At 47.3% G+C, this 72,089-nt stretch overlaps 2 pseudogenes; one reads left to right on the forward strand and one right to left on the reverse strand.

The window, feature by feature from the left end:
• Window positions 1–21,488: 21,488 nt before the first annotated feature.
• Window positions 21,489–25,097, reverse strand: LOC136521201 (receptor-like protein kinase 5; annotated as a pseudogene).
• A 1,033-nt stretch (window positions 25,098–26,130) lies between these two features.
• On the forward strand, window positions 26,131–27,308 carry LOC136524098 (cytochrome P450 76M5-like; annotated as a pseudogene).
• Window positions 27,309–72,089: the final 44,781 nt, after the last annotated feature.

Below are 72,089 nucleotides of genomic sequence, written 5' to 3' on the forward strand. Positions count from 1 at the left end.
ATCATAAAGGAGGCTCGAGAGAAAGTAAGTATTATTCGCAGCCACTTGAAGGCAGCTCAAAGCCGATAGAAAGCTTACGCAGACAAGTGAAGAAGGCCTTTGGAGTTTGTAGTTGGGGATTATGTGTACCTCAAGGTGTCTCCTATGAGAGGGGTACATTGGTTTGGTGTCCATGGCAAGTTAGCCCTTCGGTATGTGGGTCCATACAAGGTGTTGCAGTAGTGTGGCCCCGTTGCTTATCGTCTCCAACTCCCTGAAATTCTCTCAGCGGTTCATAATGTATTTCACGTCTCACAATTGAAGAAATGCCTACGAGTTCCTGAAGAATCTATGGAAATAGAAGGACTTCCACTCCAACCTGATCTATCTTATGTGGAGCATCCTATAAAAATCTTGGATGAGAAGAAGAGAGTGACCAGGAACAGTGTGATAAAATTTTACAAGGTGCAATGGAAAAATCATACAGAAGACGAAGCCACCTGGGAGCAAGAGAGCTACATATTAAAGCATTACCCCCACCTTCTCTCTGGGTCAGATAGTTAGTTGTTGCGCCAAATGTACTCCCTGCCTCTTTCTCACACTAGGCACACGAAATCTCGGGTCGAGATTTTGTTTTAGGGGGGGTAGATTTGTAACACCCTCTGTGTTACATGGTGTGATTCCTGCTAAACATTTCATAAGCATCTGAATTATGTGCATATGTGTATGACATGAATTATAATTCGATGTTTGGCACTTGAAACATTCATACTAAACATGAGACAAGGGTTATGTTTCATATAATACTATTTAGTATTCTGATCGAATGGTTGTCGAAATAAAAGTGCTATAGAATGTTTGGCTAATAGTGATGAAATATGTACGGTCACGGACTAGGATAGCTGGTTAGAACATCGAGTAGGCCGGATTTGGGGTTCGACGCGAAACCATTCGGAACGACGTTCACTCGCATAGGCTTGAAAGAAGGTCGACGAAGCTAACTTTGGCCAGTTTTGTAGACCGATCGGCTTAGGAAATCGCGCAATGTCACTGCTTTGATTGATAGCTAGATGTACCCTCTTGCGCATCGAGCGATTAGTTTGGCATTTGGAGCAAGGCGTACATGTTTTCTACTTGCTTCAGAAAGCATGCACGGCACGTAGCTAAGCCCTGGGCGTGGTCACCACCCACTGGCTTGCTAGCGCTCATAGCCACAGAAGCCGAGCCCATAGCCACGCAAGCCATGCCCACGGCCATGCTGGCTACGCTCACCATCGCGCTGGCTACGTCCCACCGCCGTGCCTGTGCTTGCGCGCGGTCCGGCGCTGCGCGCCAGGTTTGCCTACCACCGCTGCTGCTTGCCTACCACTGCTACTGCTCGCCTGCCACCGCTGCTGCTCGCCTGCCGTCGCTACTGACTCGCCCTACATGCCAAGGTGTAGTCCTCATCCTCACGCCACTGCGACACTAACGCGCGCTAACCCTGCGTCCTTGGCCTTGGCCGTTTGCTGCCCCACTGGCACGCGGGTCATCTCGCTGGCTGTTGCGCTGCGGCCAGGCCACCAACCAGCTCTGCCATGCCATGCCCTGCTCTGTGCTGCCTTGGCCGAGAGCGCGTCGGGCCCGCGCTACATGCCGCCCATCGCCACGCCGGTTCTGCGCCCGTTGACATCACTTTGGCTGCTCATGAGCTGGACAACAGCCTACCCCACCGTCACCTCGGCTTCACATCGCGTTGTGTCCCTTGTCGGACGCTGCCCACTGCGTCGCCGTGTCGTTGCCCTATCGGCTTGCTACTGCACTATGCTGACTGGCGCCTAGAGCCACATCCTATTGCTCCCCCATGGTTGTGCACGCTAGTAATTGCATTGGCATCCACCGTAGGTCTGAGCCAAGCCGTGCCAGAGCCCCGGTCCTCGCTGTAGCCATGACCGGCGGGACCTTTTCCCCCAATTCACTGCAACCGTAGTACCATAATCAAATTGACCACGTGTTCGACTCCGCCAGATAGCCTATAGCCCTGCCGACCCCACCTCGTCGTCTGCAGTTCGGTCCTGTGCTCCAATTTCGAATCACCGCTCGCCGGGTCCATAAGACCATGGGGTCCTGCACCATCGGCTAACCAAGCAACCAAGGCAGCTCGGTCAAATTCCTCGCGCCACTAGCCTCCTTTTTAGTCGGTTGTCACCGTGCTCACCACAGCCTAGGCCCTACCACCGTAGAGCAGCCCCTGGCTCAGCCGTGCCATTGCCGTGCTCCGCCGCACCGCATCGCGAGCACGTGGCCGGTTCGGCCTGAGCCATCTCCGATCGATTCATCGTGCCTTTCAGTCCCGTGGTGAGTCGCTGGTGCTCGTCTGCTACTTGGTTTGCCCCAGCCATACTGATGTTCACCAGAACGGCATCGCTGTACTTGCAGGGTGCCCGCCGTCATGGTCCGAGCCCGCTGCGACATCCCGGTGCGTGTGTCTTCGCTCTACACTTCGTGTTCGCTCATAGGTGAGTGTCGGCTCGTTATTTTGGGATGGGGAGGCCTGGGGTGGCCGACGTGGGTCGTCGGTGCTAGCCTCGTCACGCCGGTGTGCGCGGGTGGCCACGGGGGTGTCACCAGTGAAAGGACAAGTAGTTTGGAGGGCGTATCTGTAAAGCTATGGACTAGCGAAATAGTACCGTAGAGCTTGTAGCAAATACCGAATCGTTTGGTGGTGCCCGTGCATAATTGCCTTTGCGCGCAGGCCTTCCCCCGTCGTGGGCCGTTGGCCGGCTGGGCCACGCCTCCGTGTGGGCCGCGTGGTGGCTTGCTGACGCGTGCAAGTGGGATGGCGCGCTGGGCCGAGCCAGCACGAGTGGGCCGAAGGACTGAGAATCGGTTTTCGTCATTTCCAGTAAATAAGAGAAGTTAATTTGTTTTAGTTATGAATCCAACTTTGATAAATCATAGTAAATTGTGTGGTTGTCCAAAAATAGTGAAACCAAGTTTGTTAGGTTCGCAAAAATATCATCTATCTGTTAGTGTAGTTAGTTCACAGTTAGCTGTTATGATGATAGGCTCATAAGATTTAAGTAGAAAGCTTAGCGTTATATTGATCAATGATTGTAGGAATTATTGTGGCAAACTGGCAATAGCTTTAGTTTTGAAAATGTTACAGTAGGTTCCCTAGGCCTTTATATACTTGCTGTAAAATTGGTAGCTATAGAACAAGTTGCTTAATAGCGTAGTTATTATCCTTGCTTTATTGTATGTATCATAAATCGGCATTAGGAGTAGGAATATCCAGTAGTTCGCCATAAGAATGTATGTCACGTTCATACTTGTTAGTGGTGGTGGTACGTAGCTTAGCCTTAGTGGGTAGACCTCACTTAGTAGTTTAATAGATGTACTTTTAGGCGAAGAGTTGTTGTTGTCATCTTATTAAGCATTGCATCATCATTTCATGTAGATCACGAACAGGTAGACTTCGTAGCCATCGGCGAGCCGGAGTACGATGAGGTGATCGAGGAGTACGAGGAGGAGCTCTTCGTAGAGGAGGGAGCCCAGGAGCCTGTTGGTACTGACCTTGCTGAACCAGCTTCCTGCCCAAGGCAAGCCCCGATGCATAACCCCTATTTTTAAAGGATCACTGAATATATTTATATGATATGCATTTACGTTACAGGCATTTTATGGAAACTACATGCATAAGTATATCTACCCATGAGTCCTACTAGTTTAGGTCGAGTAGCTGCTATGCTTAGGATATCAATGGCATGAGTAACCTGTCGTTACTCACAAATAGGTGATTAAACTATGATATCATGATGAAATAATGGAAAGGAAAAATGGTGACCAGGCATGGATATGGATTTGGTACTGGTGGGTGTGAGGGGTTGTGTCCTGCAGCCAATAGGGCATAGCCCAGTTAGACTTTTTCCCTGTCTATGTCGATTAAGGACCGGTCGTTGTATATGACTCTAGGCAAGTCACAGATTATTGTCCCGAGCACATACTTGGGTATGGGCGCATGGAAGACTTGCTGCTCTCTTGTCACAGATCTGGCTCTTTCTAGACCGACTGATGGGAAGAGGAGGTGGTGGAGGTCCTTGCACCACACTAAGTTCGGGACTCAGGGGTGGGGGCTTGGAGTCCAAGTTTGGCCCGGGACCTAGACACCCGGGACAGGAGAGTGGTGGGTTAGTCCTGCTTGTGCCTGGGGTACAAGCGGGGCGTGTGTCTTCAGGGCACCTAGCTGGGCACATTGATTCACGAATCGCCGGGCTATTCAGTATGGCTTGTCTGTGGTTTAGCACCGTAGTAAGAACTAGAAGTGAAAAAGGAGAAGGAACAGCATCGAATTGCTCAACCCTTGCTTGAAAGTAGAACAGGTGCTTATATAGATTGACTAGATGAAAACTTAATACTGGCTGAACAATAATAAAGCATCAATAAGGACTCACTATTAGTATTGCTTTCTGCTAAAGAAAACCAGCAACCATAAAGCCTAGCATATTCCTTAGGAGTCAGGGAATGTATTCCCACTAGTCGGATAAGTCTTGCGAGTACATTGTGTACTCAGGGTTTATTTACCCCTGTTGCAGGTGATGCTTGAGGAGTACCTTGTGTAGAGGATCCTTCTGGTGGGCTCAGACAGAATCCTCGTTACCTTATCGCTAGATGTTATCTTTTAATATTCTGCTATTTATCATTCCGCACTATGTATTTGGTATTGTAATAATGTACTTTTTAAGAAACTCTAATGTATGAATAGACTTGTGTTGTAACTCATTCTCATTATTTGATCCTTGGGAAAAATGTGGATCTTTTGGGTTCTCCTTCGGGGTGTGCCCGATGGACACCGCTCGTTGGAGTTGCTTTCAGGGTGCTTAGTGTCTGGTGGAAGATGAGCGCCTCCGTAAGTATGCTATTTCGGGTGGTTCTACCACATCTATTGCTACCAATATGAACTTATGTCCTTTGCTTGAGGGCGGAAAAATCTAGCCAATTAAATCAATTCTCCAACTTCGAAATGGCCATGGCTTTATTATTGGATTCATGGCCGATGCAGGCGATTTCTAGATATTACCAAAACATTGACAATCCTAGCACCCTTTGTAATATTCAAAATAGTCTTCCAATATTGTTGGCCAGAAATATCTAGTTCTACGAATAATCCACTTCATCTTATAAGCCTGATTGATGAGCTCCACATATCCCTTCATGCACCTCACTCATCAACACCTTGGCTTCTTCTTGATTTAGGCATTTGAGTAATACTCCATCGACTGTTTTGTAATATAGCTAATCATTCAGTAAAACATACTTAGTCAATTTATACCTTAGCTTTCTGGTAACTTTCTCTGATGGATTTCTAAGGTAGTCGGCTATTTCGACTCTCCAATCTTCATTCGAGGCTTCATTACTCAAGACTTCTTGAAACACTCGATATCCTGATGCACTTTAAGCTAGACGATTAGCCTCTTGGTTTTGTGCTCTCGGAATATATTGGAAAGAGACATGAAGAAATCCTTTGAGCAACTTTTGGCACTCATCATGGTATCCTTTCAAATTATCTTATTTGCACTCATATAGGACGATCAACTGATTAATGATTAACTGTGAATCTCCAAATACTTCAATTGCTTTGGCCTTTACTTTGTGAAGAAGTTGAGGTCAATTAAGAATAGCTTCATACTCCGCTTGGTTGTTGGTAATCACCGATTCAGTTGGAAGAGCAAACTCAAAACTTGCCCCCCGAGGCGAAATAATAACAATACCAATGCCACCACCTTGCTTGCACTGATGATGATCCATAAAAGAATAACTGTCCAAGGCATCGGCTCTACATAACCAATACTTGACTTATGATGCTGAGTGACAAAATCAGCCATTATTTGTCCTTTGACTGCTTTAGCCAATTCGTACTTCAAGTCAAATTCCGATAACGCAAGAATCCACTTTCCCACTCTTCCATTCAGTATTGGCATTGATAACATGTGCTTGATCACATCAGCCTTGGAAACAACCATACATTTGGCTGATAATAAGTAGTGTCGCAACTTGGTGCAAGAGAAATATAAACACAAGCATAACTTTTCGGTGGGAGAATATCTTGTTTCTAGATCTAGGAGCCTTCTACTCAGATAGAAAACAACTCGCTCTTTTCCTTCAAATTCTTGCATCAAGGCCGCGATCCAGTTGTCTTGTCATCAGCCAATATGTACAACTTAAAAGGCTTACCTTGCTGAGGAGGGACCAGCATAGGTGGACACTTCATGTATTCTTTTATTTCTTCAAATGCTTTTTGTTGTATGTCACCCCACTTGAATTCTTGATCATTTTTCAACTTCAACAAGGGAGAAAATGGCAGGATCCTTTCCGATAAATTTGAAATGAATCTTCTGATAAAATTAATCTTACCAAGCAGAGATTGTAACTCTATCTTAGTAGTCAGGTGGACTACCTCATCAATTGCTTTTACGCTTTTCTGACCAACTTTGATTCCTCTCTCGTGGACCATAAATCCCAAGAATTGTCTAGCTGACACTCCAAAACCACACTTATTAGGATTCATCTTTAGACCATGCTTTCTTGTGCATTCCAGAGTCTCTCGCAAATCAGCTAGGTGCTCTTTGTACAGTTTGGATTTTATCATCACATCATCGATGTAGATTTCAACAATCCTGCCAGTTAACCTATGAAAAATATAATTCATCGCCCTTTGATAAATTGCACTGGCATTCTTCAGACCAAAGGTCATCACAACCCACTCGAACAAACAGTCCTGAGTCCCGGACTCAGTGTGGTGCAAGGACCTCCACCATCCCCACCTCCAATCAGTCGGTCCAGAAGAGTTGGATCCACGACAAGAGAGCAACGAGTCTTCCCTGCACTCATACCCAAGTATGTGCTCGGGATAATAGATCTGTGACTTGCCTTGAGACTTAGGCAATGACCGGTCCTAAATTGACATAGATAGGGAAAAAGTGTAATTGAGCTATGCCCTGTTGGCCGTAGGACACAACCCCTTACACCCACCAGTACCCAACCATATCCCTACCCAGTCACCATTTTTCCTTTCCACCATTTTATCATGAGTGATCATATTTATCACCTATTTACGAGTAACGGCAGGTTACTCACACTACCGATATCATGAGCATAGCAACTACTCGACCTCTACTAGTAGGACTCATGGGTAGATATATTTATGCATGTAGTTTCCATAAAATGCTTGTAACTTAAATGCACATCATATATATATTCAGTGACCATAAAATAGGGGTTATGCATCGGGGCTAGCCTTGGGCAGGCGACGGGTCAGCAAAGTTAGCACCAAAAGGCTCTAGGGCTCCCTCCTGCATATAGATCTCCTCCTCGTACTCCTCGATGACTTCCTTGTACTCCTGTTCGTCGATGGGCAGGAACTCTACCAACTCGTGATCTACATGTATGAAATGATGATGCAATACTTAGTAATATAGCAACAACAACTCTTAAAATAAAAGTATATCTATCTAACTACTAAGCTAGTGCTACCGACCATGGTACTAAGTTATATATTGTTACCAATAACAAGTATGAAGTATGCCATACACTATTGTAGCAACTATAGGTATTCTTACTCCTAATGTCGATTTATGCTATATACAATAATGCAAGGATAATAGCTACTCTATTTATCAACTTACTCTAGGGCTACAAAATTTATAGCAAGTACATAAGAATCTAGCAAGCCTACTGTAAAATTTTCATAGCTATAGCTATCACCAATTTACCACAAAAATTCCTACAATTATTAATCTACATAATACTAAGCTCTTTAGTTTGAATTTATGAACCTACCATTGTCATAGCTAACTGTAATCTAACTACACTAACAAGTAGATGGTATTTTTGTGAACCTAACAAACTTGGTTTCACTATTTTTGAACATCTACAAGATTTACTATAATTTATTAAAGTTAAGCTAGAAACTATATTGAATAAACATTTGTAAATCGCTGGAAAATTGGAAAACGAATTCACCGCGTGGCCCAACTCGCAACGTGGCTCGGCCCACCACAGCGACCCACACGCATGTGCCTGTGCGGGCCCATGTGACGGTCTGTTCCCATGATAGCGGCCCAACGTGGGACACCTAGGCGCGCGCTGATGTTTTTGCAAATGAGTCCCCATTCTTTTTCCTATTTGCAAAGTTAACCCAAGCACTATTTTAACGAGTCATTGGCTTTGCATCTAGGGCCCTACCTCTATTTGAATTCACACTTTACAAAGTTCCTAGCTGAACGAATAGGGCTCGTGGCCTTGCTAGCCAAACGCCGGTGAGCACAGACCCCTTCGGCACCCACCAGCACCCCATGAGACTCTACGTGCAATGCGCAATAGATTGAGGTAACAAACGCCAATAATGACGCATCACGCTGGCGTGGCCACACGCCGTGGTGGGGTCTGGCCACGGTAGCCCGACGCTGGTGAAACCACCTAACCGTATGCCTCTACTGCTACTCGGCAACCATCTACAGGCTAAGAGTAACCACCTTGAAGCCCTAATTGAATCACTACTGCACCCAACCGAGCTGGCCACAGGAACGACATCTAAGCCAGCTCGCCAATGGCTGCCAACGCGCTCTGGGCTACCTAGCCACTAACTGGCTCAACCGCCCATCCTAGGAGCAAGAGGGCCTCACCAAAGGTGTGGCAGATGGGCTGGGCGAAGTCACGAGGAATGGCAATGGACTGACCATGTGCGCGAGGTTGCTCTGGTTCACATCGGCCACGGCGAAGACGTTCTCGACGCCCTGCTACTCTATCGGTGGAGCCACTGCATGGGCAAGGCGAATGAGTTAAGAAGAGGCAACAACCCTGTCCGATTGAGACAATAGAGCAATGAGCATCGCTCTGACCGAGCGCTCGCCTCATCGGCCATGGCGGACCACCGAGGGGAAAATCTCCCCATTACCTCACCGTAGGAAGGAAGCCCGGCGAGATCACTCAAATTGGAAGCTAACTACTCTAGCTCGTAGTGTGCACGGTTAGTTGGAAAGTTGTGGAGCATGCGAGGCTAATTTGTAGGGGCGACGCCTATGGACTTATGGTGGCCGGCGACGGCTAAACTTAAATTGACGCCCCTCCCTTGTAACACCGCAACAGTGGCTGGTTAGGCATGACACTGTCCTCCCACTCAACCACCAAATGTGCACGGTAACACGAATGGGGCTAGCTAATTGGTTTGGCTTTGCCATGGCTCAGCTAGTTAATGACCTTCTAGGCGACATGACGGGAACCTTTGGCGTGGCCTCACACGCAAGCGTGAGAACAAGGCAAGCAGGGCAAGCCCACGCGCGCGCACAGCCGAACATCAACAGGAGTAGTAGTTGTGTGGTAGCACCAGACCATGCGCAGTGCAAGCGATGCGACACGACGGTAAGCAGCAGCCTCAGGCGGATGTGATAGGAAGGGGTAGAGTAGGTAGGCCTACCGGGCCTAGCGTGTGTGCATGCCGTGTGCCAGAGCATAGCAGGAGGAGGCCGTGGATGGCCGCGCAGAGCCAAATGTGTGGTGTGCACGCAAGCACAATGGGCGACTGACGCGGCAATGCCAAGAACCAGGAAGTGACCGCGCCCAGGCGCTGGCAGTGCTCAACATGTGACTTGCATGCTTTTTAAAGCTGTTACAACAACCAATTCGATGATCTAAAAGCCAAACTAGTTGTTCTACCCTCAAGCAGGTACATAGGGCTACCAAACTAAGCCAAGGCACCTTGCCACTTCTTAACCCGATCGTTCTACAAAAATTGCCAAACATGGCTTCGTCGACCCATTTTCAAACTTACGCGAAACGACTAAGCTTCAAACAGTTTTGCGTTGAATCCCTTTTCCAAGCTACTTGGTACACTAGCTAGCGAACCCCATCCTCGACCGCATGTATTTTATCATCGCCTACGAAGTTCGTACTATGAACTTCATCAAAGTTTCGCATAAGCGTTCTATAGCATTTTTGTTCGATAAAAATTCATTCAGAATACTAAACGATATAATGCAACATGAAATGTAACATTTGTTTCTTGTTTTAGATGAACGTTTCCAATGTCATACGTTGATTTATACCCTATATTACACCCATGTACAAACAAGTATGATGCTAATGCAGTGTTTTAGCAAAAACTATACAATGTAACACCGAGGGTGTTACAAATCTACCCCCTCTAAAACAAAATCTTGACCCGAGATTTCATGTGCCTAGTGTGAGAAGAAGATAGGAGTACATTTCACCGTAACAACTAACTATCAGGACCAAAGAGAAGGTGGGGGTAATGCTTCAATAGGTAACTCTCTTGTTCCCATGTGGCCTCATCCTCTGAATGGTTTTGCCATTGCACTTTGTAGAACTTTACCACACTGTTCCTGGTCACTCTTTCTTTAACATCCAGGACTTTGACAGGGTGCTCAACATAAGTCAAATCAGGCTGGAGGGGAAGCCCTTCAATTTCCACAGCTTCATCAGGCACCCGCAAACATTTCTTCAACCATGAGACATGAAACACATCATGTACCGCAGACAAGATATCGGGGAGCTAGAGTCGATACGCCACTAGGCCACACTGTGCCAAAATCTTGTAGGGAACCACATATCGGGGAGCTAGCTTGCCATGGATACCAAACCGATGCACCCCTCTCATAGGAGACACCTTGAGATACACATATTCTCCAACTCCAAACTATAAAAGCCTTCTTCGCTTGTCCACATAAGACTTCTGTTAGCTCTGAGCTGCCTTCAAGTGACTCCGAATAATGGTGAGTTGTTCTTGAGCATCTTTGATGAATTCTAGACCAAAGTAACCACGATCATCCACTTCAACCTAGTTAAGCAATGTCCTACACTTCTTGCCATATAGAGCTTCAAACGATGCCATGAGAATGCTCTCTTGGTAGCTATTATTGTAAGAAAATTCAGCTAATTTTAGGCATTCATCCCACTTCTGAGGAAAAGAAATGACACAAGCTCTCAACATATCCTCGAGCACCTGGTTCACCCTTTTAGTTTGACCATTTGTCTGAGGATGATATGTAGAACTTCTGAGGAGATGAGTACCAAGGCATTATTGTAGTTGCTCCTAGAAATGGGAGACAAAAACTGACCCTCTATCGGAGATGATAGTAAGGGGGACTCCGTGTAAGGTCATAATCCGATCAAAATATATCTCCGCATACTTCTTGGCTGTATATTTGGTGTCCACTAGGATGAAATGAGCCGACTTAGTGAGACGGTCCACAATGACTCAAATAGAATCATAGCCCTTGGATGTGCAAGGCAAACCCACTACAAAATCCATGGAAATATCTTCCCACTTCCAAACTAGAATGGGCAAGGGCTACAAATATCCCAGAGTATGCATATGATCTGCTTTAACCCTACCACAAGTGTCGCACTCCGTGACATGCCAAGTGATGTCCTGCTTCATGTTGGACCACTAGTACAAATGACGTAGATCATGATACATCTTGTTGCTACTAGGATGAATAGATAGCTTTGAATGGTGAGCTTCATTCAAAATCTTTCTTCTCAGCTCCTCATTGGATGGAACCACCAGTCTATCCTTATATCTCACTACTCACTGCCGATCAACACTAAAGTGGGGGCCACGCCCTTCGACAATCAATTTTTCTGATGTGGGGAATTTCTTCGGGGTCTTCCCTTTGCTCCCAAATAATCTGCTCCAGCAATTCTAAGATCAATGCAATGTGAGCCAACACCTCTATGTGGTTGAGAGACAAAGGTGTTTCCTCAACCTGGTGTGACTTTTGGCTCAAAGCATCAGCCACTACATTGGCCTTTCCTGGGTGATAATGGACTTCCAAGTTGTAATCCTTTATCAATTCTAACCATCTCCTTTGCCTCATATTCAGCTCAGACTGAGTGAAAATATACTTGAGGCTCTTGTGATCCGTAAAGATATGCACTTTGTTGCCAAACAGATAGTGCCTCCAAATCTTCAGAGCGTGGACCACAGCAACCAGCTCTAAGTCATGGGTGGGGTAATTTACCTCGTGCTTTTTCAGTTGGCGCGAAGAATAAGCTATCACACGCCCATCTTGCATAAGCACACACTGCAGCCCCATCTTCGAGGCATCACAAAATACATCAAAGGGTCGGTCAATATATGGTTGGGCCAACACAGGGGCAGTGGTCAGAAATGTCTTTAGAGCTTGGAAGGCTTCTTCATAGGCTGGGCTCCAATCAAACTGAGCTTCTTTTTGGAGCAGCTTGGTCATTGGCTAGGCTATCTTGGAGAAATCCGGGATGAAACGCCGATAGTACCTAGCGAGACCAAGGAACTGATGAATCGGAAGCACAGACTTGGAGACTTCCAATCCAACACATCTTGCACCTTGCTGGGACCTACCAAAACGCCGTCAGGTGTCAACACATGCCCCAAAAACTGCACTCGATCTAACCAAAATTCGCACTTGCCGAATTTAGCATATAGCTTGTGCTCCCTTAGTCAAGCCAATACTATCTGAAGGTGTTGGGCATGCTCTTCATCATTCTTGGAATATATCAAGATATGATCAATGAATACTATCACAAACTTGTCCAACTCTGGCATAAAGACTGAATTCATCAGGTACATGAAGAAGGCAGGAGCATTGGTAAGACCAAAAGACATCATTAGGTACTCATATAGCCCATACCTAGTAGAAAAAGTTGTCTTTGGTACATCATGTGGTCTGATCTTGATCTGATGATAGCCTAATCGGAGGTCAATCTTCGAGAACACCTTGGCACTAGCTAGCTGATCGAACAAAGTATCTATGTGGGGTAAGGGATACTTGTTCTTAACTGTTACCGTATTAAGAGGGCGGTAATCCACACACATCCGTAGAGTGCCATCCTTCTTCTTCACAAACATGGTTGGGCAACCCCATGGAGAAGAACTAGGATGGATGAAACCCTTTTCCATCAAATCTTCTAGTTGCTTCTTCATCTCAGCCAATTCCCTTGTAGCCATGTGGTACGGGCGTCTGGAGATAGGGGCAGTACCAGGCTCTAGCTCAATGGAGAATTCTACCTCTCTGTCCGGTGGCAACCCAAGAAGATCTTTAGGAAAACATCTAGGAACTCACGTACCACAGGGATGGGGATAAGATCAGGAGAGGCTTCAGCATGGGTAGCAATAGGTAAGACTGGGTCTGAGGGTACAAGCAGAGACATCCTATCCTCAGAAGAAGGAAGCCATAACTCGACACTTCTCCGCTTCAAATCCAAAACTACCCCATACACCCACAACCAATTCATTCCAAGAATAGCATCAATGCCTTGCCCAGGCATTACTATGAATTGTAGGCGATAAGTGTGGGTGGCTAATACCAAGCTTACGGTGTCTGTTCAGGTGTAGATGAACATTTGCGAACCCGCAGTATGGATGCTATAGGCATACGGTATAGCCATAAGTGGTAAGTTATGCCGGTCTACAAACCCCATGCTCATAAAGGAATGTGATGCACCGGAATCGAACAACACATAAGCTGGATGGGAATCGATTGTAAACATACCAGCCATCATTGGTCCCTACTACAATACCTGCTCTGCATCTATGAAATGTATCTGTCCAGATCTGCTGGGCACTTTCTTCTTGACCACGGTCCTCCTGACTAGTCTAGAGTTCGCCGATGGTTGAGCAGACTGAGCTGGCTGGTTCTAGGGACACGCTCGGGCATAGTGGCCATCTTTGCCACATTTGAAGCAAGCGCCCGGCTTGTTTCCAAACCCTTGGTGAGGTGGGACCTGCTGTCCCTGAGGCTGCTGGGGCTGCACCTGCTACACGGGAGCATGGTACTGTGTGGAAGAAGTCTGAGAAGTTTGCTGGGGCTACCGAAACGAAGGCCCGACTGATGATTGATAGGGCCCCCACCGAACAACCTATACCTTCTGAGTATGAGGGTGGCTAGAAGACCCCGCAGCCACCTACTTCCTCTTCCACTTTGCCTGGGAATCCCACTACAAGCCCTCCATGGTGATGGTAGCGTTCATCATTGCCCCAAAAGTCTGATAGTTCACAGTGTACAGCTTCTCCTGAAGGATATAACAGACGCCACAAAAGAAGTGGTCCTTCTTCTTCTCATCAGTGTACACATGAATGCCAGCATATTGGGACAAGTGATTGAACTTATTCACATAGTCCATCACTGTCATACTCCCCTGTCGTAGCTCTAGGAACTCAGTCAGCTTCCGGTTGATGACACCAGTAGGAATATAGAACTCTCTGAATGTTGTGGTGAACACCTGCCAGGTAGCCGAATGATCTGGCTGCTTAATGGCATGGAAGGTATCACACCATGCACTTGCGGACCCCAATAGTTGTTGGACTACAAAGCGCACTTTCTGCTCATTGGCCACATTGAGCAACAGAAACTTCTGCTCTAGAATGTGAAGCTAGTGCTCTGCATCCAGGGGCTCATCTATCAGTGTGAAAGTGGGTGGGTGGGTCTTGAGGAAATCCTGGTAAGAGGAGGGTCCCTCAGGACAGCAAGCACCACCCCCGTTCCCACCATTACCTCCGTAGCCACCGCGGGCGAAGCCAGCGATAGCTTGTGCCATTAGCTCCATGGCACGGGCCGACTCTCGGCGAGCAGCCATCAGTTTTGCCATCATCTCAGCATGAGTCATCAGAGGCGGCGGTGGCGAAGGAGAAGGAGCTAGAAGTGGAGCCCCATGGCTCTCCTCGTTGTGCTCATTGGCCTGGCCACTCTTGCCTTAGCCTTCGCCAAGACTGTGAGCCGCCCCAGCACTGGTGCTCCCACGTCCGGACCTTAGATTCATCTATAAGTGATTGGAGCCATCCATTTAGAACAACCTTCCCAATTGGAAGCAAGGGATTAGAAAAATGACAGCACATTTAATTAAAGCATTCTTTTAATTAATCCTATCACTTTACTAATCCATTTATACGTGTAGGGGGGATTTTTGTTTAAGCAAAATGCTATTATCATGATGCATGTATTGTCCTATACGTTCACTCAAGCCAAAATATAGCGGCATTCACAAAAAATTTTGGCACATCGCACACTCACTTTCTGTATGCTAGACGATTTCTTACGCAACGTAAGTCAGTGTACCTATAGAAAATTGATTAGATAAAACTAGTGCCGCTATCCTAGATAGACCATATTGCTAGGGCTTATACTTATTTACATAATGTAATCGCATCCTACTTTTCGTAAAACTTTTGTTGGTCAAATTTTTAGGTTTTGAAAAAGGTGATGAAACTCGTAACCATTATTGGCTCTGGTACCATCTGTGGTAGAACCATCCGTAATAACACGCTTACGGAGGTGCTCGTCTTCCACCAGACACAAAGCACCCCGAAAGCAAGTTACAGCAGTGGTATCCATCGGGCACACACCAAGGGAGAATCCGAAAGATCCACATTTCTCCCAGGGATCCAATAATGAGAACGAGTTATAATACCGGTCCATTTCATACATTAGAGTTTCTTAGAAATTACATTATTACATTACCAAATGTTAGAGTGCGGAAGGATAAACAACAGAATTTAAAATAAACATCTAGCGATAAGAACGAGGATCCGTCTGAGCCCACCAGCAGAATCCTCCACACAAAGGTACTTCTCATGCATCACCTGCAATCGGGGTAAATAAACCCTAAGTACACAATGTACTCGCAAGACTTATCCGACTAGTGGGAATAATATCTCGACTCCAAGGAATATGATAAGCTTTATGGTTTGCTGGTTTTCTTTTGGCAGAAAGCAATACTATTAGTGAGTCCTTAGTTATGATATTATTAATAGCCATATTAATTTATTATTTATCTATTCTATGTAAGCACCTATTCTACTTTCAAGCAAGAGTTGAGCAATCAGTTCCCTTTCATTATCTTCCATCTTTCAGTTCTTACTACGGTGCTAGACCCAAAAACAAGTCGTACTGGATTGCCCAGCGATTCACAAATCAGTGCCCCCAGCTGGGTACCCCAAAAACACACACCCTGCTTGTACCCTAGGCACAAGTAGGACTAACCCATCACCCTTTTGTCTTGGGTGTCCAGGTCCCCGTCCAAACATGGACTCGAAGCCCCCACTCCTGAGTCCCGGACTCAGTGCGGTGCAAGGACCTCCACCATTCCCGCCTCCAATCAATCGGTCTAGAAAGAGCCGGATCCACGACAAGAGAGCAACGAGTCTTTCCTACACCCAAACCCAAGTATGTGCTCGGGATAATAGATCTGTGACTTGCCTCGAGACTTAGGCAACGACCGGTCCTTAATTGATACAGACAGGGAAAAAGTGTAACCGAGCTATGCCCTGTTGGCCGTAGGACACAACCCCTTACACCCACCAGTACCCAACCATATCCTTGCCCAGTCACCATTTTTTCTTTCCACCATTTTATGATAAGTGATCATATTTATCACCTATTTGTGAGTAACGGCAGGTTACTCATGCTACCGATATCCAGAACATAGCAACTACTCGACCTTTACTAGTAGGACTCATGGGTAGATATGTTTATGCATGTAGTTTCCATAAAATGCCTGTAACTTAAATGCACATCATATATATATTTAGTGATCATAAAATAGGGGTTATGCACCGGGGCCTGCCTTGGGTAGGCGACGGGTTAGCAAAGGCAGCACCAAAAGGCTCCGGGGCTCCCTCCTGCACGAGGATCTCTTCCTCATACTCCTCGATGACTTCCTCATACTCCTGTTCATCGACGGGCACGAACTCTACCAACTTGTGATCTACATGCATGAAATGATGATGCAATACTTAGTAATATAGCAACAGCAACTCTTAAAATAAAAGTACATCTGTCTAACTACTGAGCTAGTGCTACCAACCATGGTACTAAGTTACATATTGTTACCAATAACAAGTATAAAGTATGGCATACACTATTGTAGCAACTACAGGTATTCTTACTCCTAATGCTGATTTATGCTATATACGATAAAGCAAGGATAATAGCTACTCTATTTATCAACTTACTCTAAGGCTACAAAATTTACATCAAGTACATAATAATCTAGCGAGCCTACTATAAAATTTTCATAGCTATAGCTATCACCAATTTACCACAAAAATTCCTACAATTATTAATCAACATAATACTAAGCTCTTTACTTTGAATTTATGAACCTACCATTGTCATAGCTAACTATAATCTAACTACACTAACAAGTAGATGGTATTTTTGTGAACCTAACAAACTTGATTTCACTATTTTTGGACATCTACAAGATTTACTATAATTTATTAAAGTTCGGCTAGAAACTATATTGAATAAACATTTGTAAATCGCCGGAAAATTGGAAAACGAATTCACCGCGTGGCCCAACTCGCAACGTGGCTCGGCCCACCACAGCGACCCGTGTGCACGCGCTAGTGTGGGCCCACGCGATGGCCCATTCTTGCGATAACGGCCCAATGTGGGAGACCCACGCGTGCGCCGGTGTTTTTGCAAACGAGTCCCCGTTCTTATTCCTATTTGGGAAGTTAACCTGAGCACTATTTGAACGAGTCACTGGATTCACATCTAGGACCCTGCCTCTATTCGAATTCATGCTTTACAAAGTCCCTGGCCGGATGAACAGGGGCCACGGCCTTGCCGGCCAAACACCGGCAAGCACAGACCTCTTCGGCACCCACCAGCACCCCCATGAGCCTCTATGTGCCATGCACAACAGATTGAGGTAACAAACACCAAGAATGGAGCATCACGTAGGCATGGCCACATGCCACGGCAGGGTCTGGCCGTGGTAGCCCGACGCTGGTGAAACCACCTAACCGTACACCTCTACTGCTACTCGGCAACCATCTACAGGCTAAGAGTAACCACCTTGAAGCCCTAATTGAATCACTACTGCGCCCAACCGAGCTAGCCATAGGAACGGCATCTAAGCTAGCTCACCGGTGGTCGCCAACGCGCTCCGAGCTACCTAGCCACTAACTAGCTCAATTGCCCATCCTAGGAGCAAGAGGGCCTCACAAGAGATGTGGTGGATGGGCTGGGCGAAGTCATGAGGAACATCAATGGGCTGGCCACGTGCGCGAGGTTGCTCCGGTTCACGCTAGCCACGGTGAAGGCGTTCCCGATGCCCTGTTGCTCTGTCAGTGGAGCCACTGCATGGGCGAGGTGAACAAGTTAAGAAGAGGCAATAGCCCTACCTGATTGAGACAATAGAGCAATGAGCATCGCCCCGGCTGAGCGCTCACCTCGCCGGCCATGGCGGACCGCCAAGGGGGAAAATCTCCCCATTACCTCACCGTAGGAAGGAAGCCCAGTGAGATGACTCAAATTGGAAGCTAACTACTCTAGCTCATAGTGTGCATGGTTAATTGGAAAGTTGTGGAGTATGCGAGGCCAATTTGCAGGGGCGACACCTACAAACTTATGGTGGCCGGCGACGGCAAAACTTAAATTGACGCCCCTCCCTTGTACCATCGCAATAGTGGCCGGTTAGGCACGACGTTGTCCTCCCACTCGACCACCAAACGTGCATGGTAACACAGATGGGACTAGCTCAGTGGTTTGGCTTTGGCGCGGCTCAGCCGACTGGTGACCTTCCAGGTGACGTGATGGCAACCTTTGGTGTGGCCTCGCGCGCAAGCATGAGAACGAGGCAAGCAGGGTAAGCCCACGCGTGCGCACAACCAAACATCAACGGGAGCAGTAGCTATGCGGCAGCGCCGGACAGCGTGCAGTGCAAGCGACACGACATGACAGCGAGCAGCAGCCTCAGACGGATGCGATAGGAAGGGGCAGAGCAGGCAGGCCTGCCGGGCCTAGCGCGCGCGTGCCGTGTGCTAGAGCGCGGCAGCAGGAGGCCGTGGACAGCCGTGCAGAGCCAAACACGCGGTGTGCGCACAGGCACGATGGGTGGCCGACACGACAATGCCGAGAGCTAGGCGGTGACCACGCCCAAGCGCTGGTAGTGCTCAACACGTGACTTGCATGCTTTTTAAAGCTGCTACAACAACCAAGTTGTTCTGCTGTTGTGTGCCAGTGAACTGATCGATCTCCCTATTGGGAGATAGCGCATCTCCTTTTATATATGAAGGGGATGGCCTTACAAGTGAGAGAGGGAGAGTATACATATGCTAAGTCTTGTTGCCCACGCCGCTGGGTATAAGATGATTGTAGGTGCCCATAACACTGTTAATGTCAGATGCATGTGGGAGGTCACGTCGTCTTCTTCTGGTATGGCAAACGTCGGTGACTGCCATATTGTTGATGCCTAGAGGCATGCAAGGGGTTTTACCGTGTTTATCCGGTATGGCAGTTATTGCGGGCGCCCACAACACTGTAGGGCAAACGTCGGTGCCCACAACACTATTTTGACATGCCTGGAAGGTTGCAGGGCACTCTTCCTGGCATGTCCGATCGATACTATCCTGTAGGTGTACAGGGCATGGTCCTCGATCTTACGGTTGACTTGAGTGCCCTACCTTACTTGCTTCGTACGTTTCCTGGTCCTTACCGAGCGGGCGTCCCCGATCGGTTGGTCCTAGTCGGCTCTGATTGCGCCAATCGGAGAGGAGCTGTAAGCAGGCGTTCGGTGCATCCCCGGTTAGAGACGCGGGTTGGAGTCGGAAGTGGTGTTTGGCCAGGCCTTCCGGTCGGAGAGGCTGTTTGGAGGCGGACCGGGGTCAGAAGCGAGCATTGTTCCTCCTTAGCGAGGCCTTCCGGTCGGAGAGGCGACTGGAGTCGGAAGTGGGCGCCGTTCCTCTTTGGCCAGGCCTTTCGATCGGAGATTGGATCGCCCTTCTGGCCCTGTCGTTTAGGTATTTGGGCCGGCCCATGAGTTTGCGCGTCGTTCACAAGGTCGTCTACAGGGCCGAGCCTTTGTTGGGAAGCCGGTTCAAAAGGGACCCCGGGTTTATGAACCCGACAGAATGCAAAATTGTAAGTCTTTACCTGCTCCCATAGTCAAGGGCGATAGATATGGGGAATTTCAATGTCCGAGGAACCAATATGAGATCGATCCAATGAAAGCGGTTCCATATAGTTTAGTTGTCGAAAGTTTACAGTATGCTCAAGTGTGTACTCGTCCTGACTTAGCATTTGTTATCGGGTTACTTGGTAGATATTAGAGTAATTCAGGAATAGAACACTAGATATTAGTAAAGAAAGTTTTGCGTTACCTACAAGGTACAAAGGTCTCATGCTAACGTACAGAAGATCTGATTCCCTGCAAATAGAGGGGTATACAGATTCTGATTATGCGGGAGATGACAGAAAGTCCACATCATGATACATATTCACTCTCGCAGGAGGAGCTATATCGTGGAAAAGCTCAAAGCAAACTGTCACTACATCGTCCACAATGTATGCCGAGTTTGTAGCATGTTATAAGGCCACAGGGCAGGTGAATTGGCTGAAGAAATTCATGCCTGGATTGAAAGTGGTAGACGACATACATAAACCACTCAAGTTATACTACGATAATAATCCAGCAGTATATTATACTCACAACAATAAGTCAAGTGGTGCTACCAAACACATTGACATAAAGTATTATGTTCTGAAAGATAAAGTCCGGGATCATATAATTAGTCTTAAACATATAAGAACAGAAAAGATGCTCGCGAATCCGCTTACAAAAGGCATACCACCCAGCGTGTTCAGAGAACACTTAGCCAGCATGGGTTTAAGGAAAAACCTATGATTCCTGGACAATGAGGGCCTAGTTGAGAATATGTTTCAAAATAGAGAGATGTATTATAACTGTTTAATCTAATGGCAACAGACCGTGACGATGAGGCACCCTCTATGCTCTAATCTGTGATGGAATGGGAACAAGATAAAGTAAGCAAGTTAAGTTTAAGTCATAAGGTGAGATCAAGGGGGAGAATGTTAGATTGATCCCACCAGTTTGGCCCAACAACCAATTGGACCTTGATCCGCGCCCTGATCGGGGCGCTCAACCCTAACTATGGTTGGTGGGCCTCTGTCGCACAACGCCATAAAAGGAAGGTGAGGGCCGAGGCATAAGGCACGAGGTTCACCTGAGCCGTCAGACACCCCACATAAATTACAAACCCTAACCGATTTAGAGAGGGGGCACTGCCAGCGACGGAAAGCACCACCACCGGCTTCACCCCACATCTGCACCGCCATCCTGCGACTGCGTCTCCACCACGTCACCGTCGCGCCTTCACCGAGTCACCACCGCACCTCCACCACACACCAGCGATGGCCAGCTTGTCTTCATCGAAAGCGGCCGATAGTTTGCATCTCCACACCTCTCAGTCCTAGTATATGTTATAGGATTTACTATTTATCCTAAATATCAGTTAGATCCGGCTAACCTACTCATAGCCGATCCTATATAACTATCAGTTATTACACGCAGTATTGGTGTTATTACATCCTCTATACTGCACTTGGGCCTTGTTTAGATTGGGGTTAGGAATCAGTATTTGACACTATAGCACTTTCGTTTGTATTTGATAATTATTGTTCAATCATGGCCTAACTAGGCTCAAAAGATTCGTCTCGTATTTTTACAATCAAACTGTGTAATTAGTTATTTTTTATCTATATTTAATACTCTATGTATATGTCCAAAGATTTGATGTGATGGAGAGAGTGAAAAAACTTGCAATCTAAACAAAAAGCCTTTCGTTTGTTCTTGCGCCGATGCGGGCTCGGCCTTCTTCAGCTGCCTGCTCCGCAGAGGCCGGGCTCCTCTGGGAAATTCATTATGGATGAGCTTGTTGCAGCAGGCCAGCAAGGCAGTAACTATATACTGTCCGACTACACCACGTGCACAACGAAGTTGCCGCTGTCCTCGTCGTCGTCGTCGTTCCACCGGCCGGAGTCAGACATGCTCCGCCGCCGGCTGCGTTTCTTCCTCGACTCGAGGAGCGGTGTGCCGCCGCCACCACCGCCACCCTCGTAGCTCACCTGGCACGCCTCTGCCTCTGGGGCGATCTGTTCGCACCGGATGAGATGGTGCATGACCTCTTTCATCGACGGCCGCGTCAGCGGGTTCTCCCCCGTGCAGATGACGCCGAGCGTGAACACCGACAGGATATCCTGCATGTAGGCCGGCTCCCGGATGGCCTCGTCGACGATGTCGTCGAACGGTGCGCCTTTCTGGTACCGTTGCCATGCCAATTCCGCCAGGCAAAGGTCCGCGCCGCTGTCGTTCGCGACCTTGCCGGTTGTAAGCTCTAGCAGGACGACGCCGAAGCTGTAGACGTCCACCTTCTCGTTCACCTTTGGCCTGTACCCGTACTCTGCAGAGTTGCCATTGCCACACATCAATCAGCACTGCAGATGCAAATTCTCAAAGATTGAAAATTGAAATTGAAATGGCTGGCAACTGAAATCCCTGAGCTTCTAACCTGGAGCAATGTACCCGAATGTCCCGCCGATGGCTGACACGGACTGGGGCTCGCCAGACTTGACGAGGATCCGCGCGAGCCCGAAGTCGGCGATCTTGGCCTGGAAGTCCGGGTCCAGCAGGATGTTGCTGGACTTGACGTCGCGGTGCACGATCGGGGGAGCGCAGTCGTGGTGCATGTAGCTGAGCCCCTTGGCCGCGTCGACGGCGATGGCGAGCCTGATCGGCCAGTCCAGAGGCGCTGGAGCGCCCTCCCGGTCTCGGTGGTGCAGCCACCGGTCCAGGCTGCCGTTCTCCATGTACTCGTACACCAGCAGCTTGGCTTCCTGGCTGGAGATGCAGCACAACAGCTTCACGATGTTGTTGTGCCGGATGTTGCCCAGCACCTTCACCTCCGACTCGAACTCCTTGTCCAGCTTCTCCTCGACCTTCCTCGAGTTCCATATCCTCTTCACGGCGACCATCCTGCCGTCGCCGCCGCTGATGCCGCGCTCCTCGTCGTGGCTGGCGTTGCCGTTGCCGAGATGGATCCGGTACACCTTCCCGGACCCGCCGCTGCCGATCACGTTCTCCTCGCGGATGTTGCTGAGCACGTCCGACTCGGAGAAGTTAAGCTGGGTGAACGCCGTCATCTTCCAGTCCGTCACCTCCTGGCTCTCCTTCCGGCGCCGGAAGAGCAGCCACGCAATGCCGACGCTGCCGACGAGGACAATGGCAGCGAGCAACGCGAAGAGGATGATCAGGCCCTTGGAAACCTCGTCGTGGCTCCCCCGGCCTCCGCCTCGGCACGTCAGCCGGTTGCCGAGGAAGCTCTGGTCGTAGGCCGCGATCTGCAGCTGCGCCGGCACCTCGCCGGTGAGCTGGTTTGATGACAGGTTCAGCAAGTTGAACACGTTGCTTATGTCTGACGGGATGCTGCCGGTGAGTTCATTGTCGGACAAGTCAAGCATCGTCAGTGCTGGGAGAAGACCGATGCTCCCCGGCGGTATGGCGCCGGACAGCCGGTTGCCTCTCATGATGAGTGAATTTAGTTTTGCAGCAGCTTGATCGATGTTGGGATGGAGCCAGAGATCCGGTTGCCGGGCACGTACAAGTCAGTAAGCTTGGCGAGCTTGCTCATGTCAGACGGCAGCTCGCCGCCCAGCCGGTTGTTCTCCGCATGGAGCACCATGAGCCCTGGTGCAGACGCCGGGAAGGAGCCGGAGAACATGTTGTTGCCCATCTCAATTCGTGAAATGTTGGGGGATATCTGGTCCGGCAGCGTGCCGGTGAAGCTATTGTTCTGGATCTTCACTAAGGTCAGCTTCGGGAACGACCATATCTTCTCCGGGAAGTCGCCGGAGAAGTTGTTGTTCTGGAGCATCAGGTTGTTCAAAGTGCTGCAGTCCCCGAGTTCTGCGGGGAGCTCGCCTGAGAAGCTGTTGTTGAAGGCGACAATGTCGTAGAGCTTTCCGTTGGCGCAGAGCGACTCTCGCAGCGGGCCAGAGAGGTTGTTGACGGCCACCTCAAGGTTGCCCAGCGGCGAGTGCTTGCCCAGCTCCGGCGGGAGCTCCCCGGAAAGCTGGTTTTGGAACAATCGGATGTCCCAGACCTGTGGTAGCAGCCCGATGCTCGCCGGGATGGTACCGGTGAGCTGGTTTTTGTATAGAAACAGGTAGGTGAGGTTCTTGAGATTGCCGAAGTCTTCCGGTATCTCTCCGGTGAGCTGATTCGACGACAAATCAATCTGAACCAAGTTCAACGCCGTCACGCTGCGCGTCAGCTCGCCAGAGAGGCCATTGTCGAACAGGTAGATGCACTGAAGCTTCTGATGCTGCCACACCCATGCCGGGATCGAGCCGTTGAGCTCGTTCGACGCCAAGGACAGAGTAGTGAGCTCCGTGAGGCTGGAGAAAGCCTCCGGGATCTCCCCGGTGAGGTTCATTTTGTCCATCCAGAGATAGGTGAGGTTGATGAGCTTGGCGAACTCCGCAGGCAAGGGCGCCGGCGCGAACGCGTTGTCGGCCAGCGTGAGCGTCTCGAGACCGGCGAGGTTGCTTATCTCGGCCGCGGGGTACGCGCCCGTGAAGTTGTTGGTGTCGAGCACCAGGGACCTGAGCGCCGGGAACCCCGCCACCGCGGGCGGCACCACTCCGGTGAAGCTGTTGGTGGAGAGGTTGAGGTGCTCAATCGCCGGCGAGAGGCGGTCGATGTCGCGCGGGAGGGGGCCCGAGAACTGGTTGTTGGAGAGGTCGAGGAAGCTGAGCCCCGCGCAGGCGTACAGCGCGGCAGCGGGGAAGGCGCCGGTGAGGTTATTGTAGGAGAGGTCGAGGCGGGTGAGACTCTCGAGCGCGCACACCGATGCCGGGACGGAGCCGGTGAGTTTCAGGCTGGACAGGGTAAGCTCGGTGACGACCCCGCCGCCGCCCGTGGCGCACCTGACGCCGGTCCAGTTGCAGTGGTTGGGGGCGGCGGCTTGGTCCCAGGACCTGAGCTGCGGGGGGCTGCCCCACTCCTTCTTGACGGCGAGCAGCGTGTCGCGGTCGCTGGAGCCGGCGCCGGTGCCGGCGGCCGGCTGGGAGCGGCCCTCGCCGGCGAGGAGGAAGAGGAGTAGGACGAGCAGCAGGGGAAAGCGGCGGCAGCACGTGGTGGGCCCAGACATTTTGTTCTTTTTTTTTCTTCTTGGATGGAAGCTTCCTCGGCTGTGCTGTGATGTGACGAGGTGAGGTGAGGTGAGGTGAGCTGCCGAACAGAGCAGCTGAGATGAGTAGAGGACGGGGAAGCGATTGGAGTGAGGTCACGGGAGTGACGGCTGGCTGGTGTGCGAGTGCGTGCGCGGCTGTTATACGTGTGAAAAGCAAAAGGGTTTGCGAGTCGTTGGTCAGCGTCATCGGTCTCCGGCTACTGTTTGGTGGCCCACCGATGCATAGTTAGGGTCTCTTTGTGCTCTGGCTCCTGTCTGGCTACTATTTATTAGAGCCGTTTTTTTCTTTTCTTCTTTCCTCTTTTACTAACATCATCGGAGTTGAAGAAGCTCGTTTTTTTTTTTTTTTGGCTCCGTGGCTCCAACTCCCATAGGCACTTATTGACCCGTGAACAGTCGACACCCGGCTACAGTGCAGAAGCCGGAGCCCGCTGGAGCCCTGCCAATCTCAGGGTGATAGATGCTAATCTCTCTGTTTGGGCACGCTTGCAGCCAAGGAATTTTACGGGATGTATTTCGTAGAAACCAATTTAATTTCACACAAAAGATTGTAGGAATAAGCTAGAAAAGATTTCGGCATTCTACGCATGGTCTCAGTACCCCATATCCTGATAATTCAAATGTATATCAAAGCACTTTCATGTATGCTATATACTATTGTCATCAATGTACGCTACTATAAAATTTATTTTAGGAGACCATGACTTTTATTTTTAGAAGTATCAGTTTTATCTTACTATCTCTATAAATCATTCTACCACCTCAAATAATTTAGAGACCGCCCCCTTAAATGAATCTTATACTCTTGTAAAGCAAAACATCACTACCTATTTCTATTAAGAGTAAAATACACCGGAGGTACATTAACTTTCGGTGAAGTGTCATCTAGGTCCATAAACTTTGAAACTGCATGTTTGGGTCCATTAACTTTCGTTTTGTGTCATTTAGGTCCATCAACTTTGACTCATGCATTTTTGGTCCATGACCTTTTAAAATGGTTCACTGCAGGTCCACGCATGCATGCACGCACGTTGACTTTTTACGTCGGTGGAGCCATGCCTGCACTCGCCGCCGTCGCTCGTCTGCCGAGCATGCATGTGTGTTTTCCTGCTCGAATCATGACGAAAATGGAAGCTCCGACCCTACCATGGCTCATCTGCAGCGCCGTGGGGGAGGAGAAGGTTCGCGAGCTCGTCCGCTGCCTCAGCCGCCGCGCCGGGCGTGTGGCGCGTGTTGTTCTCGGGAGTGCTCAACCTCGTGTCCAACGTGCTCTTCTCCGAGGACATAGTGGACCTGAGCTCCGACCGCGTGCAGGAGCTGGAGACGCTGGTCAGGAACACCGTGGAGGAAGTCGTGAAGCTGAAGCCCAACCTGTCGGACCTCTTCCCTGCACTCTCCGTGCTCGACTTGCAGGGCCGCCGCCGGCGCACCGCCGAGCACGTCAGGAAGTTCTACGACTTCTTCGACCCTATCATCGGCCGCCGTCTGAGCGCAGGCGACGGCGACAGGAAAAATGATTTCCTGGATGTGTTGCTTCAGCTTCACTCGGCGGATCAACTCAGCCTTGAAACGATCAAATCTTTTCTTTTGGTACGTGAGCAATCAGCTCGCTTGGAATTGATACTCTCAACTAATCAGCCAGGAGCATTTATTTTACTTTTCCATCCACGCGCAGGATCTCTTCGCCGCCGGGACGGACACAAACACGATCTCGGTGGAGTGGACGATAGCCGAGCTGCTCCGGCACCCGACCGTGATGGCCAAGGTCCGTGAAGAGCTGCGGGACGCGCTGGTCTCCAAGCCTCACCCGGACGAGTCGGACATCGACAGGCTGCCGTACCTCTGAGCCGTAGTGATGGAGTACATGCGCCTGCACCCGCCGAGCCCGCTGCTGATGCCGCACGAGGCCATGGCCGACGGCTCGGAGGTGGGCGGCTTCGCGGTGCCCGCCGGCACCAAGGTGATCATCAATCTGTGGGCGATCATGCGCGACCCAGGGGCGTGGCCACGACCCGAGGAGTTCGTGCCGGAGCGGTTTGTGGGTACGGACGTGGACTTCCGTAGCAAGGACGGGCGGCTGGAGTTCATGCCGTTTGGGGCCGGGCGGAGGGAGTGCCTGGGCCTGCCCATGGCGACAAGGGTGGTGACACTGCTCCTGGCCTCTATGCTGCACGCCTTCGAGTGGAGGCTACCCGAGGGGATGCAGCCGGCCGACGTGGACGTCACGGACTGGTTCGGCACGTCGCTTAGCATGGTCACGCCGCTCAAGGCCGTGCAAGCACTAACCCTGTCATGATTCGAGCAGGAAAACACGCATGCATGCCTGGTAGACGAGCGACGGCGGCGAGTGCAGGCATGGCTCCACCGACGTAAAAAGTCAACGTGCGTGCATGCATGCGTGGACCTGCAGTGAACCATTTTAAAAGGTCATGGACCAAAAATGCATGAGTCAAAGTTGATGGACCTAGATGACACAAAACGAAAGTTAATGGACCCAAACATGCAGTTTCAAAGTTGATGGATCTAGATGACACTTCACCGAAAGTTAATGGACCTCCGGTGTATTTTACTCTTCTATTAACATGCAAACTGTCCAACTAGGCAATCCACAGTCACACACAATTAAAAATCCAATAGCACATGCAATTATAATGTCCACGTCAGCAAGTCATATATTTCTTTCAATATGCAAGCTGTCCAACTAGGCAATGCACTATCACATACAATTATAATCCACTAGTCCATATCAGCAATACACATAAGTATTTTGTTTGTCCATGTCATCATACCACGCAATCCACTAATATGCAATTCTCGTAGCAACGCGCGGGATTGTAGGGGACCAATACTAGGGTATCCGAAGAGGATGAGCTAATAACCATCAATAGTGATTCATCTGAGCAGTCAGGAGCGTAACTACAACTCCAACTGACCCCCAGGTACGCAAGCTCTGCCTCACCGGGCCTCTGGGGCGGGTTCCGTCTCACTTGACCTCTGAGGGCTGGCTCCGCCTCTCCCGGCCTCTGGGGCAGATTATGCCTCGCCTGACCTCTAAGGGCTGGCTCTGCCTCGCCTAGCCTCTAGGGGCGGGCTCTGCCTCACCCGACCTCTGAGAGCTGACTCTGCCTTGTTCGACACCAAAGTTGTGGGCTCTGCCTCGCCCGACCTCTGAGGGCTGGCTCTGCCTCGCTCGGCCTCTAGGGGCGGGCTCCGCCTCGCCCGATCTCTGAGGACGGGCTCCGCCTCGCCCGACCTCTAAGGGCTGGCTCCGCCTCGACCAGCCTCTGAGGGCGAGCTCCGCCTCACCTGACCTTGAGGGCTGGCTCCGCCTCGACCGACCTTTGGAGGCGGGCTATGCCTCGCCCGACCCTTGGGTTTGCGCTCCGCCTCGCCCGGCCTCTGGGGGGACTCCGCCTCGACCAACCCTGAGGCCAGGGAATCTGTCTCACTCGATAGAGACCCATACCGCCGCTAAACACTCCAGGTCCAAGCGAGTGGGTCTAGGTCAAAGCTCTGACACCAGGGAGGTGACCGACACGCCCCGATATAACCCATGGCCATGATAGGGCATACCTAGGTATTCACATCAGGAACAACGTCGGGCGTATCAGTGTTGCTCTGCCTAACCCTCGTACGAGCACTGACAGGCGCATTAGTTCACCACGACATCCTCTAGGACAGAGTGGAGTGCCACAATCGGGAGACGACGCCTACGCATGGCGCTAGTGACGGACTAGGCCGTGACATGGAGCTATCACTATTGACGTCTACAGGGTCGTCGGGACCCGCATGAAGGAAAAGAAGGACCTAGCGATCCTGGAGGACTTCTTCTCCTTCTCATCCTCCTCTTTCCCCTACACCGTAACTGGTGCTTTCCCTTGGCCTATAAAAGCAAAAGCATGGCGTCCCATAAAATGGACTCGAATCCATCAAATCCCAAACCGATCAGAACACATAAGCACACAGTCGGGAAGCGACCGAGCTCTTGGCACCCATTCGCTCCTCTCACCAGAGACTTAGGACATGTCCCTCTCTCGATCATTTGTAACCTCTACTATGAACTTTCAGTGCTAGTAGCACGAGCAGCAGCAACGAACTAGAGGTAGGGACATTTTGCCTGAACCAATATAAACCTCGTGTCCTCTTAGGACACCATCCGAGCCAGACGTGCAATATTAGAAATTTACTAGTCGGTGGCAACTCAAAACACCAACAGTTAGCGCGCTAGGTAGGGGCCTTTTGCACGTCCCAACATCCACATCAGACCTCGGATGGCTAGTCACAACCTCAGGGTCCTGGGCGCGCACGTGCGCTTCGAGGACCTAAACTTCATCGTCTTGATGGAGGGAGAGTTGGCAATGGATCCCGTCGCTATCCGACCTCTCCACTCCGCTGGCCTCAATGCGATCATCGAGGCGCTCGAGGAGCTACAGCTGCACGCACCGAACACCCGCACCACCAGAAGCGACCAGCTCCTTAACTTCGACTACGAGAAGTTAGAGCGCCAGCTCGGTGCCTTCCTAGGACCTGACCATCCTAAGAGGACCTATGCCACCTCACCTTCTCATTCACCAACGTCATAGCGTAGCTTGCCGGAGGAGAGCCGCTCTCTCTGGAATACCTCATCTAGAGCGCCTCGATAGCGCTCCCGTTCGGTCTCCGCGACATGATAGAGACCGATGGACACCCTATGGCGCAACGCACGTCTCCATCCCCTATGAACGATGAGTTCATGGGGATGACCAAATATGTCACGGAGACTTTCCATGACCTCCTCGTGGGAGAATTAGAGTCTCCCTCCAGCTCTGACTCTAGCAGGGGGAGCCATCACCCCTCTCGTGAGTGTTTCATGGAGGGTACCCCTGAGGGACACATCGAAAGCATCCATGAGGAAGACGCTACCCCAATGAATGACCTCGATGGCGAGGTTGGGGGGGATGTAGGGGCCCCACCTCGTCTGTGGGTGGAGCAGCTGAAGGCCCAACACCAAGAGCTCGAGGAAGCACGACTTCAGCTCAAGCAAGAACGCACGAAGCTCGATCGAGAGATCGAGCGCCATGGAGATGGTGGGCGTGCACATGCCATGGCCCACGACGTGAACCGGAGGATCATCGATGATGATGAAGCACTCTCATACTTTGCACGGGCAAGCCAGAACATCGCCACTGTGGCGGCCTTGCTCCGGGAGATTCGTACTGCTACTCGAGCATACAGCGGCATAGTAGGTCGAGAGCTCATTATCTCAGCGACGCGAGCTCCACACCAGCTAGCGCACACCCTCGGAGCGACCAGACAAGGATGTGTTAGTCCACCAGGTGCCACAAGGCGATAGGCTATGCACTGTGGTCTCGGTACATGAGTGTCTCGGCCGCAACCATGACGCGCGTGACACCCTCAACGCCCGTAGGCGTGCCCACGACAATCCAAGGGAGGGATCTAGCCACAGCTACCACCCTCATTATGGCGGGTGCTATGACAACGGTGAGGACTGAAGCCCGAGCCTCAGCCTGCTGGGACCTAAGGCCTTGGGCCAACACATCCTCAACGCCGCCTTCCCAGCCATGATATTGAGCACCAACCAACATCCTAAAATAATCTAGGGAAACAAACCTCGAACTATAGCTCAAGGATTATCGGCATGCCTACCAAGCCAGTGGAGCGGATAATGATGATTTCATTATCCGCAACCTTCCATTGTTCCTAGCCGATTCGGTGCGAACATGGTTGGAACACCTTCCGCCCAACAGAATCTAAAGTTGGGCAGACCTGAAAGAGATCTTCATAAGAAACTTCCAGGGCATGTACAAGCATCCTAGGAACCCATGAAATCTCAAAAACTTGCCAACATATGGCTGAAGAAACCATTCGTGGATACATCCGGCGCTTCTCCCAGGCAGTGCAATGATCTGCCCAACGTCGCCGACTGCAGACGTCATAGGAGCCTTCCTGTCTGGGACCACCTGCAAGCCCTTGGTTCACAAGCTAGGATGTAAGGGTCTGCGAACCACCAAGGAGCTCCTCAACATCACCACCAACCACACCTCAGGCGAGGAGGCGGTCAGAATGATCTTCGATCGTCTCAAGGGCAAGGCAAAGCGGGATGAGGACGACGGTGAAGGCTGCCTCCAACCGTCCCAGTAAGAAGAAGAACAAGCATTGGTGTGAGGGCTCGCTCATGGCCACCGCTGACCGCAAGGGGGTCAAAAGCCCATCGAGGGTACCTCGGACCACTTCGAGAAGTCGCTTGAAGGGCCATGCCCTGAACCATGCTTTCCCCGTGAAACATCTATACAAGGACTATGGCCTCATGAAATGGTTCTTGTCTAGAGGCTTCAACAAGAGAGGGCATGGGAAAGGACCCCGAGCCGACCATGGATGACGCCGAGGGGAGGGACGGCACCTTTCTGATGCTGGATGGCTGTGTCATGATCTTCAGAGGGTCAGTGGCCTATGACTCCAACCATCATAAGAAGCTCGCGTGCCATGAGGTCTATACAGCTGAGCTGGCCACGCCTACCTTCCTCCGAAGGTCAGAGTCCGCCATTACCTTTGATCGGACCAACCCCCCAAAGAGTGTCCTGCAACCGAGGAGATATCTGCTCGTGGTCGACTCGATCATCGGCACAAAGTGGTTCACCAAGGTACTGATGGATGGAGGCAGAGGCCTCAACATCATGTACACCGAAACGCTTAACGTCTTGGGCATCGACCGATCGCGCATCCGACTGATCGAAGCGCCTTTCCACGACATTATGCCTAGAAAGTAGGCCATGCCACTTGGGTAGATCAATCTGCCCATCACCTTTGGGGATCCATCCAATTATAGGATGGACACTGTAACACCTCGGGTGTTTAAATACTAAAACCTGCCATGTCATCATATGTATTGCACCTCATTTTAGTGTTAGTAAAATTTTTGATATGCATACATTAAAACAAGTTTGCCTTTATGTTATATGTGTTGACTTGTATGGTTTGAATCAAGTTCAAAATCTTTGTATTGCTTTGGAATTTCCGAAAACCCTAATTTTCAATATTTAAATTCTACCCTAAAAACCTAATTCAAAATCTAAGCACATTTTGGGGTTGAGCCTAAAAGCAAAAGTGTAGAGCTTGTCAAGTTGTACAAAGTTTGTTTTTGGAGTTTTCAAAGTTGTTATATAAATTTTGAAGTAATTTGAAAAGGTGAAATGTACTTAAAGTGTCCCCTTTTGATTTTAAACTTACATTTCAAAATGTAGACATAATTTGGGTATGGTTATTAAAGAAAAGTTGTAGAATTTTGAATTTGGAACAACTTTTATTTTTGGAGATTTTTGAGTTACCATGCAAATTTGGGAGTAATTTGGGAAATTAGGCCAGTGGCAATTCTGTAAATATTGGGAACATTGTCTTCGGGCGACACCTCACCGTTGGCGACCTTCTTCTGGCTTCCAGTCATGCTCGTGGCCTTCTTCGGCATCATGCTGGCATGGAGAAGCTGCTGTGCATCATCTCCATGTGCCTTGACCGCGTTATAAAGGCCGGGACGCCGTCGTTGTCGTCGTTCTTTCTTCTTCCTCTGCTTTTCTCATCGCCACCGTCCAACTCCGATGAGCCCGTGCCATCGCCATAGCACTTACCAGCCTCAGCAAAGCCTGTCTCAGCTCTGCCTATTATTTGTGAACCCAGCCACATCGCCCTTGTAGCTTGACTTCGCCGGGAAGCGTCGCTCGTTGCTTTTCTTCCTCACGGCCGGCAGCATCACCAGTGATTCCGCTTCACCGTGGCCGTAGCTCTACGGTTAGCCTCTGCCCTTGCGAAGTGTTGCTCCATCTTCTCCATGTTGCCGTGATGCTTTGTGCCTTGTTGCTTAATCATTTTGTCCACCGCAGTCACCGAAACACCACCAGTCGACGTCTGCTTCGCCGTCCGTGTTTGCTGTGACCGACAGTCGAGCTTCTCCGTTGCTCCTCCAGTCCATCCTTCTGCTCGAGCATGTTTGGGGTGAGCTCCTGGTGCTTCCTGGTCCTTTTATTTAACCGCTACCGGCCTTGTTTCGCCGACGTAGTGCAGCTACGCCTGTCGTGGCCAGTCATGGCCGGCGTCGAGCTCGAACCTCGCTGCAATTGATCTTGCTAGTACCCTCAATCGATGCGTAGTGATATGGGGAGTGTGTTGGTACCTTCGCCATGGCCAGGAGACCTCACCGACGGCGAGTTACCTAGCGGTCAAAGCGCGGTCGTCGCTGCTGTGTGAGGGAGACGATGCTGACAGGTGGGGTCACCCTGTCAGTGACCGTTATTTGAAAATGGATTTTTCTATTTTGCAGAATTGAATGAATAGTGCTATGATTTGTTATTTTTGTATAGAATTAATTAGAGCTCCAAAAATTATGAAAAGTTTTGTGTGACCTCATTGTGATGTAAACTAATTAGGAAAAATATTAAATGTTGATTTTCAGTGCATTTTGAATGTGATAAAAATTGCTCTAATTAATTAATAAATGAGCTTCCATGATTTTTCTAGGCTTTATTATTTATCCAAAAATTATGAAAATTGTTTTGCCACTTAGTTATCATATGAAAAGGCTTCATAAAAATTTTGAGCCCATTTGGAGAAAGTTGATTTATTTCATATCTTTTAATTAAATAATTAATTCATAAAAGCAAATAGTAAACCTTAATTACTTAGGTTTTTGTTTGAATTTTGGATTGAGTGATGGCCTTGGGTCATTAGTATAAAATAATTCCTTATACTTAAAGTAATTGTTTGAATTTATGAAAATGTTTAGTTAGTTGTTGGTTTGCAACTGTAACGCGAAGGAAAGTTGTATTCTAGTTATTAATTTTTGCATCCATCATCAAGCGTCATGTTTTATATCTCGCATCATTTTAAACATGGCATTGTTACTATGTGTAGTGAATGAAAGCGAGAACATGGTAGTCAATCAAGTTGTTGAGGACGTTAATCCGTCTGTTGAGGTCGGATTTGATACCTGTGGAATGTCTACGGAACCTGATTATTCCGACAACCAAGGCAAGCCCCGGATGCATTTAATTCGACCTTGTGTTTTACAAATTTATATCGCTTTTGCTTTTCTATATTGCATTAAGTGCTTAGGAGTTGAGTGAAAACCTAATTGGTGCATTACCAACCTTGTTTTTCTATATCAACCTTGATACCCATTTCAATTCGAGAATACTTAATTATGCTTAGCCATGCTTAGAATGGTACAAGTCGGGTGATCATCGGTCACCTGCAAGATATAAATGGTTTCTTGGATACAATTGGTCATTTATGTTATCATGAGATATGAGCATGTGGAGTAATAAATCTAGACCGGACGGACTCGGTGTATGGGAGCCACAAGACATGGAGGTCTTGTGAGAGGGTTCTTTCCGCCTGAGTCGATTAAGACACGTCCGTTGTTGAATTGCATGAGGTGAGACTTTGTAGTACCGATCACATACTCCAGTAAGCCTTAATGTGGCTATTCTATTACGAGAATGGCTACTCGCGCACTAGGAGTGGAGCGATGGCGAGAGTAGCGTGTACCCACGTGGCAATGAGCTAGAATGGTGGAGTACTGTTTTCTCGGGTGGCGTGGACCCATTCTTGTTTTAGAGAATCTGAGGGTGGGTTGGTATAGGTAGGTCAGGGACCTGCATATGTCGTGTGGTTAGGAATCCCCAGCTGGGTTTTAATCGGTTTGAATCGTTGTTGCTCCTCGGTTTTGGAGACTCAACTCACTGTTCATCATCGTAGTTAATAACTGAAACTTAAGGAAGTTTTGAGAAAGAGTTTAATATGAGGTTTCATGATCTCAGTATGGATCATGTCAGCTTTATATATGATTGATATGGGGATACAAATGTTGAAAGAAAGAATCTTGTTAGAAAGCTTTTACGCAAAAAAGAACCTTGTTTATTGCTAAAGCCATACCTTGAATCCCTGAGCCTGCATTCCTGAGTCTTATCAGTTTTTGTTTTGGTTAAGTCTTGTTGAGTACTTTGTACTCAGGGTTCATTGACCCTTGTTGTAGGTGAGCCTCATAGGCAGGTTTGTCTTGGACCGTGCTGCATGACTGTTGTTCAAGTCGATGATGATAAGTAAATGTGTGACCCTTGGGCAGGGTATTTCCTTTGTGTGTTATATTTTATGTTACTTATGCCACTCCACTACTATGGTTTGTAATAATCATCATACTTAGTTTATAAAATTTGAAATAACTGTTTTGTAAATTAAGTTATTGTAAGACTTCCGCTATTTTACTCTGATGTATATTAATGAATAAACTATTGTAATACTGCAATGACTCTGTAATGAGATCCTGCTCGGAAAATCGTGGATGATTCGGGGTTCCCTGGGGACACCCAACAGTCTTCTTAAGTTACCGAGAACATATGCATAGTCGTCAGAGGTCTTTGGACAGTGATAGGTGCATGTGGGCTCTATAATTTTGGAGGTTCTACCATAGAGTGGTATCAGAGCGATCATTACAAGGTTTTTGTAGTATTGTTTTACAAAACTTCAAACAATTTGGGACAAATAAATTTGACATGTTAATTTGGTCTAAATTGCTTCCGACTTATCTTAATTCATTCTTGCCATTCCTTATTTGATTAAAAAGGCTTTATATGGTGGAGTAGTAATCTTATTATGCCCTATATAACAAGAACTATTGTTTATGTACTATATGAGCTTTGATGTTTAAGTTTCGTAAGGACGATTCATGCATCATGATTAATCCATTTGTTACTTACTTCCCTCTGAGTCTGGGTTGAGTAGTGAGTCTGGGTTGAGTAGTGTAATCCATCCTTGCTGCTTTTTAGACTTTTATCACATCGTCTTACTATTTGAAGTTTTGCTTTCTATAGTATGGCTCGTACCAAGATAACATCCCATAAGTCCATTGGACCCAAAGGAGTTCCTCGTCACCAGCTTGCCCCTAGGAGTGATGGTGCTAGCAGTAGCAGCTTTAGGCCTGATCCCCAGGCTGAGGTACAGAGGCTTTCAGTAGAGTTAGCACAGGCTACTCGAGATAGGGCCTTGGATGCCATCTAGGTGGGCAAGTTAAAGGATCAATTGAGGTGTCGTACCACCACTCATAAGAACTGCGAGCGTATGTTAGTTCATATGGTGGAAGGAAGAAATGAAGCTTGGCATAGAGAAGATGTAGCTAGAGCCCAAGCTCATGAGTTAGAGTTCTATGTAGAAGACTTAGAAGAACATTATACCAATCTGCATGAAGAAGTCCATAGCCTGAATAATCTCCTGAATCCAAATCATGAGCCTCAAGCTGATGCAATGGACCCAGGTGTCATCATAGCAGATGATGATGAAGCAGAAGAAGAAGAAGATCCAGAAAAAGTAGTGATGGTCAACGAAAGTGATGAGGAAGGTGGAAATGTTTCAGGAATGGATACCGATCATGAGGTTTGAGGTGATCGAGGAGAAGAGTAGAGTTGTAATATAGTGAGTTCTAGTCTAGTTGGGTAGTCTAGCTTAAGTGCAGACTTGTGTATAAATAAGTGAGCCCTATGTAATGCATTTGTAGCAAGCTCTTTTAGCAGTTCAATAAATGGTTGTGAATAAAGTTTGGTTTATCATGAACAGATGCGTCATACTCGAGGTTCAAATGTTCCTAGTTCTTTGCAAGATGAGGATGGTATTCTTGATCCCCCACCAGTTCCACCAAGTTTGGCTGATGCTATCGCAGCACTGGTCAATGTGACTGTGGAGAATACTCGATTGATTCAGGAGTTAGCTCATAGCAATCAGAATATGATGCAAGGGAACCATGGTCGTAATCATCATAGGCAAGAAGCTACATATGTTGACTTCACGGATACACAACCACCAGTATTTACCAAGGCTGATGAACCGCTTGAAGCTGATGATTGGCTTCATACCATGGAGCAAAAATTTGATCTTATTCCATGCACTGAGTTCTAGAAGCCTGTTTTTGCTGCCCAATAGCTCAGAGGTGCAGCAGGTGCTTGGTGGGCAAACCTTGTGGCTATGCAACTAGCCAATATTCAGTTAACTTGGGCCGAGTTCCGCACTGCTTTCCGTGCCCATTATATTCCAGAGGGAGTTATGGCCATGAAGCTTGATGAGTTTCTTGCTTTGAAGCAATGTGATCAAACAGTCATGCAGTATGTGGGCAAGTTCAATCACCTTTCACAGTATGCACCTGAACATGTTAACACAGATGCCAAGAAGAAGTGGTTCATGCGTGGCCTAAATACCAAACTTTAGACCATGATGACTACCTGCACCAATGTCACATATCATGAGGCTGTCAACATTGCTATTGCATCCGAGGAGAAATATCGGTAGCATAAGGAGATTAAAAAGAAAAAGAGTGTGCCATCTAGGACTTTCAGTGGCAATCAAAAGAGGCAGAAGATAATCTATCATCCGGTGAATCACTATCGTCCTCCTTATCGCCCGCCGCAGTTCCAAGCCGGTCAACAACCAAATGTTCATCCTGCCGTGACTTATCCAAATTCCCAATAGTCAAATATTCCTGGTGTTCATGCTCCAACACCCCAAGGCCACCAATACCCATGTTTCAATTATGGGAGGTCAGGTCATTTCTCGAGCGAATGTCCGTATCCTAAGCAGTATAATCCAAATTTCTAGAAGGCTCCTAGGAATCAACAACAGGGTCAAGCTCAGGACAAGAACAACAACCAGAATGCTCAGAAGGGCAAAAGCTGTAACACCTCAGGTGTTAGCCTTGCATAACTTGACTTGCATAACATGAGCATGAGCATCAAGCATTCATAAATCATCATTTACAATTGAAACATTTGATTGAAACATATGAAACATTGCTTGTTATCTCGTGTTTCTTGGAGCATATGCATATGATCTTGTACAAATGAATGCAAGTGGGTAATGCTAGTCACTAAAACACCTTAGCTACACTTAGGTTAACAAAAGGAACCTTGTTCATGAAGGCCACATCTCATGATCAAGCATTTAAGTGATATTTCATGTGTTAACCTGGATAGCTCTATGAGTGACCACTGCATGAAATGATAGGATGGTCTTGCAAATTGCTCAAACATGCTTAGGATATCATTAGGAACAACTTTGGTATTTAGTGCTAGGGCTAGTTTGGTCATTTAGCCATGGTTTGAATTTGTATCATGATTTCAAAGTGACATGTTTGACTAAAGTTGAACTAGGTGTTAGGGACCTTGCATGGAGGAGTTCACTAAAGCAAAGTTGTAGTGTTTGACATAAGGAACAACTTTTATTTTTGGGTCATGGACTGATTTAGCTTCTAACATGCTTGAATGGGTCCCACAAAAACCAGCAAAACCAAGCTTTCATTACTTAACGATTTTTTCTAAGTCCTTTTTACAATGGCAGTTGACAGGCTCAACTTTGGATTGATTTTTCTCCCTATCTGTTGTGAATTAGAAGAAGGTTTCTTAAGAGATATTGTAAATGGTACATAGGTCTACAAAATATATTCTGGATGTTTGCACGAAGGAGCCACGAATTAGCCGATAAATCGTTTCGAAAACTCGTCGTCAGGCACTGCATCGCGCGACTGACGAACTGAATCGCAAACGTTCAGTGGCCGACCGGTTTCAGAACCCGCGCGCCGTGTGTCCCCGGCGACGGCCGCACGTCGCCTCTGCTCTGCCCAACCAGGCCACGACGCGCCCGAGCGCGGCCTTAACGTCGCCAGCGCCCCCCCGAGCCATCCCGCGCCTCCATTTGCTTCGCCTCGGCCTTTCTTCATCGCCGCAGCAGCAGCCAAGCTCTCGCTGCTCCGCCGTCGCCATAACCGTGCGCGAGCTCACGCCTAGCCACTCCAACACCACCACCAAAGCTCCACCGTCTTCTCAGCGACCCACTGCTCCCTCCCGTGCTCGCTGACCAAGCTTGGTAAGCCCCAGTGCCGTGCAACGCCTCACCGGAGCTCCTCCGCTACCCTCCGTCGCCGTGGCCAGGCCCAACCCGACCACCGCAGACCACGATAGCGCGAGCAACAGCTTCCTTGTAGTCCACTGATGCTTGTCCACGCGTCAATTTGGGTCACCTTGGCCTCCACCGGCGTACCGCCGTGGTCCAGCCCCGCCGCTCCGCCATGGCCGCCGCCGTCAGCTTTAGAGTCGACAATAAGGCTGGCCAAGTGGCTCAATAGCTTCGCTAGGTCACATAGATCGGGTAGTGAAGATGTTACCACCGGCGAACTCGCCGCCGTCGAGTTCTAGCCGCGTCAGTCGAGCAGCGCCGCCGTGCTCTGCTGTGTCTCGCTGACCAGCGGGTCCCACCTGTCAGCGACAGCAGTAGTGAAGGCTAACTCATTTTGAATCCAGTTTTTGATTTGTTTTGTGAAATTTGTATCTTCAGTTTGGTAGCTCCAAAAATTGTGAAATAAATATGATTGTGTTGCTTAGGAAGTGTAGTATTTAGTAAAAATATGTTCTTGGCTTCAACAGTAGAAATTTCTGGAGATTTAAATAAGGATTTGAAATGTGCTTTTGAATGCATTCAAATTTGTTTATTTTATATCTAGAGTTTCTGTGCTCCAAAAATTATGAAATTTTTGTGGTAAGCTAGTCTTAGCATATGTGAACTCTGGTAAAAATTTGAGGACCAGTGCATGTGTAGATCTATAGTTATAGATTTTTCTTTTATAAATAGTTAATCCTTGCATGATTTTTTATAAATTAATTATACGTCCAAAATTCGTGAAATTTATTGGAGGTGATACTAGTACCATATGGATATTAAGAAAAATAAGAAATCTGTTGCTTGACACTTTTCAATAGGATTTTCTATTTATGCTATTTCAAGCCTTGCTGCCTTATCATTTTTATATAGAATGTTCTACTTAGTAAAATGACATGAAATTTTTATGGTAGTCCTTTGATAGCCTTAGTGAGGCACTGTAAATTTTTGAGAATTTATGAAGTACATCTGATATATGTTTATTATTTAACCTAGATATCTAAATAAAATAATAAAGGCATTTAAATAAATAGTTTGGACTTCACCATTACATCATCTTAACTGTATTTGGTATGCTTAAACTGGTGGTAGAGTCTAGGTTGTCAAATTTTGAATAATTACATGAAGTAGAAGTATTTTTACTTTACATTGCATGTTAAATAGTTTCCGGACTGATTCTAGAATGTGATGAGTTGCATGTTGAAGCTGATGTGTACTGTAAAAATGGTTAATAACAAAGTTGTAGAGAACTTGATAAGCTTTCCAGAAAGTCTAGGATCACTGATTTTGGATTTGTAGAACTCCAATTATGAGTGAAACAAGTAGCTACTGTTTGTGGCATAATCGATGCATTGTAGAAGTAGTTAAGTAATAATCGAGAAGAGATATGCACCTACTCAAACAACGTGATGCACTTGTTAACATATATGCATTCGTAATACTTATATCATACTCATGCATCTAGGATCGGAGGAAGGGATCATGTTGCTGGAATTCGAAGAAGCGGAGGAAGGGAAACCGCAGGAGGATCCACAAGCCGCAGCTCCCGAAGGCGTGGAGCAGAACCCTGAAGAGCTTCCGGAGTGTCCTGACCACCGCCCTACTTCCTTTCTACGAGGCAAGCCCTGGAGCATTATAAGTCTCCTAGTAATTTACAAATGTTTACTTATGTATTATGATTGATGCATTAGGTTATAAGAGTTGAATGAAACCACTTGATGCATGTACATTCCTTGTCCAGATATTAACCCTTTAACCGGTATAGGTCCAGGATCGAATACATGCTTAGCCATGCTTAGACCGGTAGAAGTCGGGTGATGTCCTGTCACCTGCGAGATATAGGTGGATACCGGAGCATGGTTGGCTATATCTGCTATCGTGGAACAGAACCATGTGGTAAAAGTAAATCGAGACCGGACGGGAAGTCGATAGAGAAGCAACAAGACATGGAGGTCTTGGGTGTGGACTTATCCCTGTCTGTGTCGATTAAGGACCATACCGTTGTTGGCGCTTCTGACAAGATTGAACGCATGCCTCTCACTTAGCTGGCCGGATAACTCGTTCCGACCGCGAAGCCGAGTAATTCAACTCAGGTCGGGAACCGTTCTGTTGTGCGCTCCTTCCGGGGAACAATCAGACTAAGCCCAAGGGCAGGCTTGGCCTGAGCATCCTGGCATCTGGTGTTCCAGATTGTGCGGCGCGGTACGGACCCACGAAATGTGTACCTGAGTTGTATCAAAGGTGACCTAAGACTATCGTGGCTGATAGATCTGGGTTTGTGTTAGGAATAAATTCCCAGCTGGTTGAAATCGATTCGAATCGCCGTCTCTCCCGGATAGTGAGAAACTTGGCTAGTCCCAACATCATAGTAACTATATTATGAAACATGATGGTTCAGATGAATATGGAATTACGATACCTGCTATGGTTACTATTGTATGATTCTAAATAATATACCACATGTTTGGCATAGGATAGTTGCTAATCTAGAAATGGATAGTTATAATTAACTTGATAAAGGAATCATAATGGTACAATGGGTAAATTGCCTTTTACGCAAAATGTTGTCAAGTTACGTCCACTTATACAGCCTTGCATGATCCTTGGAGTCATTTTATTTCTGGTTCATGACGGGTTAGTCTAGCTGAGTACCTTCTCGTACTCAGGGTTTATTTTCCCATTATTGCAGATGGCACTGTGTATCATGGTTATTGCAAGAGTTGCTTCTATCCCGCTGTGGATGAGGAGTAAGCCTTGGGCAGGCTTCTTTAGTAATTCCTATCTTTGCTTTTGTGGACCGTGATCTGGCTTGGCACTGTATCAAACTATGTTGGAAACTTTATCTTCGAACTTATTTGCTTCCGCTTTGTTTATCAAACTCAGTTTGTAATAACTTTTTATTCGTACTCTGATGATGAAAAGTATCTACGAACTTTATGTAATATGTGGCATGTATGTTGAATCCTGTACGATCTTGGTTGTTGTAAATCGTTTATCGAGACCCGTCGTGGTACTCGACGGACTATCGGGTTTATATGGATTCAAGTATGATAGTGCGACCGCTTGCGGATTGCCATTGTACTTGTATTCTTATAAATTGGTCGGTTCTGCGACAGCTGGTATCAGAGCAGGATTCAACGTTAATTGTCACAAGTGTAGTTAAAACAAAAGTTTTTGTGTTCCAAAAACCCTTCTCTAGCAACTAATAGTTATTTAATAGGTATTTGAAATCTAAAGTGTGCCAATGATCACTTTTCTTATGCCCAAATTAAGGACTATTAGGTGGCTATTTAAGTACTAACATGGGGGTTTTTACTTCGTCGTCCATACGGCGTGCTATAGTATAGATGCCATTCACTTGAGTGGTAATGTATGGATCAAATGCCTCTACGCCAAGGTAAAATGAGTGTATGACCGCAAGATGTGAGCGTGCGGTCGGGAAGAGTTAGCTTTGGTACGGCTATGTATGCATGCTTGCATGTGTATATGGTACGTATTTAATTGTGGGTTTAAATTATTGTTGGGTAGATTGATACGGAAGTATATGTATGGGGATACATATATGAAAGTATTTACAATTACATTCTACATATTTCATTATGGGTTTAGGGCTGAAATGAAATTTTATGCAGGTACACTAACAACGAAACGTGTAGCTCGACTAGTTACGATATATAAGAGAGAACGTATGTATGCCACCGTGTCTACCGTTAGAAACAAATTTTTCCTAAGTTTGTAAGGACGTACGGAACGGGCATGCATCATGTTAAATTACCATTCACAAAACTACATGGTTCCTCCCCTTATAAAATTCTTACTCGGTTATGTAACTCTTATCCATTATGGCATTGTCTCACCAAGGGTACATGTTAATGGTGCAGATGGCACGCACCAAGCAGACTGCTCGCAAGTCCACCGGAGGCAGAGCTCCTAGCCGTCAGCTTGCTCCACGTACCCGTCAACGTCACACGTTCCTTGGAGAGTTTGGGATGCCTACACTCTTGTGGAGAGTGCTCAGCTATGTAGGTTATCCTGATGGAATGGAACCCCGCTACTTCTGGGCGAATGAGCGGTTGGGAGAAGGTCTCTTAGTTATAGTGGAGGCCGTTGTCCGTCCCCGAGGTGACGATTCTGAGTGGACAGGTTGGTGTCATGAGTCGACTGGCAGGACTGCTGAAGAAGCAGCTGGCAGGGCAGCCTTTGGGATCCTGAGGGATATCATGGATCGTTTTCCTCAGGAGCTGGCAGCCGCTTTGGTTGGAGTTTTTCCGAGGGGCAATCCCTCCACTGACTCATGGCAGCAGGCAAGAGGAAGATCTTTGGAGATTGGTGCAGCGGAAGGGCAGAACAGCGATAACCCTGCCATGAGCGCCATGTTCGCAGTGATGAGAGTGTTAGATGGAGTTGAAGGTAGCCTCAGACGTGTGTCTAGTGCTCTTGGTCATGCCCGCGAAGACCGACGTCAGCTTTAGAGGGAGCATGACGCCGAGATAGAGAGGCTCACTGAAGAAATGACTCGGTTAACGCACCAGCGAAATGCAGCTTGGTCTAGGGAAGACGTCCTGAGGGCTCGATAGTTTGAGCTAGGACAGCAGCTGGCCAATGCGGAAGAATACAACGATAATCTGCATGAAGAGGTTCATCTACTGCACAATCAGCTCCACCCTTATGTCCCACCTGGAGCCGCAGAAATGGATCTAGAAGGGTACGAGGAAGAAGAAGAAGTGGAGCCTAAAGAAGAAGTAGAACCTGAGGAAGGAGATGATTCTGCGTCTGACCTCGATAGTGATCATGATGAGGATTAGGTCGCTTAGCGCTTAGTAGGACTCGTGTATCACCTTTATTCGTGTAATGGACCTGTAGTTCCAAGTTGGCATTAGTAACCAGACTATCATGTAATGTTAATCGCACGTTTGGTTGAACGTCAATGCAATTCCAGTTCTTGACGGTAATCACGCTTTAAATTTACATGCGTTATGAGCACGATAAGTGGTCAAATTGGCGATGTCATGTTGCGAGAATGAATTATTATGCCTCTGTTTTTATTATGCTTTTGAGAATTTTCTCCAGTAATTTCAGTTTGGCATGAGTACCTAATTCATCTGCAATCTCTTGGCATCAACCAATAATCGCTTATTGTTGCAACTTCGCAGATGACGCGCACCCGTGCTGGAGCTAGTAGCAGCCAGGATGGCAACCAGGATGACTTGCCACCCCCACCGCCACCGTCTGCTCAGGAATTCTTTACCTAGTTCCTAGGAAGCCAAAGGACAATGGAGGAAGCTTTGCGCCTCATCGCGCAAAACACTGCTCGTGGCCACCCACAGCAACCAGGGGCTGAACCAAATCAGCACAGTTCATTCAAGGAGTTTCTAGACATGAAGCCTCTGATCTTCAAGGTGGCTAAGGAACCACTGCAGGCCGATGAGTGGCTGAATACCATCGAGCAGAAATTTCGTCTGCTAAGGGTCACAAAGCACCTGAAAGCTGAATATGCTTCTCATCAGCTGCAAGGACCAGCAGGAATTTGGTGGACACACTTCCTGTCGTCTCTGCCTGCTGATGCGAGAGTGACCTGGGATCAATTCAAGCTGGCTTTTAGGGGACACCATATTCCCCTAGGCCTGATGCGCATGAAAGCAGCCGAATTTATGAGGCTCACTCAGGGAACAAAGTCACTCATAGAATACATGCACGCATTCAACAACTTGTCAAGATATGCTCCAAGTTTCGTGGATACTGAAGAGAAAAAGATTGAGAGTTTCAAGTGAGGTCTGGGTACCAAATTAATGAAGACTATGGCAAATTCTCGATGTGCCACGTACAATGAGTTTATTAGTGATGCCTTGACCCAAGAAAACCACAACAACATGCACGCAGTGGCTAAAGGTCGCAAGAGGGCATATGAGGCTGGTGCATCCGGATCTTTCCAGTCAAAAGCGCCTATCGCAGCTAGGCCACAATTCCGTCCACCTGCATCCAAGTTCAGGCCTCCACCACCGAAAGCTTAGAATAACAGGCCACAGAAACCGTTTTGTAAGGCGTTCACTATTGCCTTACCAAAAGGAAATGGCAATCAGGACAGCTCCACCGGATTCAGGAGTAATCAACCTTGTTTCAACTGCAACCAACTGGGTCATTGGTCCAAGGAGTGCCCCCACCCCAAGAGGAATAGCAACTCAAATCAGAACAATCAGAGGCAGGTGAATGCCAGGGCACGTCAGGGACAAGTGCATTATACCGCTGTGGAGGAAGTGCCCACCGGGGAAGTTGTCACAGCTGGTATGTTTCTCGTCAACAAGCATCCCGCAGTTGTTTTATTTGACTCGGGAGCTTCTCATTCATTTATGAGTCAAGCATTTGCATCTAGACATGATCAAGAAATTATAGAAGTAAGTAAAGGGGGTTTTAACATAAGTTCAGCAGGGGGAACTGTTACTACCAAAAAGATAGTAAAAAATGTACTCATCTTGATACAAGGGAGAGAGTACACAACAGATTTGATAATATTGCTGGGGTTGTCGATAAGTGTAATCTTAGGCATGAATTGGATGAAGGATCATGGTGTTCTTATTGACACTAGCACCCACACTATTATGTTGAGAGAACCCACGGGAGGGAAAGCTTTTCTAGTCCCACTCTCCCGCGATTTCGAACCCCAACATTTAGCCTGTGCTATCCAAGCCACCACCATATGTGATATTCTAGTGGTTTGTGAGTTTCCGGATGTATTTCCAGAGGAATTACCAGGTCTACCACCGGATAGGGACGTGGAATTTAAGATTGAATTAGTGCCAGGTACCGCACCCATATCCAGAAGGCCCTATAGAATGCCACCCAATGAGTTAGCAGAACTTAAAGTTCAATTGCAAGATCTATTGGACAAAGGTCTTATCCAACCTAGCTCATCTCCGTGGGGATGCCCAGCATTGTTTGTGAAAAAGAAGGATAAGTCACTGAGAATGTGTGTAGATTACAGACCACTCAATGCTGTGACCATCAAGAACAAATATCCATTGCCCCGCATTGACATCTTGTTCAATCAACTAGCGAAGGCAAAGGTATTCTCCAAAATTGACTTGAGATCAGGGTACCATCAAATAAAGATCAGACCGGAGGATATACCTAAAACCGCTTTCTCTACTAGGTACGGCTTATACGAGTATTTGGTTATGTCTTTCAGACTAACAAATGCCCCAGCCTATTTTATGTACCTAATGAACTCGGTATTCATGCCTGAACTGGATAAGTTTGTGGTCGTGTTTATCGATGACATATTGATTTATTCCGAAAATGAGTCAGATCATGAAGAACATCTGAGGATTGTCCTATCCAGATTGAGGGAGCATAAGCTATATGCCAAGTTTAGCAAATGTGAATTTTGGATGAGCAAAGTACCTTTCTTAGGTCACATTTTATCGAGAGATGGAATCTCAGTAGACCCATCAAAAGTACAAGAGGTCATGGAGTGGAAAGCCCCAACTTTGGTTCATGAAGTTCGGAGTTTTCTAGGGTTAGCAGGATACTATCGTCGGTTTATTCCAGATTTCTCAAAAATAGCTAAGCCTATGACCAGACTACTTCAGAAAGATGAGAAATACAAATGGACACCAGAATGTGAAACCGCTTTTCACACCCTCAGAACTTTGTTGACTACAGCACCTGTGCTAGCACAACCAGACATTGAAAAGCCTTTTGATGTATTTTGCGATGCATCAGGAATAGGTTTGGGATGTGTGCTTATGCAAGAAGGGAGAGTAATTGCATATGCCTCTCAGCAATTGAGAAAACATGAAATCAACTATCCTACACATGATTTGGAACTGGCAGCCGTTGTCCATGCATTAAAGATATGGAGACATTACTTGTTGGGCAATGTATGTCATATCTATACTGACCACAAAAGCCTCAAGTATATCTTTACCCAGCCAGAACTGAACATGAGACAACGTAGATGGTTGGAATTAATTAAGGATTATAATTTGGAAGTGCATTACCATCCGGGTAAAGCAAATGTAGTAGCTGATGCACTTAGTCGGAAGTCCCATTGCAACACTATGGAAGCACTATTGGAAGATGGATTCAACTTGCTACATCCTGCCGTACTCCACAATATCACAATCAGTTGTTCGCTTGAGGGCAAAATCATAGAGCTACAGCAGACAGATGTAGGAATAAGTCACATCAAGAGAAAAATGCAAGAGCAAGAAACCAAAGATTTTAGATTGGACGAAAGAGGTGTATTATGGTTTGAGGACCGACTAGTGGTGCCAAAAGACCGTGAGCTAAGGAATCAAATCTTAGAAGAAGCTCACTCGTCCAAATTGTCTACCACCCGGGTAGTAGTAAAATGTATCAAGATCTAAGAACCCATTTTTGGTGGACTAAGATGAAGAAAGAGATCGCAGCCTATGTTGCTAGGTGTGATAACTGCAGTAGAGTGAAAGCCGTCCATATGAAAACTGCTGGATTACTTCAGCCACTGCCTATTCCAGGATGGAAATGGGAGGAAATCAGTATGGACTTTATTATAGGCCTTCCAACAACGCCACAAGGTCATGATTCAATCTGGGTCATTGTTGATCATCTTACCAAGTCAGCACACTTTATACCCGTGAACACGAGGTATATAGTTGGGAAATACGCTGAGATATACGTATCCCAGATCGTGAAATTGCATGGAGTACCCAGGACCATAATCTCGGATAGAGGACCACAGTTCATAGCTCGTTTCTGGGAACACTTACACCAAGCTTTGGGAACCAAGCTAATCAGAAGTTCAGCTTATCATCCGCAAACTTCAGGACAGACAGAGAGAGTAAACCAAATCCTAGAAGATTTACTTAGAGCTTGTGTTATATCTTCAAAAGGGTCATGGGAGAAATGGTTACCTTTAGCTGAATTCTCCTATAACAACAGCTATCAAGCGAGTATCAAAATGGCTCCATTTGAAGCCTTGTATGGCCGAAAGTGCAGGACTCCATTGAATTGGATTGAGCCCGGTGAAAGGAGATACTTTGGTATTGATTTTGTCAATGAAGCCGAAGAACAAGTACGTATCATCCAACAGCACATGAAGGCAGCTCAATCAAGACAGAAGAGTTATGCTGATAGAAGAAGAAGACCACTAACTTTTGAAGTGGGTAACTATGTATACTTGAGAGTATCACCCATGAAAGGTGTGAAAAGATTTGGGATGAAAAAGAAGCTTTCACCAAGATATGTAGGGCCATACAAAATTTTGGAATGAAAAGGAAATGTTGCATATAAGCTACAACTACCACCAGAGATGAGTGCAATCTTTGATGTGTTCTATGTTTCTCAGCTAAAGAAATGTCTTCGAGTACCGGAAGAAGCGATTGCACCCACCCACGTGCAGCTTCAATCGGATTTGACCTATGAAGAAAAGCCAATTCGAGTATTAGAAGAGATGGAGAGAGTGACAAGGAGTAAGATTATTAAGTTTTATAAGGTGGTGTGGAACAATCATAGTGAACAAGATGCTACGTGGGAAAGAGAAGATTATCTACGAGAAGTTTATCCCGCCTTTTTCCAAGAATGGTAGGTCTTGCAAATCTCGGAACGAGATTTTTATAAGGGGGAGGGGCTGTAACACCTCAGGTGTTAGCCTTGCATAACTTGACTTGCATAACATGAGCATGAGCATCAAGCATTCATAAATCATCATTTACAATTGAAACATTTGATTGAAACATATGAAACATTGCTTGTTATCTCATGTTTCTTGGAGCATATGCATATGATCTTGTACAAATGAATGCAAGTGGGTAATGCTAGTCACTAAAACACCTTAGCTACACTTAGGTTAACAAAAGGAACCTTGTTCATGAAGGCCACATCTCATGATCAAGCATTTAAGTGATATTTCATGTGTTGACCTGGATAGCTCTATGAGTGACCACTGCATGAAATGATAGGATGGCCTTGCAAATTGCTCAAACATGCTTAGGATATCATTAGGAACAACTTTGGTATTTAGTGCTAGGGCTAGTTTGGTCATTTAGCCATGGTTTGAATTTGTATCATGATTTCAAAGTGACATGTTTGACTAAAGTTGAACTAGGTGTTAGGGACCTTGCATGGAGGAGTTCACTAAAGCAAAGTTGTAGTGTTTGACATAAGGAACAACTTTTATTTTTGGGTTATGGACTGATTTAGCTTCTAACATGCTTGAATGGGTCCCACAAAAACCAGCAAAACCAAGCTTTCATTACTTAACGATTTTTTCTAAGTCCTTTTTACAATGGCAATTGACAGGCTCAACTTTGGATTGATTTTTCTCCCTATCTGTTGCGAATTAGAAGAAGGTTTCTTAAGAGATATTATAAATGGTACATAGGTCTACAAAATATATTCTGGATGTTTGCACGAAGGAGCCACGGATTAGCCGATAAATCATTTCGAAAACTCATCGTCAGGCACTGCATCGCGCGACTGACGAACTGAATCGCAAACGTTCAATGGCCGACCGGTTTCAGAACCCGCACGCCGCGTGTCCCCAGCGACGGCCGCGCGTCGCCTCTGCTCTGCCCAGCCAGGCCACAACGCACCCGAGCGCGGCCTTAACGTCGCCAGCGCCCGCCCGAGCCATCCCGCGCCTCCATTTGCTTCGCCTTGGCCTTTCTTCATCGCCGCAGCAGCAGCCGAGCTCCCGCTGCTCCGCCGTTGCCATAACCGTGCGCGAGCTCGCGCCTAGCCACTCCAACACCACCACCAAAGCTCCACCATCTTCTCAGCGACCCACTGCTCCCTCCCATGCTCACTGACCAAGCTTGGTAAGCCCCAGTGCCGTGCAACGCCTCGCGCGGAGCTCCTCCGCTACCCTCCGTCGCCGTGGCCAGGCCCAGCCCGACCACCGCAGACCACGATAGCGCGAGCAACAGCTTCCCTGTAGTCCACTGATGCTTGTCCACGCATCAATTTGGGTCACCTTGGCCTCCACCGGCGTACCGCCGTGGTCCAGCCCCGCCGCTCCGCCATGGCCACCGCCGTCAGCTTTAGAGTCGACAATAAGGCCGGCCAAGTGGCTCAATAGCTTCGCTAGGTCACGTAGATCGAGTAGTGAAGATGTTACCGCCGGTGAACTCGCCGCCGTCGAGTTCTAGCCGCGTCAGTCGAGCAGCGCCGCCGTGCTCTGCTGTGTCTCGCTGACCAGCGGGTCCCACCTGTCAGCGACAGCAGTAGTGAAGGCTAACTCATTTTGAATCCAGTTTTTGATTTGTTTTGTGAAATTTGTATCTTCAGTTTGGTAGCTCCAAAAATTGTGAAATAAATATGATTGTGTTGCTTAGGAAGTGTAGTATTTAGTAAAAATATGTTCTTGGCTTCAACAGTAGAAATTTCTAGAGATTTAAATAAGGATTTGAAATGTGCTTTTGAATGCATTCAAATTTGTTTATTTTATATCTAGAGTTCCTGTGCTCCAAAAATTATGAAATTTTTTTGGTAAGCTAGTCTTAGTATATGTGAACTCTGGTAAAAATTTGAGGACCAGTGCATGTGTAGATCTATAGTTATAGATTTTTCTTTTATAAATAGTTAATCCTTGTATGATTTTTTATAAATTAATTATACGTCCAAAATTTATGAAATTTATTGGAGGTGATACTAGTACCATATGGATATTAAGAAAAATAAGAAATATGTTGCTTGACACTTTTCAATAGGATTTTCCATTTATGCTATTTCAAGCCTTGCTGCCTTATCATTTTTATATAGAATGTTCTACTAAGTAAAATGACATGAAATTTTTATGGTAGTCCTTTGATAGCCTTAGTGAGGCACTGTAAATTTTTGAGAATTTATGAAGTACATCTGATATATGTTTATTATTTAACCTAGATATCTAAATAAAATAATAAAGGCATTTAAATAAATAGTTTGGACTTCACCATTACATCATCTTAACTGTATTTGGTATGCTTAAACTGGTGGTAGAGTCTAGGTTGTCAAATTTTGAATAATTACATGAAGTAGAAGTATTTTTACTTTACATTGCATGTTAAATAGTTTCCGGACTGATTCTAGAATGTGATGAGTTGCATGTTGAAACTGATGTGTACTGTAAAAATGGTTAATAACAAAGTTGTAGAGAATTTGATAAGCTTTCCAGAAAGTCCAGGATCACTGATTTTGGATTTGTAGAACTCCAATTTTGAGTGAAACAAGTAGCTACTGTTTGTGGCATAATCGATGCATTGTAGAAGTAGTTAAGTAATAATCGAGAAGAGATATGCACCTACTCAAACAATGTGATGCACTTGTTAACATATATGCATTCGTAATACTTATATCATACTCATGCATCTAGGATCAGAGGAAGGGATCACGTTGCTGGAATTCGAAGAAGCAGAGGAAGGGAAACCGCAGGAGGATCCGCAAGCCGCAGCTCCCGAAGGCGTGGAGCAGAACCCTGAAGAGCTTCCGGAGTGTCCTGACCACCGCCCTACTTCCTTTCTGCGAGGCAAGCCTCGGAGCATTATAAGTCTCCCAGTAATTTTCAAATGTTTACTTACGTATTATGATTGATGCATTAGGTTATAAGAGTTGAATGAAACCACTTGATGCATGTACATTCCTTGTCCAGATATTAACCCTTTAACCGGTATAGGTCTAGGATCGAATACATGCTTAGCCATGCTTAGACCGGTAGAAGTCGGGTGATGTCCTGTCACCTGCGAGATATAGGTGGATACCGGAGCACGGTTGGCTATATCTGCTATCGTGGAACAGAACCATGTGGTAAAAGTAAATCGAGACCGGACGGGAAGTCGATAGAGAAGCAACAAGACATGGAGGTCTTGGGTGTGGACTTATCCCCGTCTGTGTTGATTAAGGACCGTACCATTGTTGGCGCTTCTGACAAGATTGAACGCATGCCTCTCACTTAGCTGGCCGGATAACTCGTTCCGACCGCGAAGCCGAGTAATTCAACTCAGGCCGGGAACCGTTCTGTTGTGCGCTCCTTCCGGGGAACGATCAGACTGAGCCCAAGGGCAGGCTTGGCCTGAGCATCCTGGCATCTGGTGTTCCAGATTGTGCAGCGTGGTATGAACCTGCGAAATGTGTACCTGAGTTGTACCAAAGGTGACCTAAGACTATCGTGGCTGATAGATCTGGGTTTGTGTTAGGAATAAATTCCCAGCTGGTTGAAATCGATTCGAATCGCCGTCTCTCCCGGATAGTGAGAAACTTGGCTAGTCCCAACATCGTAGTAACTATATTATGAAACATGATGGTTCAGATGAATATGGAATTACGATACCTGCTATGGTTACTATTGTATGATTCTAAATAATATACCACATGTTTGGCATAGGATAGTTGCTAATCTAGAAATGGATAGTCATAATTAACTTGATAAAGGAATCATAATGGTACAATGGGTAAATTGCCTTTTACGCAAAATGTTGTCAAGTTACGTCCACTTATACAGCCTTGCATGATCCTTGGAGTCATTTTATTTCTGGTTCATGACGGGTAAGTCTAGCTGAGTACCTTCTCGTACTCAGGGTTTATTTTCCCATTGTTGCAGATGGCACTGTGTATCATGGTTATTGCAAGAGTTGCTTCTATCCCGCTGTGGATGAGGAGTAAGCCTTGGGCAGGCTTCTTTAGTAATTCCTATCTTTGCTTTTGTGGACCGTGATCTGGCTTGGCACTGTATCAAACTATGTTGGAAACTTTATCTTCGAACTTATTTGCTTCCGCTTTGTTTATCAAACTCAGTTTGTAATAACTTTTTATTCGTACTCTGATGATGAAAAGTATCTGCGAACTTTATGTAATAATTGGCATGTATGTTGAATCCTGTACGATCTTGGTTGTTGTAAATCGTTTATCGAGACCTGTCGTGGTACTCGATGGACTACCGGGTTTATATGGATTCAAGTATGACAGTGCGACCGCTTGCGGATTGCCATTGTACTTGTATTCTTATAAGTTGGTCAGTTCTGCGACAAAAATGAAAAGAAGACGGGGCGGGTTTTCTATATTCAAGCTAGGGAGATTCTAGAAGGGGAACCCATGATGCTGGGTATGTTTCCTATCGCCGATCATCCTGAAGTTATGCTTTTTGATTCTGGTGCATCTCATACATTCATCAATAGAATCTTTGTCATAAAGCATGAAATTCCAATTGGGGAAACAAAGGAAAGTTTCTATATACAGTTGCCTAGGGGACATCTGTGTACTAAGGAAATGGTGTACTAGGTACCTATAAACCTGGGTGGGCACATTTTTCCCACCACCATGATTATTCTAAAGGATCAGGACATAGATGTGATCATGGGAATGAAATGGATGTATCATCATAAAGCTGTTGTAGATACTCTGAATAGGACAATAAGGGTGAGTTTGCCAGATAGTAATTCTCAGCTTCTTATCCAACTTCCAACCTTAAGGAGATCAGTGGAAAAAGTTTGTGCAACTTCCATCAAGGAGATTAGAGATATCCTGGTAGTTTATGAATTCCTGGATATTTTTCCTAAAGAGTTACTCGGTTTACCATCTGATAGGGATGTTCAGTTTAACATCAATCTAAAACCTAGAATAGCTCCGATCTCTAGGAGAGCTTATAGGATGCCTCCCAAGGAATTAGCCGAGTTGAAGATTTAGTTGCAAGAGTTAATTAATAAAGGGTTTATCCAACCTAGTTCATCACCTTGGGGATGTCCTGCAATTTTTGTGAAAAAGAAAGATGAGACCCTGAGATTGTGTGTTGATTATCGTTCGTTGAATGAAGTGACCATTAAGAATAAATATCCTTTACCTTGGATAGATTTACTTTTTGATCAACTGACTAGAGCCAAAGTTTTCTCCAAGATTGATTTGAGGTCAGGTTACCACCAAATCAAAATTAAGCCTGAAGATATTCCCAAAACGACATTTACCACCAGATATAGATTATATGAATACCTGGTAATATCTTTTGGTTTGACGAATGCCCTAGCTCATTTCATGTATCTGATGAATTCAGTATTCATGCCTGAGCTAGATAAGTTTGTAGTGGTGTTTATTGATGACATCTTAGTATATTCCAAGAACAAGAAAGAACATGCGGAACATCTCAGAATTGTTCTGACCCGCCTAAGAGAACATTAGTTGTATGCCAAGTTCAGTAAGTGTGACTTTTGGCTAAAGGAAGTACAGTTTTTAGGGCATATCTTGTCCGCTGAAGGAGTTGTAGTAGATCCAAGCAAAGTTAAGGATATACAATATTGGAAACCACCAACCACTATTCATCAGGTTCGGAGTTTTCTGGGAATAGCGGGTTATTACCGTCGTTTCATTTCAGATTTCTCTAGAATATCCAAGTCCATCACTGGATTGTTGAAGAACCAAGCCAAGTTTGTCTAGTCACCTAAATGTGAAGAAGCTTTCCAGACTTTGAAGAGATTATTAACTACTGCACCAGTGTTAGCACAACCAGATATCGAGAAGTCGTTTGATGTTTATTGTGATGCTTTTGGAATTGGTATTGGATGTGTACTAATGCAAGAAGGCCGAGTCATTGCCTATGCTTCCAGACAACTTAAACAACATGAAGAACATTATCCAACTCATGATCTAGAGTTAGCAGCAGTTGTCCATGCTTTGAAGATTTGGGGGCATTACATGCTTGGTAATACATGCCATATTTATACAGATTACAAGAGTTTAAAGTATATCTTTACTCAATCAGAATTGAACATGTGGCAAAGAAGATAGTTAGAATTGATTAAAGATTATGACTTGGAGGTGTATTACCATCTTGGTAAGGCAAATGTGGTTGCAGATGCCCTCAGTCGTAAGAGTCGTTGCAATTGTCTGACAGTAAAAACAATGGATCTGACTTTATGTCAAGAGATGGAGAAGTTGAATGTAGAGATATTTCAACAAGGTAGTTTGACAAATATAACTGTTGAATCAACTATTCAAGATCAAATTATTGCTGCTCAGAAAGAAAACAAGGGTATAGCCCATATCAAAGAAAGAGTCAGGAAGGGAAAAGCCGCATGCTTCGGGATAGATGATGCAGATGTACTATGGTTTAAGAATCGCCTAGTGGTACCAAAGGTTCCTGAGTTACGACTGTCAATTCTTGAAGAGGCACATACAACCAAGTTATCTATTCATCCAGGAAGTAATAAAATATACCATGACTTGAAACAGAGATTTTGGTGGACCAAAATGAAGATAGAGATTGCTCGGTATATAGCCAAGTGTGATACTTGTCAAAAAGTAAAGGCTATACATTTGAGGTTCGCTAGAGAGTTACAGCCATTGCCTATTCCATCTTGGAAGTGGGAGGATACTAGTATGGACTTTATTGTCGGTCTACCCAAGACATCTAAAGGTTTTAACTCAATATGGGTTATTGTAGATCGACTAACTAAGTCAGCACATTTTCTTCTAGTCAAGAGTATATATCCCACTATCCAATATGCCAAGATGTATTTAGCAAGAATTGTGAGCTTACACGGTATACCAAAGACCATTGTGTCGGATAAAGGTACACAGTTTGTCTCCAACTTTTGGAAACAATTGCATGCTTCGTTGGGTACCAAACTTCTATATAGTATAGCTTATCATCCATAGACTGATGGTTAGACTGAAAGAGTGAATCAAGTACTTGAAGATTTGTTAAGGTGTTGTGTCCTTAACTATTCCAATAAGTGGGATGAATATTTGCCTTTGGCTGAGTTCTCATACAACAGTAGTTATCAAGAGAGTATTAAGATGGCTCCGTTTGAAGCACTCTATGGTCGTAGATGCAGAACATCGCTAAATTGGTCTGAACCCAGGAAAAGATGGTTCTTTGGAGTTGACCTTGTGAAAGAAATAGAAGTGAAGGTTAGGCAGATACAAAGTAATTTGAAGATAGCTCAGTCCCGACAAAAGAGTTATGCGGATAAACGACGTAGACCATTGGTGTTTAACAAGGAAGATTTTGTATATCTGAAGGTGTCACCAATGAAGGGAGTTACCCGTTTCAGTGTTAAAGGCAAGTTAGCACCTCGTTATATTGGACCATTTCAAATATTGGAAAGGTATGGAAAGGTGGCATATCGCTTGAAGTTACCAAAACATCTCTTAGCTGTACATGATGTGTTTCATGTTTCTCAATTAAAGAAGTGTCTTCGAGTGCCTGAGCAGAATGTTGAGGTTGAAGGAGTGGAACTTGAACCTGATTTGACCTATTCTAAATATCCGATCCGAGTTCTAGATCAGAAAGACCATGTCACACGAAGAAGAACAATCAAATTCTACAAGATACAATGGAATCAACATTCCAAAGAAGAAGCTACTTGGGAATCCGAAGATTACTTGTTAGAAAAGTTTTCCGGAGTTTCTTACGTCAATATAGAATAATGTTAGTTGTGCTCTATCGTTACAAATCGTGTTTTGTAAAGAGACCTTAGCTGTTTTATGGACAGGTTTTGAATGTGTTCACTCGACACATTTCCTTTTCCATTACTTACCCTCGGACTTTAAATCTCAGGACGAGATTTCTTTTAGGTGGAAGGATTGTAACACCTCGGGTGTTTAAATACTAAAACCTGCCATGTCATCATATGTATTGCACCTCATTTTAGTGTTAGTAAAAATTTTGATATGCATACATTAAAACAAGTTTACCTTTATGTTATATGTGTTGACTTGTATGGTTTGAATCAAGTTCAAAATCTTTGTATTGCTTTGGAATTTCCGAAAACCCTAATTTTCAGTATTTAAATTCTACCCTAAAAACCTAATTCAAAATCTAAGCACATTTTGGGGTTGAGCCTAAAAGCAAAAGTGTAGAGCTTGTCAAGTTGTACAAAGTTTGTTTTTGGAGTTTTCAAAGTTGTTATATAAATTTTGAAGTAATTTGAAAAGGCAAAATGTACTTAAAGTGTCCCCTTTTGATTTTAAACTTGCATTTCAAAATGTAGACATAATTTGGGTATGGTTATTAAATAAAAGTTGTAGAACATTGAATTTGGAACAACTTTTATTTTTGGAGATTTTTGAGTTACCATGCAAATTTGGGAGTAATTTGGGAAATTAGGTGAGTGGCAATTCTATAAATATTGGGAACAGTGTCTTCGGGCGACACCTCACCGTCGGCGACCTTCTTCTGGCTTCCAGTCGTGCCTGTGGCCTTCTTCGGCATCGCGCTAGCATGGAGAATCTGCTGCGTGTCATCTCCATGTGCCTTGACCGTGTTATAAAGGCCGGGACGCCGTCGTCGTCGTCGTTCTTTCTTCTTCCTCTGCTTTTCCCGTCGCCACCGCCCAACTCCGACGAGCCCGTGCCATCGCCATAGCGCATACCAGCCTCGACAAAGCCTATCTCACCTCCACCTATTATTTGCGAACCCAGCTGCACTGCCCTTGTAGCTTGACTTCGCCAAGAAGCGTCGCTCGTTGCTTTTCTTCCTCGCGGCCGGCAGCGTCACCAGTGATTCCGCTTCACCGTGGCCATAGCTCTACGGTTAGCGTCTGCCCTTGCGAAGTGTTGCTCCATCTTCTCCATGTTGCCGTGATGCTTTGTGCCTTGTTGCTTAATCATTTTGTCCACCGCAGTCACCAGAACACCACCGTCGACATCTGCTTCGCCGCCGTGTTTGTTGTGACTGACGTCGACCTTCTCTGTTGCTCCTCCAGTCCATCCTTCTGCTCGAGGGTGTTTGGGGTGAGCTCCTGGTGCTTCCTGGGCCTTTTATTTAACTGCTACTAGCCTTGTTTCGCTGGCGTAGCGTAGCCGTGCCGTCGTGGCCACCATGGCCGGTGTCAAGCTTGAACCCCACTATAATTGATCTTGCTAGTACCCTAAATCGATGCGTAGTGATATGGGGAGTGTGTTGGTACCTTTGCCATGGCCGGAGACCTCACTGGTGGCGAGTAACCGGCGGTCAAAGCGCAGTCATCACTGCTGTGCAAGGGAGACGATGCTGACAGGTGGAGTCACCCTGTCAGTGACCGTTATTTGAAAATAGATTTTTCTATTTTGCATAATTGAGTGAATAGTGTTGTGATTTGTTATTTTTGTATAGAATTAATTAGAGCTCCAAAAATTATGAAAATGTTTGTGTGACCTCTCTGTGATGTAAACTAATTAGGAAAAATATTAAATGTTGATTTTTAGTACATTTTTAATGTGACAAAAATTGCTCTAATTAATTAATAAATGAGCTTGCATGATTTTTCTAGGCTTTATTATTTATCCAAAAATTATGAAAATTGTTTTTCCACTTAGGTATCATGTGAAAAGCCTTCGTAAAAATTTTGAGCTCATTTGGGAAAAGTTGATTTATTTCATATCTTTTAATTAAACAATTAATTCATAAAAGCAAATAGTAAACCTTAATGACTTAGGTTTTTGTTTGAATTTTGGATTGAGTGATGACCTTGGGTCGTTAGTATAAAATAATTCTTGATACTTAAAGTAATTGTTTGAATTTATGAAAATGTTTAGTTAGTTGTTGGTTTGCAACTGTACCGCAAAGGAAAGTTGTATTCCAGTTATTAATTTTTGCATCCATCATCAAGCATCATGTTTTATATCTCATATCATTTTAAACATGGCATTGTTACTACGTGTAGTGAACGAAAGCGAGAACGTGGTAGGCAATCAAGTTGTTGAGGACGTTAATCCGTCTATTGAGGTCGGATTTGATACCTGTGGAACGTCTACGGAACCTGATTATTCCGACAACTAAGGCAAGCCCTAGATGCATTTAAACCGACCTTGTGTTTTACAAATTTATATCGCTTTTGCTTTTCTATACTGCATTAAGTGATTAGGAGTTGAGTGAAAACCTAATTGGTGCATTACCAACCTTGTTTTTCTATATCAACCTTGATACCCGTTTCAATTCGAGAATACTTATTTATGCTTAGCCATGCTTAGAACGGTACATGTCGGGTGATCACCGGTCACCTACGAGATATAAATGGTTTCTTGGATATGACTGGTCATTTATGTTATCATGAGATATGAGCATGTGGAGTAATAAATCTAGACCGGACAGACTCGGTGTATGGGAGCCACAAGACATGGAGGTCTTATGAGCGGGTTCTTTCCGCCTGAGTCGATTAAGACATGTCCGTTGTTGAATTGCATGAGGTGAGACTTTGTAGTACCGATCACATACTCCGGTAAGTCTTAACTTGGCTATTCCATTACGAGAATGACTACTCATGCACTGGGAGTGGAGAGATGGCGAGAGTAGCGTGTACCCACGTGGCAATGGGCTAGAATGGTGGAGCACTGTATTCTCGGGTGGTGTGGACCCGTTCTTGTTTTAGAGGATCTGAGGGTGGGTTGGTATATGTAGGTCGGGGACCTGCATATGTCGTGTGGTTGGGAATCCCCAGCTAGGTTTTAATCAGATTGAATTGTCGTTGCTCCTCAGTTATAGAGACTCAACTCACTGTTCATCATCGTAGTTAATAACTGAAACTTGAGGAAGTTTTGAGAAAGAGTTTAATATGAGGTTTCATGATCTCAGTACGGATCATGTCAGCTTTATATATGATTGATATGGAGATACAAATGTTGAAAGAAAGAATCTTGTTAGAAAGCTTTTACGCAAAAGAACCTTGTTTATTGCTAAAGCCATACCATGAATCCCTGAGCCTGCATTCCTGAGTCTTATCAGTTTTTGTTTCGGTTAAGTCTTGTTGAGTACTTTTGTACTTAGGGTTCATTGACCCTTGTTGCAGGTGAGCCTCATGGGTAGGTCTGTCTTAGACCGTGTTGCATGACTGTTGTTCAAGTCGATGATGATAAGTAAATGTGTGACCCTTGGGCAAGGTATTTCCTTTGTGTGTTATAATTTATGTTACCTATGCCACTCCACTACTATGGTTTGTAATAATCATCGTACCTATTTTATAAGGTTTGAAATAACTGTTTTGTAAATTAAGTTATTGTAAGACTTCTGCTATTTTACTCTGATGTATATTAATGAATAAACTATTGTAATACTGCAATGACTCTGTAATGGGATCCTACTCAGAAAATCATGGATGATTCGGGGTTCCCTGGGGACACCCGGCAGTCTTCTTAAGTTACCAGGAACATATGCATAGTCGTTAGAGGTATTTGGATAGTGATAGGTGCATGTGAGCCCTATAATTTAGGAGGTTCTGCCACAGAGACCCTCACCTTCAAGGTTGTCGGGTTCCATGGAACCTACCACACCATCTTGGGACATCCATGCTACGCGAAGTTCGTGGCCATCCCTAACTACACCTATCTAAAGCTAAAGATGTCAGGGACCATGCGGGGTCATCACGATCAGCACCTCCTTCTAGCGTGCCTACGAATGCTGAGGTCGAGTGTTGCGATCACGCTACGGCAATCATCGCCTCCAAGGAGCTTGCGGCCATCGAGAAGGAGGTAACCAGAAGAAGCACCTGAACCCAAGCGGTCAGTTGAGTTTTTCAAGCCAGTGGAGGGCGCTAAGGAGTTCTCGTAGACCCTAGTGGCTCCAAGGGTGAAGTGGTGCGCATTAGCACCATGCTTTCCTCTGATTAGGAAAGTGCGCTCATCGGCTTCCTCCGCGCCAACAGAGACATCTTTGTGTGGAAACCCTCAGACATGCCGAGCATTCTGAGAGAAGTCACCGAGCATGCCTTGAAGATTAGGCCAGGCTCTAAGCCAGTAAAGCAATGCCTGCATCGTGTCGATGAGGGGAAACATAGGGCCATCGGCGAGGAGATCGCGAAGCTATTGGGGCAGGATTCATCTAGGAAGTATACCACCCAGAGTGGTTAGCCAATCCCATCCTTGTATGAAAGAAGAGCAGGAAATAGAGAATGTGTGTTGACTACACGGGTCTCAATAAAGCATGTCCAAAGGATCCGTTTCCTTTACCATGCATAGATCAAGTAGTCGACTCTACCTCAGGGTGCGAAACCCTTTGCTTCCTTGATGCGTACTCCGAGTACCATCAAATCACGATGAAAGAGTCCAACCAGCTCGTGACATCTTTCATCACCTCGTTCGAATGATTCTACTACATTACAATGCCATTTGGTCTAAAGAATGAAGGGGCTACATACCAGCGTTGTATGCTCAAGTGTTTCGGAGACCCCATCGGGCGAACCGTTGAGGCCCATGTGGACGACATCGTGGTCAAGTCCAAACAGGCTCACCAGGTCATAGCCGACCTTGAGCAGACCTTCACAAAACTCTGAGCAAATGGCATTAACCTCAACCCCGAGAAGTGCATTTTCGGGGTCTCGAGGGGTATGCTGCTAGGTTTCATCATCTTCGAGCGTGGCATCAAAGCCAACCCAGAGAAGATCTCAGCCATCACAAGGATGGGTCTGATTTAGAACATGAAGGGGCACAATGAGTTACAGGGTGCCTCGGCAAACGAGGTCTCCCCCTCTATCAGATTCTAAAGAAGGCCGACTATTTTGAATGGATGCCCAAGGCCCAAGAGGCGCTTGACATAGTCAAACAACTCCTAACGAAGGCCTCGATCCTGGTTCCTCTGATCGATGGAGAACCACTTCTGCTCTACACTACAGCCACCACACAAGTGGTTAGCGCTGCCCTAGTGGTGGAGTGAGAAGAAGGACATGCCCTCAAAGTATAGTGCCCCATGTACTTCATCAGCGAGGTCCTGTCCAATTCTAGGACCCGCAACCCCCAAATCTAGAAGCTCCTGTATGCCATCCTCATCGCCAAGAGGAAGCTACGCCACTACTTCGAGTCACATATGGTGATGGTCGTGACGTCCTTCCCCCTCGTCAAGGTCATCCAAAACTAGGATGCCATAGGAAGAATCACAAAGTGGGCACTCGAGCTGATGGGACAAGGCATCTCATATGCCTCCCGGACGGCCATCAAGTCCCAAGTGTTGGCTGATTTCATCATAGAATGGACCGAGGTCCAAATGCCATCAGTAGTCATCAACTAGGAGTACTGGATGATGTACTTTGGATCGCTGATGAAGAAAGTCACTGGCGTAGGGCTGGTCTTTGTTTTGCCCCTTGGGGTACACCTGAGGTACATGGTTCGCATCCATTTCCCCTCCTCCAACAATGTTGACGAATATGAGGTGCTCAACAACGGCCTATGCATCAAGTTGGGTATTCGACTCCTCGATGTTCAGGGAAACTCCCAGCTAGTCATCGACCAAGTCATGAAGGAGTCAAGCTACCACGACGCCAAGATGACTGCATATTATTGAGAAGTCCGCCAGCTGGAGGACAAGTTTGACGGCCTCAAGCTCAATCACATCCTAAGGCATCTCAACGAGGTGGCCGACGCGATGGCGAAGGTCGTGTTTGGCTAAGAGCCAATGTTGATAGGTGTCTTTGCCAGTGATCAGCACAAACCCTCAGTCCGCTATGAGGAGCTAGAACAAGTGGGTGACAGGCCACCTGCCCTAGGCTCAAGGGCTAACCAGCCGTCAACTCCATCCGACCCTAAGGTCATGAAGCTTGACGAGGATCTAGCGACAGAGCCCAACCCTCTGGATGGCTAGAGGACACCTTACCTCGAGTACCTTCTCTATGAGGCACTGCTGATGGATAAGATGGAGGCTTGATGGCTCGCACGTCGTGCTAAGTCTTTTGTTCTTGTTGAGGGCGAACTCTACAAGCGAAGCCACACCAGGATCCTGCAGCACTGTATCCCCATTGAACAAGTGAAGTAGTTGCTGAGTGATATCCAAGGTGGAATCTACGGTCACCATGCCACGCCTAGAACCCTAGTTAGAAACGCATTCCATCAAGGCTTCTACTAGCTGACTGCAGTAGCCAACACTAAATAGACTATGCGCACCTGCAAAGGGTGTTAGTACTATGCTCGACAGACCTACCTACCAACCCAAGCATTCCAGACAATCCCCATCATGTGGCCATTCATGGTCTAGGGGCTCGATCTGGTCGGACCTCTCAAAAGAGTGCCCAAGGGCTATACCCACTTGCTTGTCACCATAGATAAGTTTACAAAGTGGATAGAGGCCTGACCGATCTCTGCGATCAAGTCTGAGTAAGCCATGTTGTTCTTCCTTAATATCGTCCATTGCTTTAGAGTACCAAACTCCATTATCACGGACAATGGCACACAGTTCACTAGGAAGAAGTTCCTCCAATTCTGCGATAAATATCAGATCCGCGTCGATTGGGCTGCCATAACACACCCCTACACGAACAGGCAGGTCGAGCGCGTAAACGGCTTGGTCCTATAGGGCCTCAAGCCTAGGATCTTCAATCGGTTGAACAAGTTTGGTGGATGATGGGTTGCAGAGCTTCCCGCAGTGCTCTAGAGCCTAAAGATGACCCCTAGTCGGGCCACCGGCTACACACCATTGTTCATGGTCTACGGTTCCAAGGCTATCCTCCCAACCGACCTTGACTATAGAATGCCAAGGGTCAGGGCGTACGGTGAACAAGGAGCCGAGGCGTCCCTCGAGGATGCCATGGACTAGCTAGATGAAGCACGCGATGTTGCCCTCCTCCATTCAGCCAAGTACCAGCAAGCATTGCGCCGATACCATAGCCGTTGAGTGTGGGGTCGGGCCTTCAATGTCGAAGACCTGGTCCTCTGCCTCATCTAGAGTAGCAAGGACCGCTACAAGCTCTCTCCGCTGTGGGAGGGACCATATGTCATCGTGGAGGTGCTCCGACTAGGCACCTACAAGCTCAAGATCATCGATGGTGGAGTCTTCGTCAATGCCTAAAACATCGAGCAGCTACGTCGCTTTTACCCTTAATAAACGCACACTTTCTCTTATCAGTTTCGCTACCAAACTCCCTAACTTTTAGTGACACATGACCCCAGAAAAGGTAGGGGGTCGGGCCTCACTTAGGGGCTAATAAGAGCGTACCTATCCGGTACACATTCTCTACGCCCGACCCTCTCTCACATTAAGGCCCAGAAGCGAGGTTTGTGGAAACGAACGCTGAGTAAAACTGGTTGGATTGTGAGAGACCTACACCTCGGTGGCTATAGTGCCTTTGCTCACTAGCATGATTAGAGTTTTTTCCACACCCCGGGATTTTTTTACCTTAGTCATGAAAACTATCAGTGTGCGTCTAAGAGTTTATCCACCTGGCTAACTTTCTCTATGCCCGACCCCATATCACGTTAAAACCTAGGAGCTAGGATTGTGGGAACAAGCTCTGAGTATAACTGGTTGGACTATGAGAAACCTATGCCCCAGTGGCTATGGCATCTTTGCTCACCAGCATAATCAGAATTTGCTCAACCGCACCCCAAGCTTTATGACCTTAACAACGGAAAGGGTCAGAATGCACTAACCTTTTTATACAAAAAGAGGAGAAGGGCTAAAAAGTTATTTGGCTATAACAACATTTAAGAGCTTATCTGCCTGACTAAATTCTTGCGTGGGATGTTCTCATCCTCTATCTCTGTAGGTAAGTCCTATCCTAGCGGGGCAATACAAGTCGACCAGACGGCTTAGCCACTGCCGAGGGATGGGTAGGGAGCAGTAGGATGCCCCACACGGGTTATGCCAACCCTATTACGAACGATGGACCCAGATTTCGCTCGAACATATCCGGTAAGAGCTCCCTGAACCTGTCACTTGTGCCATCGAGGTAAGTCCTATGCCAGCGGGTAAGCCTAGTCGATCGATCGATTTGGGCCGCTGCAGAGAGACGGGTCACCCTAACTTTACGCGCATTATTTTGCTATCGAGCCCAGAATCCCAGCAATGGCAAGGGGTTGGGTCTCGCTCAGGGGCTAGCAAGAGTGTCTATTCGGTAGACATTCTTGATGTTTGACCCCTTTCTCGCGCTAAAACCTAAAGGCATGGTGTGTGGAAACAAACGCTGGGTCAAATTGGTCGGACTGCAAGAAACCTACACCTCGGCGGCTATGACATTTTTTGCTCACTAGCATGATCGGAGTTTGTTGCCCGTACTCCAAGATTTAGCTTCCACCTTCCTAGGAAGGATTTGGAGGGACCCACTAGCGGAATCTCCATCAAGGAGAGGCCGGTAGGTCAACCCAGTCGGTCGAATGGCTCAAACCGCTGCCGAGAGATAGGTATGAAGAAGTGGGATGCCCCATACAGGTTACACTAGCTCCATCACGAACAACGGACCTAGACCCCACACAGACATATCTGGTAAGAGCTCCCCGAACCCATCATCACGACCTTCTCGTTCGATCCTAACCTCGAGCCGAGCCCATAGAATCTCCATCAAGGAGAGATTATTGGGCCACCTGAGTCGCTCTCCGGAGCAACATGGGCATCTGCTGGGAGGCGAGTTAAGGAGCAGCGGAATGCCACATGAGGGCTATGCTAACCCCGTCATGAATGATGGACCTAGATTCCACTCGAACATGCCCAATAGCGAGCTCACTGAGTGCAGTCACTCAAGCCATTGAGGCAAGAGACGTTAGCTCAGCCCCTCCGGTTGTGAAAACCACGGATGGGGTGACGATCACAAAGATGAGCTGACCCTTGATCGGACCCCTACTATGCATGGGGGCTTGAGGAAAGTTGGACTCGCAAGGAGACCAAACGCGCGATTGCAGAATGATGGCTCAGATCCTAGGGAGGGGTATACACAAAAACAAGAGATGCTTTCTCCTACTAGTTTCGCTATCCTCTCCTCAATCTTTAGTGACACCCAACCCCAGCAATGGCAAGGGGTTGGGTCTCACTTGGGGGCTAATAAGGGTATACATACACCCTTTCTGAAATAGTCACCGCGCCCAACACCCTTGCTCACATTAAACCTAGTAGCAAGGTCTACGGAAACGAACAACTGAGCAAGGCTAGTCGAACTGCGAGAAACCTATGCCCTAGCGGCTACGACACTCTTACTTACCAGCATGATCAGAGTTTCCCTCCTACACCACAAGCTCTATTGTCTTAACAAACGGAAGGGTCTGAACGCATGAAGCCCTTTTCACACATAAAAATAGAGGAAAAACAAATCCGTTCGCACCAAAACAAAAGAACAGACTTGGTCAAATGAAACAAAATAACAAGTTTGTTTAAATGATACACAAGGGTTGGCACTTGTCCGTTGATTATAAGAATGATCGACCGACCTACTGAACTAACTAAAACCTTCAGGGGAGAACAATGCCTTCGATCTTGTTCGCCAAGTCCCATGAAAGGGGAGCCACCGCTACTTCCATCTCCTCCAGCTCGTGGACTTCATAGCTAGGCGCAAAGCCGTGGCTCATCATCTTAAGATTGATGTTGTCCCCATAGTGAGAACGAGCAATCATGATGGATTGATGGACCCCAGCGCAAAGGGCATTCCTCTCAAGCTGGCGCACCCACGCCGTGATCTCGATGGCATAGGCCGCGAGAGAACTGGTCCACTCCGACCACACCACCTCAAGATCATTGCAGACCACTCTGAGGGCGGCGCTTAGGATACTGAGCTCATCGCTCTTCGCCTAAAGATTCCTCCTTGCCTTAGTGAGGTCCATGGCCAGCCCGGCAGAAACGCTTTCGGCCTCTAGCTTTTAGGACATCGCTTTTCCAAGCTCGGCCTAGAGGGAGCCGACCTTTTGCTATGTGGCATCGCACTCCAGGTAGGCCTGGTCATGCTCTCGAAAGGCCTGGTGGCGCTCCTCGTGAGCTGTGCTGTGTTCTGAGCTGAGCCTCTCCACGGTTGGAGCAACTCATCCTGCTCCTTACGTAGCTGAGCGACCGCTGTGGCATCTAGGCTCACCTTCTTCTCTAGAGCTACGAGCTTCTCCTCGGGCCCTAGCTTTAGCTCCCTTTCCTTCTCAACCTCAGCCAGAATGTCGAGGATCCGCTGGCGGGTCTCGCTGTCCTTCTAGAGTAGCTCATCCCGCTCCTTCCTGGCCTTAGAGGCTTCCTCATCATCGCTCCACAACCTCGCTGATAAGGCCTCGAACACCTTCTCAGCCTCAACATCGTGTCGACGAGCCTTGGCCACCTGTGATCGAAGACCACCCACCTCCTTGGCGAGGGGAGTCAGCTCTGCCACCCTCTGCTAGGCGACAACAAGCTGAGCGGTCACCTCCCCATGTAGCCATGCCTCCTCGACGAGGTGGTCCTAGGTTTCCTTCTATTCATGAAGGAACCAAGACTTCCCCTGGCTGCGAGCGATGAGGGACTGAAGGGAGACAATGGTCAGGATACAAAAAATATATAGAGAAAGAAAAGGGCGAGAGGTAAGATCAAGCAAATACCCGGCCGGAGGCAACAATAATGTCGTGCAAGGCACCCCTCGCATGGTCCATGGCTTTCAGCATGGACGCAATCCCCACGTCGAGGCTCTCCCGCTCCATGCTCTTGATGGCGGCGTTGAGGGTGAAGAGTGTCGATGTTAGATCCTACAGATTTGTCCACCGGAGCAGGGGCTCGCCCCACGTGGGCAAGTTGCTGCCTACCGACATCAGTGCCAGGGATGACTCCCCACCGGTCCCAAGCGTCGCCAACCACTCTACCACCACTACGACTCTAGGGGACCCCCAACCGCATCCCCCTCTGTCTAGCCCACATTAGGCGCCATCGCTTGGGCCACCGATGGTGCGGGTCACGCTAGTGCCTCAGGTGCCGCTGTGGTTGCGCTCAGTCATGACCCGTCTGTAATGACCGCCGCCACCTTCACCTACGTTGGGGGGTCACAATTGGCTCTGTCGCCCCCGCCATGGTCGGCACCATGAGCGTGGTCGGTAGCCCCATCCTCCCCATCATCGGCAGCGGTATCGCGTCCATGGCCAGCTGCTCTGTGGCCTCCAAAGTCACCCTTTGAGCCCCCGTGTCTACCCATCCCACCGAGGGCATGGGCGCCATCATGGGCAGCGTTCGACCAGCCGACAACACGGTCACACTTGTGCTGCTCCCGCTCAAAATGGGCGTGACACCAGCTGACGGTTGCCACCTCAATTGGCGAGCGACGCTCTTCTTTGGCACTAGCACCAAAGGATTACGCTGCCTGCTGATGCTGCAAGGGACAAAAAGCATATGTCACAACTGAAATCCAACTAAAATAGGAAAAAATAGAGGAACTGATAATTCACCTTAGCATCATCGGGTGGTAGGTATGTTTGGGGGGCAAAGCCCCGGACCTCTGCTCCGTCTCAGTCGGGGCAAGGCCGTTTTGAGCCCACCCCCTGCTGCTGGGCAGAGGGGCTCACTCCCATTGACTCTTAGGGCATTGACGGTGGGCCAGACCACCTCTGCTAACATCTCAGGTGCGGCAGCAGAGCCTGCCTACCCTAGTTGACTCCTGAGGTAGGCCAACGATATGTCGCGCCTCCACTGGCTCCCCGGACGTACCCTCCCCTCTGTGGAATGGGAAGGGTCCCGACTCCTACAAGGATGAACCAATACCTGTTAGTGCATCCTCGTTCTCCAAGATGTCCCACTCGACATTGTCAGGCTACCTCATCATCATCGCCATCATCATCATCATCATCGCTATCGGTGTCCTCCCCCCGTTCCCATGCCTGCTACTTCTGCTTCCTCTTCCTCTTCTTGTCCTCCTTTGCCTTCCGTAGCCGCTCGCCCTTGGCGTGATTTGCCACCCTCACAGATGAATCACTCGGCACCAGTGCTAGGTGATCCATGAAGATGAGGTCCCTCAGTTGGTCCCACCCCTCTCAAAGTTAGTATCAAGAGGTCGGGAAATCTATTGAAGAGAAGGCATGAGAAGGGTAAACTTACAAAGACGACATGGCCTGGTTCTGGCAGCATTGGAGGATGTCCTAGCACCAGGTAGACTAGATCGAGGGGGGCACCCATGTCGTCCCATGAGAGCTCCATTGCCTCCTTCATGCGTTGCGTGATCCTGGAGTTGGGGAGCGCCCCCTCAGCGAGCGCCGTTCCATTGAACGATGCCTCGGGCGCCATCATGTACAGTAGGAGCACGTGCATCATCAATGGCACCACCCTCCTTGCATGGTAGGCCCTGATGACGCCCGACCCCTTCAAGCCATTCTCCTTAAGGATGTGGATGGTGGCGATGTGGTCCCGGATCTTCTTCTTGTCCTTCTCTGGGATGCCCCACTTCCTCCACGACTCTAAGGCCTCTTTGATCAGGCACTCGATAAACTCCGATAGAGGGGCGATGGCTGTCGTTCTTGAGGTAGAACCACTATGAGTGCCACCCCTTTTTAGGACATTGATAGTCACATCGACGGGTACTAGCTGACCCTGATTGTTCTAGAGCTAGATGACGATGCATCCCATCGGCATGTGCAGCTCCTGCCTGCCACTCTTCTCCCTCTTCTTCTAGAGTGTGACGACAAAGAAGTACCTCCACAAATCAAAGTGGGGGCTGATCCCCAAGAATCCCTCGCACAAGGCGATGAACGCTGCCATGTGCTGGATCCCATTGGGATTGAGATGCTGCACTTTGATCTTGTAGTAGTGCAGCAGCCCCCAAAGAAATCTGTGGGTAGGGGTCAGCAAACCCATGCTCGTGGAAGTGGGTGAACGACACCACATAGCCATCGGGTGGTGACGACACGTCCTCCTCGTGCGGGCAGTAGCCACTCCTCGGCCATAGTCTGCGCGTGGAGAAGACCATGATGGACGAGGCCCTCCATGCGCTGGAAGGTGATGTTAGAGCGGCACCACGGATCCATTGGAGATGGGGGCGGGTGGATGCGAGCTTGATGGCAGCGGGGATGCGGAGACAGGAAACCTGAGCGATTGGCGATGGCGTTTGTGGCTGCAGAGGCAAGGATGCAAGGTATGGAATCTAGGGGGGACCCTTTGGTTTTATAGGGGCGACAAATGCGAGGAAAACAACCGCCCACCTTGATCTCTGCGCCTACCATGATCTGCCGCAACATCCTATCGTGGGACGTGCACACGCAATCTCTATCCATTCCCTCAGAAAACTCATCGGACATTTTGCCTCTCTAGACAGGCCACAACTCATCATGAGTAAGAGGAATACAGATCTAAAAGCACCAAAAATGGCCCGACTGGGCCCAGGAGTTTTCAGGTTGGCCCATCGACGGGTTCGACAACCGTTGTAGGCACCTTTAGGGTGAGAGGTGAAAATGGATGGGCCTGCTAGCGGCCAGTACCTGGGCGCACGAGCGCCTCGGGCATCCTGACCCATGTTCGAGTCTCAGCCAGTTACGATCCATGGTTTTTTAAAGAAAGGTACTTAGCCCTTGGGACCGATTCGAACGGACCCGAGAACTATATGGATTTACCATTGAGAATCTGGGTCAGTCACCAAGCTGACCCAAGCCAGATTCCCACAAATAGGATGCCAGGGCCCCACTCAGACTAACCCATTAATAGCTCATTGGGTGCCATGATTCGTCCTTAGGGGAAATCATGGCACGGATCGGCCCCTCCGTTTTTATCCGAAAAATGCTTAAGGGAAGACAATCGCAAAGACGAACCGATCCTCGATTGGGCTCCTGCTATGGGAGGGGGCTCGAGGAAGGGGAATCACCCACTTAGGTCACGCTGTGGGCAACAAAAGAAGGCCAAGGCCTTTAGAGTCCTCCCATTCGAAAAAGCCTCCGAAGGAATATTCTACTCCTCCACAGGCTCAGGGGCTACTGTCGGAGACCAATACTAGGGTACCTGAAGAGGAAGAGCTAATAACCATCAACATTGATTCATTCGAGCAGTCAAGAGAGCGACTACAGCTCCAACCGACCCCTAGGTGCGCAAGCTTGGCCTCGCACGGCCTCTAGGGGCGGGCTCCGCCTAATACTGAGGCCGTGGCCTCTGCCTCGCTCGACACCGAGGTCGTGGGCTCTGCCTCGCCTGACCTCTGAGGGCTGGCTCTACCTTGCCTAGCCTCTGGGGGTGGGCTCCACCTCGCCTGACCTCTAGGGGCGGACTCTGCCTCGCCCGACACCGAGGCCACGAGCTCCGCCTCGCCCAACCTCTAAGGTCTAGCTCCACCTCGCTTGACATCGAGGCTACGGGCTCTGCCTCGCCCAACCTCTGAGGGCTGGCTCCGCCTCGCTCGACACTGAGGCCATAGGCTCCGCCTCGCTTGACCTCCAGGGATGGGCTCCGCCTCGCCCGGCCTCTAAGAGTGGGCTCTGCCTCGCCCGACCTCTGAGGACTAGCTCCGCCTCGCCCGGCCTCTGAGGGCGGGCTCTGCCTCGCCCGACCCTTAGGTTTGCGCTCTGCCTCACCTAGCCTCTAGGGGGGACTCCGCCTCGGCCGACCCTAAGGCCGGGGGATCCGTCTCGCCTGATGAAGACCCATACCGCCTCCAACAACTCTAGGTCCAAGTGAATGGGCCTAGGTCAAAGCTCTGACACCAGGGAGGTGACCAACACACCCTGATATAACCTGTGGCCATGATGGGCCATACCTAGGGATTCACATCAGGAACAACATCGGGTGTACCGGTGTTGTTCTACCTCACCCTCGTACTGAGCACTGATAGGCGCGTCAGTTCACCACTGACATCCGCTAGGACGGAGTGGAGCACCACAACCGGGAGATGACGCCTGCGCATGGTGCTAGTGACGACAGGGCCGCGATGTGGAGCTGTCCCTGTTGATGTCTACAGGGTCGGCGGGACCCTCATGAAGGAAAAGAAGGACCCGGCAATCCTAGAGGACTTCTTCTCCTTCTCATTCTCCTCTTTCCCCTCCACTGTAACCGGTGCTTTCCCTTGGCCTATAAAAGGGAAAGCAGGGCATCCCATGAAGGGACTCGAATCCATCAAACCCTGAACCGATCAGAACACACAAGTATACAGCCGGAAAGCGACCGAGCTCTCAGCATCCCATTCGCTCCTCTCACCAGAGACTTGGGACATATCCCTCTCTCGATCGTTTGTAACCCCTATTACGAACTTTTAGTGCTAGTAACACGAGCAACAACAACAAACTGGACGTAGGGACATTCTATCCGAACCTAGTATAAACCTCGTGTCCTCTTAGCACACCATCCGAGCCAGACTGTGCAATATTAGAAATTTACTAGTTGATGGCAACTCGAAACACCGACAGGGATATTCTTCTAGTTGTTTCTATGAATGAGGGCATTACAGATGCAACCTTATTAGATGGATCATCTCTGAAAAACCTAAGGCTCATGAGAAAACCTTTTATCTCTATCCCTAGCCACCCCCTCTCTCTTTTGGCTCTGCTGCACTCTCTCTTACCGTCTATGCTCTCTTCTTTAGAGGGTGTTTGGTTTGAA

This window comes from Miscanthus floridulus, chromosome 18 (genome assembly GCF_019320115.1).
Source record: "Miscanthus floridulus cultivar M001 chromosome 18, ASM1932011v1, whole genome shotgun sequence".
NCBI lineage: Eukaryota > Viridiplantae > Streptophyta > Magnoliopsida > Poales > Poaceae > Miscanthus > Miscanthus floridulus.